This window comes from Cervus canadensis, chromosome 7 (assembly GCF_019320065.1).
Source record: "Cervus canadensis isolate Bull #8, Minnesota chromosome 7, ASM1932006v1, whole genome shotgun sequence".
Classification (NCBI taxonomy): Eukaryota; Metazoa; Chordata; class Mammalia; order Artiodactyla; family Cervidae; genus Cervus; species Cervus canadensis.
In genome coordinates, this window is record NC_057392.1 from 20,576,019 (window position 1) to 20,644,710 (window position 68,692).

The 68,692-nt window shown below is 48.7% G+C and overlaps 2 protein-coding genes and 1 long non-coding RNA gene across 6 annotated transcripts; 1 reads left to right on the forward strand and 2 right to left on the reverse strand.

The window, feature by feature from the left end:
* Positions 1-5,116: 5,116 nt before the first annotated feature.
* On the reverse strand, positions 5,117-23,757 carry WDR4 (WD repeat domain 4). Of its 3 annotated transcripts, none has more exons than XM_043474496.1 (11): positions 23,607-23,757; positions 22,028-22,093; positions 20,604-20,747; positions 16,798-16,954; positions 16,186-16,298; positions 14,031-14,091; positions 9,233-9,331; positions 8,476-8,540; positions 7,499-7,682; positions 6,694-6,763; positions 5,117-6,114 (listed from the first exon to the last, which is right to left on the reverse strand). In XM_043474496.1, exons 1-11 carry the CDS (start codon positions 23,693-23,695, stop codon positions 5,918-5,920), a joined length of 1,245 nt encoding a protein of 414 aa, XP_043330431.1. In that variant the 5' UTR covers positions 23,696-23,757; the 3' UTR covers positions 5,117-5,917. The 3 variants fall into 3 exon arrangements, with proteins under 3 accessions (XP_043330431.1, XP_043330433.1, XP_043330432.1); XM_043474497.1 differs by having other exon boundaries at positions 6,084-6,213; XM_043474498.1 differs by lacking the exon at positions 23,607-23,757 and having other exon boundaries at positions 20,656-20,747; positions 22,028-22,070.
* Positions 23,758-30,083: 6,326 nt separating this feature from the next.
* LOC122445385 lies at positions 30,084-39,481 on the reverse strand. The gene is made up of 3 exons (XR_006270523.1): positions 39,237-39,481; positions 30,769-30,896; positions 30,084-30,138 (listed from the first exon to the last, which is right to left on the reverse strand). It is a non-coding gene; the product is annotated as an uncharacterized LOC122445385 (long non-coding RNA).
* A 161-nt stretch (positions 39,482-39,642) lies between these two features.
* NDUFV3 (NADH:ubiquinone oxidoreductase subunit V3) lies at positions 39,643-50,669 on the forward strand. Of its 2 annotated transcripts, XM_043474500.1 has the most exons (4): positions 39,643-39,800; positions 41,635-41,755; positions 46,759-47,847; positions 50,087-50,669. In XM_043474500.1, exons 1-4 carry the CDS (start codon positions 39,753-39,755, stop codon positions 50,245-50,247), a joined length of 1,419 nt encoding a protein of 472 aa, XP_043330435.1. In that variant the 5' UTR covers positions 39,643-39,752; the 3' UTR covers positions 50,248-50,669. The 2 variants fall into 2 exon arrangements, with proteins under 2 accessions (XP_043330435.1, XP_043330436.1); XM_043474501.1 differs by lacking the exon at positions 46,759-47,847.
* The last annotated feature ends 18,023 nt before the right edge of the window (positions 50,670-68,692 follow it).

Sequence of the window (68,692 nt, forward strand, 5' to 3'; positions counted from 1 at the left end):
GTCTTCCCGCACCGCCCTCCCCACATCAGGTGATCTGGGCGTGTCCTTGGTCCCACGCTTCTGCCTCCTCTTTCTAAACCAGCCGTGTCACGGTACATAGGGTGGAGAAGGGTTTCCCTGGGGGCTCAGTGGTAAAGAATCTGCCCGCAACGCAGGAGACACAGGTTTAGTCCCTGGGTCAGAAAGAACCCCAGGAGAAAGAAATGGCAACCCACTCCAGTATTCTTGCCTGGAGAGTCCCATGGAGAGAGGAGCCTGGTGGGCTACAGTCCACGGGGTCGCCAAAGAGTCAGACAGGACTCAGCAATTAAATAACTAACTAAATACAGTATGATACCCCAAAATCATAAAAAGATGTATAAATCTGACTACCAAAAAAAAGGCCATATTAAAAAGAAAACATCTAGAAGGCCGGAAGTCAAACTGGAAAACACGTGCAATTCACGTAACAGAGAAAAGGCTAGAAAGATGTCTTTCAGGTCATCTCCCTCCCACAGGAAACACTGCCTCTCAACTGGGCACAGGACCTTCATGAGCAGGTCAGAGATAAGAGGCCACGCTCATCACAAGACAAATGTGACCTGACTGCAGACCCCAAGGAGCAGGAGGGTCCAGACACCCTCCCCTGGGACTGACCGGGAGCCTGGCCCTGGCGGCAGAGGCCTCAACACTCTGTGCCCAGAGTAATTCTCCAGCCACAGCAGCAGAGGGAGGGCAGCTTCAGGTGGAGGGGAAGTCGGAGGCGGGGCAGCTGAGCTGGGGGCAGGGTGCTGGCGAAGAGGAGGTGCCCAGGGAGGGAAAGTTGCTGCGGGGCAGAATGGGTGTCCCTCTGGTGTCTGTGCTCCAACACCAACCTGCTCACATGTGGGTGATGTCCGCGAGGCTCACAAAAGCCCTTCTGAAGACAGAACAATTCGCAGATCCAGAGTCATTTGAGGCCCCTCCGGCCAGCCCGGAGTGGAGAAATGTCATGAACACAGCGTTAAACAGGGATGCCCAGGAGGGTAGACCTCAGAAGAGGGGGGACACTCTCCCTCTAAAGGCTGCCCCAGACCCGCCCCGATGGGCTCAGAAACAGACCCCAAAAGGGTCAGCTTCCTCTGCAGGAGCTTAACTGACAGCCAGGAGAGAAACTTCCTTTAAAGGAAGATGATAAAGCTCAGCATCCAACCATGAAAACATGACAGTATCAGGCGCCCAAAGAAAAACTTCCTACACATGCTCAGCAGCAGGGAAGCAGACGCCATAAACAGGAAGTAAATCAGCAGAAAGACCGGAAACGACAGACAAGATGGAATCAAAGAACAATCATTTTAAGTATGCACCGTATGCGCCAGGGTTTTTTAGAGAGTATGATAAGACAAATGGAAGATATTTTTTAAAAGAATTAAATCAAGATTACAGAGATGAAGAATACAAAAATCTGATACGGAAAACACTCAGTCTCAGGTGGACAGCAGCTTAGACGCCACACAAGAGATCAGGGAACTGAAGATGAGAAATAGAAACTGTCCACAATGAAGCACACACAGAAAAAGGCTGAAGGGAGATCACACAGACTCGCTGACCTGGTGCCCACATCAAAAGGTCTGAAATACCACTGGAGTTGCAGGAGGCAAGGAGAGCAGAGAAAGGGAAAAAAGATATTTGAAGAAACAATACTCGGAAACTTCCTAATTTAGTCTTAAAAAATGATAAATCCACAGATCTAAGAAACTCAACAAACCCTCAACAGGGTAAACATACACCTCCCCTGCCAAGCACATCATGTTCAAGTTACAGAAAACCAGTGATGGAGAGAACTACAAAAGCCAGGAAAGGAAGGCGCACTGCATCCAGTGGGGTAAAGAAGGTGTATTAGTCAAGAGATAGAAACCAGACAATAACAGGAGGAAAATTCCAATGTAAGGAATTACACAAAGTTACAAAAAACTAAGACTGTCCACTAAAATGTTAAGGACTTTAGTATGTGTGCTGCCTAAGCAAGCACTGAAATGTAATGAACTTTAAAAACCAGGGGAATGCGAGGTCTGGGAGTAGCCAGCCCCTCCAGGACTGAGGCAGAGGGTCCAAAAAGGAACGAGCTGGGAGAAGCGTGGCATCATGGACCGTGGGGGATGGCAGCATCCCGCAGGGAGGCAGCGGGGCGGAGGAATTCAGACCTCGTTTGCAGGGGCTCAGCTGTGACGCGCCTGCTGATGGAGCGGCCAAGGTTCTGCAGGCCAGGGCTGGTGAGCAGAGAGCCCCTGCCAGGGTTTCAGCACCTCACTCGGGCAGGGGGAGAAAGACTCCCTGGGAGCTGGGCATGGTGCCGGGCACATGCCAGGACCCTTGTGGCTAGGGTGCTGTGGACGCTCACTGGCAACCCTAGTGGGGTGTCAGAGCAACCCCTGCTTCTGGCAGGCACATCAGAGCCCAGGAAGGAAGGACTCTGGGCTCCTGCAGTGCCCCCAGCACCCTCCACTGACCACACTTGCTGCCAGGGCATGAAGCCAAGCACAGACTTTGTACATGGACACCGAGGCCACCAGCACAGAGGAAAACAGGTACCATGTAGATGAGGCAGGGCCATCTCCAAAGAAACAAAAATTAAAGGACTAAAATGTCCACCCAGAACTACGTCCCATGAAAACACCCTTCCACAATGAAGGCCACACAGCAGTTCACCGGAGTTGTTCACGGCTTTTCCAACAAGGGGTGCTGGGGCAGGCAGATGTTCCCAGTCAGAGACCACGACCTCACATCTTACATACAAACTCACTCACAATGGACCATGGGCTGAAGTGTAAAACATCAAACTATGAAACTCCTATAAACACGATAGGAGAAAATCCTTAGGGGCTGGGGCCAGGGCAAAGGGTTCTGGACACCAAAAGTCCATCAAAGGAAAAACCTGATTAACTGGATCCCATCGATAGAAACTGTGTCTGCTGTGTGACAGACCCCACGTTCGAAGGATGAAAAGAGGAATCGCACGCTGGGAGATTATGTCTGCAGACCGTATCTGCAAGGAACAATAAAGAACTCTCAGGACTCACTTAAGATAAAACTGTGACAACGCCAAATGCTGACGAGGACGCAGAAACCAGGTCAACCGTGCACTCACGGGATGTAAAATGACACAGCCACTCTGGAACATGGTACAGAGCTTCCTTACATAACTGCACGCGTGCTTCATATAACCCGAATTGCTCAGATCAACTCCCAGACCCCCACCGGGGCCGATGCTGTGGCTGGACCAGCCTTTCTGGTTTCTGTGGTCCCTGGACGCACTTCAGCAAAAGCCATCAGAGAGGGAGTTCCCCTGTGGGCCAGCGGTTAGGAGTCCAAGTTTTCACTGTTAAGGGCCCAGATTCAGTACCTGGTCCAGGAACTAAGATCCCACAAGCCACACAGCACGGCCAAAGAAAATAAAAAAGAACACGGAATTCTGAGGAACGAGGTTTATTATTCACAGTCCTGGAACACACATGTGGGCCACCCAGCGAGGCCAAAAGGAGAGCAGCGTGCAAACACATGGGCTGGGGTGCTGCCTTTACTGGGGCTGAAGGTGCCTAGGGTTTCAAGGGTTCACTCTTAACTGTCTAACTTCAGGCTTAAGAGAGGGAACTGGGGTGTGGGAAGGTCATTCACACAGTTCATCTGGGCTACCTGAGGCTTTCTGAAACACAGGCCCTCTGTAATGTACACATTAGATTTCTAACAATTAGGATTAAAAGTAGAAAGTATAATTGCTCATAAAATAGGATTTATAAAGAGTATACGTGGAAACACTATTTCTGCTGAATTTGAGTAAATGGACTCTATTCTCAAAATTAATTTTATCTGTTTTTAAACAGATAAACTTCTAAATCACAAATGTGGCTCAGTTGGATTTGCACTGAAATTCAGTATTTGGAAGATAAAAAGACATTATCTGCCAAAAAAATCCACTTTAAATACAAACGTATGTGTGTATGGCTCTGATAAGAACAGAAGTAACTTCACCACAGTCCCGGGAAACTCAGGTTTCCGCAGCCCCTCCCGCCCCTGCTCTGCTCTCCCGACAGGCTGCTGGCGCACCTGCGGATGTCCATCTGAGCCTCCCTGCGAGAGGCCGGGATCATACATCTCCAGGGCTGGGGCACCTGGGTTTCAGAGAGGCCCATGCCACCTATCGGGCCTCAGGGACCACAAGGAACATGGTGAAATCAACCAGCTCACTGACAACACAAATTTAACAGGGACCTTAAGGGGACAGACAACCTCTCTGTGAAGGGCCGGAACACACGTATTTCAGATTGTGCAAGCAAACGCCCCAACTCGGCCGCTGCAGCCCCGGAGCCGATGCTGAGCACCCCCGATTGAGCAGACGTGGTTGTGGACCAATGAGATTTTACTGACGGACACCCACAGATTGAAACATTTTTCTTTTGATTTTTTTCCAACCATTTAAAAACCTAACAACTATGCTCACCTCACAGACCACAGAAAACAGGGCAACAGGCAGGTTGTGGTCTGTAGGCCAGTCTGCTGGCCTCCATCTTAGACCAAGACACCAACAAGAGGGACTTCCCAGCAGCCCAGCGCTTAGGACTCTGAGCTTCACTGCTGCGGCCTCAGGTTCAATCCCTGGTCGGGGAACAAAGATCCCAAAACGGCATGGTCAAAAATAAAGACACCACTAACAACAAACAAATTTCTCCTAAAACCAAGAATTCAGAGCATATTAGGAATGAACACTCCATATCAGGACAAAGCCATGGCACCCTGCCACCCTTGAAGGTACCACCCTCTCTCCGCCAACTGACTACCCTGCCCGAGTCAGATGGGGGACCGGGGCAGGGGTGGGGGGCGCCATGGGTGAGGGGCGGGGCGGGGGGGGGGGTGGGGGGAGGCGCAGGTGTGTGTGGTACATGCGCCGCGGGGCAGGGCAGGGGCTGGGGTGGGGGGGTGGGCAGTCCCTGATGTCCGCTGTGGGAAGCAACCCTGAGAGGTTTATAAACAGTATTGTTTCCAGATCAGCGTTTAAATTAAAACAAGGCACTAAGGAACAATCTGACGCCTTCCAGGTTTTGATACACCAAACGACCTATGTCCAATGCCCATGAAACACCCCCCACACCACAAAAACATCTTTCTTCAAACCAAAAGGTAAACATTTTAATCACAGAGAACACACTCATCATACACAGTTCTGCTCAATATATTTTGAAATCAGTTCCATGTGATGCTGCTCAATTTTCTAGAAGCTGCAGAAAAACTCATCTTTATTGATCAGGAATTAGCACACAGCGGGCTTTCCTGCTCTGCTGCAGTGCACAAAGTCCAGATCAAAATCAATCGTACACGTCACCAGTCACCTCCCTGCGGAGTGAGTGAGTGTCCAGCCGGGGCACCCCAGTTCTCACGCGTCTGTGAACAAGCCTGTCTCCACCAACGCTGGCGACAAGCTCTCCTCGCCCCACGGGGCCTGAGCATCGGGAGCCAGTACTTACTCCTCTTGGGCTAACAGCCCATGGGGCTCATGGCCGCCTGCTGGCAGCACGGCAGACCATCCAGAAGGGCAAGCGGAGAACAGCGCAGGCATCCACGGTGCTGCTGGCAAGACGTCGGCCTCCAGGCTGCCGACAGGAAGCCCGCTGCAGGACAAGCAGGAAGGACGAGCGCCAGGCCCGCGGGCGACCACCCTCCAAGGAGAAGGGAGGTGCTGGGTGTACTTACTACTCTCGAACAGCGTCTCCAGTGACGCTGACCCACGGCACAGCTTTGGGGACAGAATGTTCTAGAGCCCATGGTCCCGTCCAGCTGCCCGGCACGGCCCCAGGGGTCCGCTGAGCCGGGGTGGGCCTCGCCGCCGCCCAGCCCGAGGAAGTCAGGGAGCTGCGGGTGGGAGGGGAGAGGGCAGCACTGCGCCCCCCGAGGGGCACCCCGAGCGCTAGGACGAGCAGCCCTGCGCCAACTCCCCTGGCTTCATCTTCTTGGTTGGCCCGCTGGGCCCGGGCGGCGGGGCCCCACGTCGCTTCTTCTCCAGCTGCTGCTGCAGCCGCTCCTCCTTCTTCTTCAGGTAAGTGGTCATGTTGTCGCAGGCGGCCTTGTAGAGGCTGCTGAAGCCACTGTCCATGCCGGCACAGCCTGCGCGGGAGGGACGAAACCGGATGCCGGGGCGACACCAGGCGTGAGGATGGACGGGGACTCAGGGCTCTGCCTCTAAGGGGCACCTGGCGGACCCTCCTGTAGCAGGGAATGAACTCGTGGACCTTGGGGCCTCCTCGAGCACTGCCCGCAGAACACCCACCTCCTGATGGCCACGCCTGGCTGCCCCAAGGACTCACTTCTCACAGGACACGGGGTCCCGGGAGACCAGGTGCAGGGGCCGTGGCTACATCTTGTTGGCACCCGACCAGGGTGTCCTCTGGCACCCCGGAAAGGAAAGGGGAGACACGCAGCCCCCTGTCCAGCAACCTGCAGGGACCTGAACCCTGCCAACCAAGTGGCCCGGAGGTTGGCCCCACTGAGGTTAACTTGAGACCAGGGCAGCGCTTCTCTAAGGGGACCGACCAGCCCTGCCTCACAGTGCTCGCCTGCCCTGAAAGGGACACACACCCCACAAGCCCCACATCCTCACCCCAAGAAGCGGACCCCTGCTGGGTACTGCGCTCTTAGACCTGCTGAACGTGACCCAGGAAAAGCAGGCCAAGGACGAGTCCTCACCTTCCAACATGGCCCAGTTCCCGCGAACGTGAGCAGAGACCCTCTTCAACTCGGCACTTTCAGGAACAGACTGAGGAGATGAACAGAAAACCTTTATCAGAGAGGACAGAAACCCCCAGGCTGCTGCACAGGCATGGGACAGCCTGCCCTCCGCACCCCCACGAGGCAGCAAGACAGTCCACCCGGCCCGTCCAGCACAGCAGTGACCGCGGCTTGTCACCCAGAGCCGGGGACGCGCGCTGCTGGCTCATCACGGGTGACGCTAAGGTGCCTGGAACCTGGCAGGCACAGGCCAGGGGCACTGGCTCACCCCTTCAGATAAAAATACCTGAATGAGCTGCTGGGCAGCCCTGAGCACTCGTCAAGGACACACAAGTGTGCAGAGAGCTCTGCGAGCATCCCCTGCCCCTCACCATGGCACCTGGTGAGCCACAGGCCAGGCGGGAGGTGACACACAGGCCCACCCAGGCCACCTGCGAGGACGGGGCCCCTCGGCGTCCAGCAGACCCGAAGTACAAGACTGTGCTAAGGCTGCAAGTCTGAAAGGTACCCACCCAGGAGCCCCCAGCTGCAGGCTCTTCTCCTAAAGAGACATGTGACCAGGAGTCACAGGGAAAGGGTACCAACGATAGCAACAGCCCCCAAAACGCCAGTGTAGACGCGGGACACTGGGGAACCCAGCAGGCACTCCAGCTCCCTGCCCCCCCCGGGACACAGCCTCTGGCATGGACGCGATCAAGCTGAAAGGGGTCAGAGCCATCTCCCCTCTTCCCAGGTTGGGGCATAGCAGGTCCAGCCCCCTTACCTGCCACTGGCCGCCCACGGACCTGTAGAACACAAGGGGGTCCTCCCGGCAGTCTTGCAGCACCCACAGCCCATGGCCCTCCTCGAAGGCAGCGTCCCACACCCGGTGCTGGAAAGTCAGCAGCTGCCTTGGAACCAGCTGTCGCTGGGCAGCATCCAGCTGGAAGATGTAGACCACGGGCAGCCTGCCAGGAGAGAGGGGACGGTGAGGACAGTGCCCGTGGCTCGAGGGGCACTCGGCCCACCAGCGTCTCAGCTGCCACCTCATGACTCCCTGAGCCCCGAGCACCCAGCCACTCCTGCGTCCCTGCCCCCAGGAGCTGTGAGCTCACCAAGGTTTCCGTCCCCAAGTCCTGGAGCAGCTAATTACACAGCCAGGACAAAACAGTGCAGAGGAGATAGCCGCTCCACGCACTGAGCAGCGCACGGACCCCAGGCAGTGAGCTCAGCCCCCCACCCCCAGCCCAGGCAGCATTTGACCCTCTAATCCTGCGTCTTCCTTTTCTAATGAGCTCAGATGCCAACCCCAGGGTGCTTGTCAGGACAGGTGAGAATGTGGGAGGCCCCCCAATCCCCTTCCCAGCACGTGGACGATGCTCAGGAGGGCACAGCTGGGCGGCCATGCTCCCCACGCCCACCTCGTCTGCACTGAAGCCCCCGGGGTCCCCCGTGCTGAGCTGGGCCTGACTGGGGTGGGCGCTACCACAGCTGACCCTTAGCCAGGATTCCACCTGCACAAGAGGCCAGCCGGAGGCCACACACACACAGGCCAGTGAGGCCGGGGCTGCCTTCACGTTGGCGGGAGAGTAAGATGCCGGCATACAGGAGGGAACCCTCCCCTGCCGCAGCAGCGGGGCTCGGAGTTGAGGTCACTGCAGGGCGAGGCTGAGCCAGGGACCCCTTTCTCGTCCCCCGGCCTCCTCCCACCCTCATGGGCCTGCAGGAACCAGGAGCGACGCCGTGTCCACGTGGGCTCACCCGTCACACGAGAGTGCCACGCAGTCCTCCTGGCTCCAGTAAGTGATCCTGGACACGGCGAACCTCTGGAAGGAAAAGCAGTGACATCGGCTGGCCAGGACTGGATGCCGGCTGCCCTGCTCTAACTTCGGGCATCACTGCAGGACAGACAGCCCCTGTGTGTGGTCCACCACAGCAAGAGAAGACCCTGCTGGACTCTCCAGACCCCAGGGAGGGCACGGTTCACAGGCCACTCTGACACACGGGCCTCACGGAGCCTGGGCAGCATCTCCAAGGTCAACGGAATTGGTCAAAAGGCGGGCAGAGAGCACACGGGGAAGAAAAGAGGGGGTGTAACCATGGACAGCGTGTACGTGAGCATCCACAGGTCCTGGCAGAGGACACACCTGCGGTCAGAGCCAGGAGGAGCGGAGGGGACGTGGCGGGGCCACACAGCTCTCAGAGCAGGCTGGGGGGCGGCCTGGGCTCGTGCAGGTGCAGCCAGGCCCAGCATCGGGAACCGCTCGCTCTGGTCCCCTCTGTGCCCTGCCTCTCCTCACCATCCAGGGGCGTCAGGAGGTTGAGGAGGGCACGGTTGTGAAGGAGGCCGCAGAACACACAGGCCTCTGTTTGCCACGGCTCCAACGGGGGCACGGTGGCGGCAGAAACCCGAGGGGGAGTCTGCACTGACAGCAGGAAAACTTCTCCAAGGTAAAGGGAAGTTTTTCCACAGGATCCCAGCAGCTGGAGAGGCCCCGAGACAAACGTGTGGGCTTACCTTGTCACTCCAGGGCTCTGCGGGCTCCTGCAGGCTGGTCAGGGGACAACAGTGTAACTCACGGCCACTTCGGTACTCCCAGAGCCTCAGGGTGCGGTCCTGCAGACACCAGGGACGGTTAGCGCCCAGTGGGGCATCCAGGCTTCACCAGGTCATGGGGACGATAACTCGGCCAGCGCACTCCCCCCCCCACCCAGCTAAACGCTCTTTGCTTAGGGACAACTGTACAAAGCATCTCACAGACCAATAAGAACACACAGGGGACCCCACTCAGCTCAACGGACAAGGACACAAGACACCCTGTTGTGCTGGGGGTCAAAGACGAGGCCTGCTGCGCGTGGGCTGGGACTGCAGTGCACACACATGCATGCACACACGTGTGCACACACACAGATGAGCATGCATCCGCACAGGGAGAAATACGTGAGGCTCATGAGCACTGAGAACTGTCCACATCACTGCTCGGGAATGGGTGCAAAGAGAACGTCCACTTGTTACCCATGAGACTATCAACTGGTACAGCCTGATGTGAGCTCCAAAAATAACATAAATGCAAAAAAAGGGTTTGCCAGGAACAAGACAAGCGTGCCCATTTCTAGTCACCATAGTACTGGAAGCCCTAGTCAGAACAATCAGACAAGGGAAAAAAAAGGAATCCAACTGGAAAGGAAGAAGTAAAACTGCTACTGCTTGCAGATGATGTGGTTTTATTTACAGAAAACCCTAAAGACATCAGCAAAAAACTACCAGAAATAATAAACGAATAGTTTCAGGGTACAAAATCAATGCTCAAAACTCTGTTGAGTTTCTATACACAACCCCACACACAATTGCATCAAGAATAAAACACCCAGGAATAAATTTAACCAGGGAGGTATAAGGCCTATACTCAGAAAAGTATAAGACATTGTTGAAAGAAACCAAAGACATGAACAAATGCAAAGATATTTGTGCTCATGGACTGGAAGAGTTAACATTGTTAAAATGCTCATCATTAACTAAAACAACTGAAGATTTAATCCAACCCCTATCAAAATTCCAATGACATTTTCCACAGACATTAAACAACAACCAAAAAAAAATCCTAAACTGTATATGAAAACCACAAAAGATCTGAAGAGCCAAAGTAATCTTGAGGAAGAATAATAAAAGGGAAGGGTGTCACACTCCCTTCACACACTGATTTTGAGCTATACTGTAAAACTACAATAATCAAAACAGTATGCTAATAGCAGAAAAGCAGGCACACAGATCAATGGGACAAAACTGAAAGCCCAGAAACAAACCCAGGCACAGATGAACAATTTACAATAGAGGAACAAAGAACATACAACAGAGAAAGGACAGTCTCTTCAATAAACAGTGTGGAGAAAACAGTCATGTGCAAAAGGATAAAACTGAACCACAGTCTCACACCATGCAGAAAAATGAACTTAAAATGGATTAAAGACGAATGTAAGACCTGAAGCTGTAAGAAGAAAACACAGGCGTTATGCTGACACTGGTCTTGCAAGATCTCTCCAAATAAAATTCCTCAGGATAAGGAAATAAAAGCAAAAATAAATGAAACTACATCAAAAAAGGTTCTGCACAGCAAAAGAAATGACCAACAGAACCACCACCAAACAAATGGGAGAAGATATTTGCAAATCATTCATCTGATAAGTGGTTAATGTCCAAAGTAGACAAGGAACTCATACAACTCAACAACAACCACTTTTCAACCTTTAAAGATGGGAAGAGGATATGAACAGACATTTTTCTAAAAAAGACATACGGATGGCCAACATGCACAGGAAAAAGACATCCAACATCCCCAATCATAAGGGAAATGCAGATCAAAACCACAGCACCCCATGTGAGTCATGGGGTGAGACAGCACCCCACATCTGCCAAGGGCTGCTGTCGAAAAGACAACAAATGTCAAATGTTGGTGAAGACGTAGAGAGAAGGGACCCCCGTACACCGATGGCGGGAATGTAAATTGGTGCAGCCACTGTGGGAAACACTATGGAGGTCTCTCAAGAAATCAGAGCTACCAAATGATCCAGCGATTTCACTCCTGAGGAGAAAACAAAAACCCTACTTTGAAAAGATATATGCACCCCTATGTTCACTGCTGCATTATTTACAATAGCCAAGATACAGAAGCTAAGAGCCCATCAACAGATGAAAGTGGTACACACGCACGCGCGTGCCCAACCATAAAAAAGGAATTAAATCTCGCCATTTGCAACAGAACCATTGACAGACCTAGAGGGTATCATGTCAAGTAAAATCAGTCTGGTGGAGAAAGACAAATGCCATATGATTTCACTCATTAAGTGGGATATAAAAAATAAGCCAAACACACACACACACACGGATACAAAGAACAGAGTCGTGGTGACCAGGGGGGAAGGCAAGATGAGTGAAGGGGGTCCACTGGACTGGACTGCAATGCCTGGAAACTAAACTGCGTGTGAGCACGCTGCAGAGTGCGCAGAAGTCAAAACAGAACGTTGTGCATGTGAAACTTAGGTGTTATAAACTATTACCTCAGTAAAGTGAAAAAGAGAGGGTAATGTTAAGAAGTATCTGCTTCAACACTCATCACAAGATGGCAGGATACAGCATGAAACATCTACAGAGAAGGGCCAGACAGGGAGTGAGATGGAGCCGGGTGCACGCTGGCATCCGATGAGGCCTGGTGCCCAACTCTGACACCCGGGCACCAGACATCGAGGAAACTCGAAAAATGAGCAACACACCGGTAGGGGGTTGGGGGACACACACAGGAAAACCTCTTAAAAACCCCACACGTCACACCACCTCAGGGAGTGCAAAGGTCTGCATGCAGGATGCAGGGCTGTGAAGAAAGAATGATCCAAGGACAAGGGCAGAAATTAACATTCCTACAGGAAGACAGAGTAGAACAGGGAGCACGAACACAAGAAAAGAAACGTAAAAGGAAAGAGAATGAGACGACAGGGCCAGTGCCCGCCTGATACAGTTTCCAGGAAAAGTGGGGTGAGGGCAGCTTCAGAGGCAGGAACCCAAAACCCCCAGGTGTAGACCTGAGGTTCAGAAAGAAAGAGTCACAGACTGTGAGCGATTTTCAGGGGCCCCTGTGAGCCCCCCTCACCCCGCCCCTTCGTTCTTCACACTATGGGGTGAGAAGGCCCCCAAACACGTCCAAAGAGAAGGGTGATCAGACCCCACACAGGGGACCCAGACTCAACGGCCTCAGACTAGAAAACCAAGCGAACTGAACACCAGAGAGAAAACCCTGGAGCTCGACCACCTGACCTGCAGGGAAACACTGGACGGAGCCCCACCCACCTGCCCGACCACCGAAAGCTGGGGCAGGCAGAGGGCAGCTCCCGCGAGCCGGGCCCCCGAATCCCCGCGCCTTCAGAAGCCTGCCCCACGACGTGCGCCCTCAAACGGGGGCTGTCTGCGCTTGTCACCTGTGCGGCCTGGAAGCACCGGCCGAAAGGACACAGCCGAGGTCCCCGGGGGCTGGCCTCGGCGGGGGAAGGGCGGGCAGTGTTGGTTTCCATTCTAAGCCTGAGAGCAGCGGCTGGCTTTTCACATAAACACACAAACTGCAGTTCACAGCATGCAGGGCACACACCACACACACCATGCCTGGGCCGGGGTGGCCGGTGAGGAGGTGGGGCAGCCCCCAGGACGTGACGGGGGGCGGCAGGCCCCCAGGACGTGACGGGGGGCGGGCAGGCCCCCAGGATGTGATGGGGGGGGGGGGCGGGCAGGCCCCCAGGACGTGGGACAGGCCCCCAGGATGGCCAGTGCCAGAACTCCTGCGTTTCTTTGAAAAGGAGTAGAAGCACGATGCTGGACGTGGTAAAGCTGAGCAACCAGACCAATGGCGGTCAGTACACTTCTCTGTGCCCGTGAGTACTTTCCTTTATTGTAAAAGGCTTACAACAAAACCCACAGAAGCTGGCTGCCACCGGGAACTCCGGCACGTTTATTTTCCTCTTTTCTCTCACAGGACCATGCATAGCTTTCCAGAACAGGACGAGAGAAGAGAAAAGTAAAGGCCCAAGAGAAACCACGTGTGGAGAAGGTTAACAGGATGCGGTTGCCACCCGGAAGGCCTGCCCGTCAGGGGTCCACGAGGCCCCCCCAGTCCTCCCCAGACCCCCGAGTTGCAGAAAAAGCTAAAGGGGTGGAGAGACAAAGGTGAAAGGCTGTGGGCAGAGCTTCTGAAGAGAAAGCAAGACTCAGACCCTGTTAGTAACGCAGACCTGCACGTCAGCCAAGTGCTGCTTAATCATCCCGAGAGGAAGGTGCCCCCAGTCACCCAGCTGTTAAGGCTTCGGGCCCGGCTCCTGGGACCGGGCAGCCGTCCTCACTGACCACCCTTCCTCCTCGGCCAAGTGCACGGCCTTCTCCATGCACTCACATGCGACAGAAGGGTCACGGAGAAGGGCCGAGCGCATCGGCACCGGGACAGGACCAGGTCCTCCTAGGATTCAGAAAGGACCGTCTACCAAACTCTTTAACTGAGATCACGATGCTGTAAGGACCGCTCAGCCCAGAATCCACGCACTGCTGTTCCAGCGCAGCGCACACACACATGCACGCGCGCACACAGCTTGAAGCAGGGCGCGAGCCAGTCAGCTCGACAGGGAGCCACGAGCAACACCGAGTGGACGGCCACTCAACAAAGGCACACGCTGACCTCACACCACAGCTGGGCGCCGAAGACAGGCTGCTCACAGCAGGCCCACCCCACGCGGGGTACCCACGCCCCCCCACTGGGGGTACAGGAGGGGAGCGGAGCACTCACCCCGGAGGACGACAAGAGCAGCTCAGGGTGGTTGGGCACCACGAAGATGCGGCTCACGAACCTGCAGGGGAGAAGCAGAGGGTGAGCTGGGCTGCTGTGACTCCGTCCGGCCCATATCCTCGACCCAGACCCCAGGAGAAACCACGAGGAGCAACAGGACTGTGTGCGGAGCACATGATGTCACTCCAGTCGCGCTTCCCAGGAAGGCCCCAGAGGGCCCGCCCTGCTCGGAAGCTGCCCCAGGGTACACACTTCAGTGGGTCTGAGACGCCAGGGTGACATGCCAGCAGGGCAGGGGGGGAGCGGCACCACTGACCACCAGCCAGTCGCACCCACTGCGCCGCACCCAAGCAGCCCACCCCCCCAGACTGGCCCCCACCAGAGCTGCCTGCTGCATTCCCATCTCTAACGTCATCTAGCACTCGGGTGCCCGGGGAGCCCCGGACAAGGAGGGACCTCCACAGCTCCCTACATCCACCAGTCCCCCTCCCAGCCACCTGGAGCCTCACCCTGGCCTGGGCCAGTCCTGCTCCCCAGGACCGCCATCCCGAAATGCCCTCCAAAAGGAACAAAAGTACATGCTGAACTTGGCCTGTGTTTATCGCAGCAGCGTGACCGTGACAGCGGGTATGGGCCGCCTCAACATCTCAACAGTAAACAGACGGAAACTGCAGTTTCCAGGGCCTTAACCAAGAGCGACAACTGGTCATTTACTCACTGAAACACCCACTGAGCACCTACTGCGTGCCAGGCACCATGCCAAGGGCTGCAGACAGCAAGGAGCAAACCTGACGGAAACCCCACCCCCAGGAGGCAGGGGAGAGACAGGCCCAGGCCATAAGGAGCCCCTGGGTGTCGGCACAGGCTCGGAACGGCCCATCCAGCCCCAGCGCGAGCCACCAAGAGCAGCTTACCTTTGCCGGTAACCACACCAATAAACAGACTCAGGTAAGATTATTCTAACACTAGGTTTTTGCCTTAACTCAGCATTCTCAAAGTGTTACCCTCTCAACCGGCATCAATGTAACAAATGAATGACAAGCTGTTTTTACACTGCTTTTTCATATTGCCTTTGGAATCCACGTTCACACCAACGGCACACCTCACTTCACACCTGGGTGGCTCATGGGTCTGAACCTGACAGCAAAGGCTGAGAAGAAAGAACAGCGGGGTGGGGGCAGGCATTCTCCAGGGGGGTCCTGAGAGAGCAGAGGAAAGAAGGAGGGGCTGAGCCACAGGAAGAACATGCCCAGAGGTGAGAAGCGCAAGGATAAAGGCCCTAAGGCAGAGTGTGCCCGCTGGGGCAGGCGGGGCGCAGCGGAGACTGGGGGCAGGGGAAGGGGGTGGGGGTGGCGGGTCATGGGAATGACTCCGCTCTGAGGATGACTACAGAATACACTCACAAACCCAGCAAGCAGCGACCTTCTTCAAGGCCAACATTTACGTTCCATTCAAAACCAAGGAAACAGGAGCAAGCTCAGAACTGAACCACCCCACCAGTCCCTCCTCCACCTCGTTACAACACTTGGGCCAATTCTACTGCTATTCCTGCCCGCAGACCCTCATCAGCCATTTGCCTGAGATGATCGACAGTCTGCAGAAACACCTCCCTCAGGTTAACTTCAAAGTCCACTCACTGAAAGAGCACTCGGGGGCCGGAAGACAGCTGCCTGGACGATGGAAATGACCAACGCGTGTTCCTCATCCCCTGATACCCACCCCCACTGACCATGGACCACTGCCTGGTGCTGCCGGGCCATCGACCCTGAGGAAGGATGTGCCTTCCAGAAACAAGCCCTGAGCCGTGTGGAAACCACGGGTGACCCTAACTGACCAGAGTGGCTGTCAGGGGAAGGGCCTCCTGCAGGCGGCAAGGTCAGACAGCCTGCAGTGACGGTGAGCTGGGGATCGAGACCTGGATGCTGCAGAGAAAACCTGGATGCTACCCAGAACACCTCCGGCAAATAGGTTCTGAACGGGGAAGGAGGTTCTGAAAGTTCCAGAGGCCCTGGTACCGGGGGTGAGCTGGACTAGGGTCTCGTCAGGTGGCAGGCCAGGCGCTAAGGCCAGTCGCCTCCTCCCGGGGCGGGAGCCTCCGCAGCTGAAAGCCAGAGCCTCCCTCTGCGGGGGGCAGGGAGTGGGGTGGGGGACTCACTCGGTGTGCCCCAGGCAGAAGGACTCGATGCTGTGCGGAGCTGCGGCCCAGCTCACCCGGATCTTCTCGTCCCGGTCAGCGGTGAGGACAAAGCGGTCGTCGGGACTCACGGCCTGTGCACGAGGTGAGAAGGGGCAGGCCCAGTGGTCAGCACGCCGGCTCCCACCCCACTTTCCCGGGCCTCAGCTCAGGTGTCCCCCAAGGGCCTCGGCTGTATCTGGATGCCCGGCCTTGCCCACTCCCGTCTTCCCACCTGGTCACTTTTCTCTCCTTCGTGTGTCCCCATATCTAGCCACTCACCAGGTCCGACCCCTCCCTTCCCTACAGGGCCCCACACCAGCCCAGCTGCCACCCCGCTGCAGCCCAGGCCTCATGGGCCTCTCAGTGCCTGGGGGCCAGACATCTGCTCTTCCCAAACCCCTCCTCCTCGACTAGACCACCCAGCCACCCCCTAACTCGACTGCCCTCCTTCACCCTGCTTCACATTCCGAAACCTCGCCCCCGCAGCCCCTACCCCAGGTCAGCAAGGCTGCCCCTGCCACGGCAGAGCCCACACCCGCCCGCTCCTCACCCTGATCCCGACTGTAGCCAGTGAACCCACTGCCCACGCACCACATCCAGCAGCATCGACAGGTGTCCGAGTTCAAGCCTGCCGCCCCCGTGCGGCTCCAGCACCGAGAAGGAATACACATCGCCAGACTTGTCCGCCACCAGGATCCTCTCCTCAGAGGCCGTGAAGGTCAGGGCCGTGCACCTCCTCACCACGGTCCTACAAGGCCAGAGACGCCCGCGGTTGGCCTACAGGGGTCGGCACCAGGGCCGCCGCTGACCTGCAAGCCACCTCACCGGCGGCTCCTGCCACGTGGCAGTTACCAAAAATGCTGCCAAAAACACACAGCGACTGTGAGGATGGAGACAGAGCCAGTGCCTTGGACAAATCTACTTTTATGATGCTGTTTCTGCTCAAAATGTACTAATGGTAAGGTCTGGGTGGTGAGTATCTAAGTATCTAACCCTCTCAACTGGCCTTGTGTTTAAAGACTGTCCTGATAGAACGCGCCCTGGCCTCTTTGTACATGTGGGAGATGACAAGCCCAGTTTCCTAAACACTAAACGTGCTCCGGGCCGCAACCCAAACCACAAAGGACGCCCCTGCCCTCTGGCTTCCCACCCACCCACTGCGGGCGTTGCCGCCTGGGCCAGGATCCTACAAGCACTGCTTGTGCCCAGCACCTGAGGACAGGAGGGTCCAACACCAAGAGCTGGCGGGGCGGCGGGGGAACCGCCACCAGCGACCCTCCACTGGGGGCGCATCACAGACCCAAACCCCTGATCCATGAGAGTCATGAGATGTGTCATGTCCACGAGCCACGAGGAGCAAAACTAGAGCTGTGCCAACACAGGCCGACCACCCACTGCGCGTCCTGGGCCGGGGCTCACGGTATTTCTTCCTGCTGTCATTTTCCATTGTCTCCACTGAGAGGTATCTTACATTAGACAGGAGCCATGCCACCGCTTCACGCACAAACACCTGCCATCTATCTACATATGAGGCTTCATCGCAGAAGAGCCGGCCCCGGCTCTGTCATCACCGAGGGCTGGCAGGGACCCGCTGTTCCTGTAAAGAGCTGACATCCGGGCTTCCCTGGTGGTCCGATGGTTAAGAATCTGCCTTGCAACCCCAGGGACATGGGTTCCATCCCTGGTCCAGGAAGATCCCACATGTCTCAGAGCAACTGAGCCTGAGCACCACCTATTGCTGAAGCCCGTGCCTCTGGAGCTCATGCTCTGCAACAAGAGAAGACTGCAGTGACAGACTCACGCACTGCAAGCAAAGTAGCCCCCGCGCAAGAGAACTAGAGAAAGCATGCGTGCAACAATGAAGACCCAGCAAGGCCAAATAAATTTTTTATTTTTTTAAGTAAAAGAAAAACAACTGGCATCTATCCTGGCTCACAGCAGCCAGGACACCAAGTGTCAGCTTGAGACAGAAACTGAAGCTTAAAGGAACTACATTCCCCCCACAGGGACCATCAGACCCCTGCCCGCCTCTTGGGAGAAGGATGAGGGGACCGAGAGTTGAGCGGGAGGCCCCACCTGGCCCAGGGGTGCTGCCAGGGGCTCGGCAGCCACTGGACCATCTCCGCCCCTCGGTGCCAATGCAGCCCTGTGAGGCCCTGCAAGGCGGCATAATGTGATAAACTCAGGGAAAACAATGACAGAAAAAGGTAATTAGACTCCAGGCAGGATTAGTCAGAATCCGCAGAGCTGATAAGCAGCTTCAAGGAGCCCAGGCACAGCCCCGGCTGTGCACAGCACCCTAGGACCAGGACAGCCTCCAGCAGCAACGGGCTTGGGTCCCAAGAAGCTCGTCTGCCCGGGGAGGACGTGACCCCTCCAAAGCTGGTCCACTCCCCATGGCAGCCCCACATCTGCGGGACGCCATACCTCCTCCAGGCCCTTCGCCAGCCAGGGGCTTCCAGCTTTTCAGGCTAAATGCATCCTGACACCAATTCCAGGATGCAACTGAGCTGCACGGAGGGGGTTTGGAAGTTAAGGTTCAAGGGTGTCAGCTTGCAGGTGGGGGACAGGTCATCAGACAGGACTGTCAGGCAGGCTGGCCATGCCACCCCAACAGGAGGAATCTTGGGGGCACCAATTTTCAGCCTCTGCAGGGACTGCAGTCCCAGCACTTTCCCTGCCTCCACAGAGTCACTGGGTTCATGGCCCAGGACCCTCTTCTCAGGCCACCCCCCAGGCAACCTGAGCCCCTTTTCCTTGCCAGGGCCAGAGAAAGGGCCCACTGGAGCCAGCTCTGAGCTGCAAAGGGGTCCCACTCAAGGCCCCGGCTGGTCAAACGTGGATGAACTGGATGTCAAGACGTACCAAGGGTGGGTGTTGTTCTGAGGGGGCCCATCAGATCCCAAAGGGGCTTGTGCCCCAAAGGTAAAGCGCCCCCTCCAGGATGATGTCTGCTGTCCTTGCCTCGGTGATAAAACTAACCCTGCTCCCCTTCTCCAAAAGCTTCCTAACAGAGGGAAGGCGCTGAGTTCCAAGGAAATGCATGGGAAGAGCTGAAGTTCACACTGACCCCGCCCCTTACCCAGCAGTCAACAGGACAGAGGCCCTGGAGTTTGTAATCTGGTTCCTTAACATCATAAAATTACATCACCTGTCTTCTAAACCACCTACTGCAAGCACCTCCTACACAAAGTTACTCTGCTGATATCAACTTAAAAGCCAGAAGCAAACATACAAAAAAAAGCACCAGGTACCTAGACCACTAAAGTCTATAGCCCACGTTATTCAGGTCTCCTATGGAGAGAACCCGTGACATGGGACCTTCCCCTCAGCCCACACCCTTGGGGACAGACCCGGGCGTTCACAGGGACCAAGAACACCTGCCCTGCCCTGGGTTCAAGGAGTCTCACCTAAACTCCCTCATTAACAAGGCCACACATACCCCTCCTTCCTCCCTCCTCAGACTCCTGTAGAACAGCCAGGGCACCCAAGAGCCCCGGATGCCCACCCTCTCGAGGGGTAGGAGCTCCGCTATCAGGACCCAGGACTGTGGCAGGTTGCGTGGACGCTCCTGTACCCATGTCCAGAGTTGCTACCCATGGACGCACACAGAAGGGACAATTCCTTCCTTCGTTCGCCTTCTAGCAAGTCCAGAACTGCTGCCTACAGAGCAAGCGCAAGCTCACCTCCAACTTGCACTCAAACAGCAGGCCCTGCGCGTGGCCCCACACCTCCCCAAGCGGTCAGCGTTCCAACGAGGGACCCAAGGGTCAAGAGCCCGAACAGTGGGCACAGCCCCTGTGGTGAAGACTCTCCCTCGTCCATAGAGAGGCCGGGCCTATGGCCTCACGGCCTCAGAGAAGGTGATCTCTAGGGGGACTCCAAGTTCCAGGGGCAGAAACAGATGGTGAGGAAACTGCTGCCAGGGAAAGGCAGGTGACATCCTCTCCCATAAACACGGAGCCCTAGCCTTTCAGATACTCAAGTGAGTGCACCGTCTTAAAAAACTCACCAAGTCAACACTGTGGCCCAGGTGCCTTGCCTTACACAAAGCCCCCAACACTCTCAGGGGCTGGAGAAACAACACTGTTTGGAAGCAGGATGGCCTGGTGGCCAGGAGCACAAACTCTGTAGTTAGAGACCAGGACAGGGCCCAGCTGAGCTGAGGGACTGTTGGCCAGGGAGGGCGGGTGAGAACAATGCCCCCACCCCACTCACCGGCCTGCTATGAGACTTAAATCTGCTAATACCAGCCCCGCACTCAAAACAGCGCCTGCCACAGGGCAGGTACCACTTGTTAACTACTGACACTATGGCTACTATCACGACTGTTACTGGCATGCAAGTGTAAGTTGTGCGTTCAACATCGTTAACAGTTCAACGTTAGCATTTCATACCTGACACTCAGACATTGCCATGGGTTTGTACGGAAAAGAATCAGACGCTTACTGTCATCAGTTAAAACAAAATAGCTGCCAGACTTGGAGAAGGTGGACGCCAGAACGGTGTCACTCCCCTGATCCACGGGCTGTCCGTCCTCCCTGAGAAAGACAGGAGACAGGTCAGGCCTTACCTGAGCAACTGAAGCTGTGCCATTCAGGCTGGTCCTGTGTGATTATAATGTGATCAGATGTAGGAAGTGCAATGAGGTTCGTGTAGTCAGGATACAAGAAATATTGAGGAACATGGAGAAGATCAAGACCACTCTAATTTTAAGGAGTAGAGCTAATACAGAAAAGTCTCTCAGCATACACGCCAGAATCCCAAGGGCTGAGCTGGAAAGACCCTCGGAGATCCTATGGACCATTCCCTTAAGGACATGAACTGATCCACAACCAGAGGCAGGGATCAAATCATATTTTTTTAAAAAAAGGGGGTCCCAAGTCCAATTCTTCTAAAGAAAACCACCATACAGAATGACAAAACAAACCGATGGTTACCAGAGGGGAAAAGGAGTGAGAAAGGGATATACTGGGAGATTGCGACTGACATATATACACTGCTGCTGCTGCTACTAAGTCGCTTCAGTCATGTCCGACTCTGTGTGACCCCATAGACGGCAGCCCACCAGGCTCTGCCGTCCCTGGGATTCTCCAGGCAAGAACCCTGGAGTGGGTTGCCATTTCCTTCTCCAACACATGAAAGTGAAAAGTGAAAGTGAAGTCGCTCAGTCGTGTCTGACTCTTCTGACACCATGGACTACAGCCTACCAGGCTCCTCAGTCCATGGGATTTTCCAGACAAGAGTACTGGAGTCAGTTGCCATTTCCTTCTCTGGACATATATACACTACTATACATAAAACAGATAACTAATAAGGACCTACTATATAGCATAGGGAACTCTACTCAATACTCTGTGATGACCTATATGGGAAAAGAATCTAAAAATGAGTGGATATATACATATATATATATGCGCATAACTGATTCACTTTGTTGTACACCCGAAACACGACGTTATAAATCAACTATACTCCAATAAAAAAATTTGTTTAAAGACGATACTTTTCTTTTTTCAATTAGCTAATTTCATACACCTGCTTTCAATGCATTTGAAATTGCCTGTTATTTCAAAGAACCAATAAAATAGTTAACTACTGACAAACTAATTTAAAGTATTTTTAAAAGGTCTCATATTCCTAATGCCTAGTTTGAAAGTCAATAGCACATTTCTCTCTGGAGGTGGTATCTGGTTTATCCACACAGTTGGAAAACAGAAATGAAGAATTCAGCAAATAAAACAACAATTTACTTCTTAGACTAAACAGTCCCATTACTGAAACTATCAGTGAGCCAGAAGAGGCTTCTGCACCATCTCACCCTTTACGTTCTTGTGACTTCTTTTCTGCAGCACTGCAATCATATATGAAGAGGCTGTCGTCATCACTAAAGAAAAATAACAGCAATATTTTAAATGAAGCACTTTGTTCATTACAATGTTCACTTTTTAAAAAAAAAAAACCTGGATCAAAAAAATATTTGCATCCTCAGTAAGGATTTTCTCCACAAGAACTTGTCTCCGTAAGATATTTCAGGGAACAGCTAAGGAGCTTTAATTTGCTGAACCTATTTGTATCTGCCATACATAACTGCCATGGTCTGTGCATAAAAATCAGTTAAGTGAAATAAATGAGGACCAAAACTCAACAGGAATATACCATTCTTTAACAACTAGAAAATCAGCACAAGATGACCATGTGACTCAGTTTTCATTTAGCCTTACGCACCCAAGTTTAAAACTTGGGGTAATTGTTTAGAAAAGCTCCAGTGCCTGCCAAGCGCTTACCAGTATAGAAACCACCCACTTTCCCTACCAGGCCCTAAGCAGCACCCCCACCCCATCCCACCGCTCTAATTCGCAGCCTTTAAAGTGACTGTAGCCAAACTCTTCATATGGAGCACTGCCGTGTAGGATGAGCAGCAGTCCTCCAAGTCAGAAACCTTGCCAGTCAGCCACTAGGTTTCCTCAAAAGGTGTGAACTGAATCAACCAGATGGAGTCTAATTTTCTCATCTCCCACTGTGGCATGTGCTACGGCTCTAAAATAAAATAACCTGGGACAGACAACAGGTTTGTGAATAATTTGTGAAATCTAGACTTAACATCTCATTGAATCTCTGAAACCAAACTCTGAACAAAGAACACTGCGCACATTTACATTTAACAGACACACTGTATGTTTCAAGTTTGGGAGAATCAAAACTACCCTGGGAAAGGAAATACGGGGCCGAAACTGGCCACTGCTAATATTCAAGAGGTTCCTGGATCAAGGCTAGTCGACCAACAAACATAAAAATTCCGGGAACGATAAGGGGCGTGAAATTAGAGAAAGCAAAAGGACGACCTTATAAATGGCCACTAGGGAGAAAGCGGCTGTGGTTCTGAGGGTAACCTCCAGCAAGGACGTGTCAGGTAACACCCTCGCCCCGAAGGGCAAGCAAAGCGGGGTCAAGGGATGTGGGCGGGGATGAGGAAGCAGGCAGCGATGCAGAGAGAGGGAAGCGAGTGCAGAGAGCGCGACGAACGTGGTCCCCGAGAGTAAACCCCTCTCCCCAAGAGAGGCCAAGAGCTGTCTTCCTCCCACGCCCCAGAGATGTGCGTCCCCCAGACCCCACAGAGCCCGGAAGTGTCTGGAGCGGAACCGGCAAAGAATGCCGCAGGCCCGCCGCTGAGGGCGCGGGGCCCTGGGCAGGTCTTGGGAGAAGGACAGGGAGAGCGGACATTCCGAGGCGCAGGCACGCAGCCGGGCTCAAGCGGCACCGGAGAGCTCACAGGCAGCAGCGGGGCTCCTTAGGGTCACTCCAAGGCAGGTGCAGCCCCAGCGGGGCGGGAGAACCGGAATCTCAAGACCCTGGCGCACGACCACAACCTGGGCTTCTGCTCCAGAACGACCCCTCACCTGCTCGAAGTGGAGGTAGCCAGAAACCGGCTGCCGCCCCGCACCACCAGCGCATGCCCGCACAGCGCCAACCCCGCAGAACTCGCCATGTGCCCGCCCAACGCGCCTCCACCCACGTGCGCCGTCAAGCGCCTCTTCCGGCCGGCGCTAGAGAGTGACGTCATCCGTAGACTCCGCGAGGTGACGTCATCCGGACTCGCTCCCGCGCGCGAGCCGGCGGCGGGCATGCGCAGGAGGTGTTCTCTCCCTTCTTTCGGCAATCAGGCGTTCGCGCCGTTTAGGGTCGGTTGCTGATCAGTTTTGTTCGGAGGGAATCCGCTTGCTTGTTTAGTGTTCGTTTCTTCCTCCAGAATGCATAAAGCTAGTTCTGGATCTTTCTCGCTCTGTGGCTAGGCGACTTGGCCGGTCTGGTACCTACTTGGTCCTTTAAGAGCTGAGAGGGTTTGAGTTCGCATCTAGGTCCCGAACGTGGTATCTGAGGAGGGCGTAGAGCTGAAGCCGCCGGATGGGAGCTGAGGCAGACACACCCGAAGAGCAAAACTGCTGAACTACTGTTTTTCAGCACAGGATAAGGGCTCTTTTCCAGTGTTCTTAATGCTCACGGAGTGGCAACACCAGCACCAGTTTGCTGGATGTTTTCTTGGGATTCTCCACCCCCATCTTCCACATTGGTCATCTGATCGCGGAAATACTCCTGGACGCCCCTTCTTCCCGTGTCCATGGCCTCCGCCGCGCCACACACCAGGGCAACCCCTCTGCTCTCTGTTCTCACGTCCGCGCTTGTCCCCACCCCCACCCCCGCAGATCCACATTGCGTGCTAAAGCCAGAGAGACGTTTCAGAGCACAGTTCCAATCACCTCATCCTCCTGCTTAAAATCAACAAGTGGCTTCTCATTGTTCTCGGTACAGAAAACAAATCCTGATCTTGCTCTATGAGACTGCATGTTGCCTGGCTCCTGCCTACCCTGGAGGCTCATTCCCTACCAGGTCTGCTTCATTCTTAGTGCTCTAGACATGACTATCGTTGAGGTTCATTGGCACAGTGATAATAGCAACCACAGGGCCTTAGCACACGCTAGTCTTTTCACCTGAAACATTCTCTCCACACCCCATTTCTATCTCCCTAGTTAATTCCAGACACTCAGTTTCACTCCAGTGGAGTCAACACTTAATAAAGGAAGCCTTTCCTGACTTTTCATTGTTTATATGCACTACACCCTTGATAATCTGCTTAATATCTTGTCTCCAGACTACAAATGCCACGAAAGCAGGGACTGATGCTGACTCAGTTGGCAGGTTGCCAGTGCACCAGCTTGAACCACAAAATCTGGCATGAAGTCAGTGCTCGATCAATATTTGCTAAGTAAATAAATGGAACAACTAATTGTCTTATGTGTGCTAAGTTGCGTCTGACTCTTTCTGATGCCATGGACTGTAGCCAGAGAGGTTCCTCTGTCCATGGGATTTCCCAGGTAAGAATACTGGAGTGGGTTGCCATTTCCTTCTCCAGAGATCTTCCAGACCCAGGGATCGAACCCACATCTCCTTCGTTGCAGGCAGATTCTTTACCACTGAGCCACCGGGGAAGCCCAGTTGTCTTAAAGGATCAGCTGTTTCTGCATTAAGTGAAGGAATTACCATAGGCATGAGGCATAGAAAACTATGACTGATTCAAATCCCACCTCTGGATTGATTCAAGTTTGAATTTACACCCAGACTTAAAGGTGGCAAAGCAAAACTCTTGAGGAAAGCCAGTCTTCCTGAAAGGCAGTAAGGTAAAAGAAGCTTGTACCCTTTTGGACCATTTTTTCTGGTTATATGCCCAAGAGTAGGATTGCAGGATCATATGGTAGCTCTGTTTTTAGTTTTTTAAGGAACCTCTTTACTGTTTTCATACCCAAACTGCAACAGTGTTTACAATAGCCAAGACATGGAAGCAGCTTAAATGTCCATCAACAAAGGAATAGATAGAAAAGATGTGGTACATATATACAATCGAATATTATTAAGCCATTAAAAAGAATAAAATAATGCCATCTGAAGCAACATGGATGGATCTAGAGATGAGTAAAGTCAGAGAAAGATAAATATCTTATGATATCACTTATATGTGAAATCTTTTTAAAAAATGATACAAATTAACTTATACAAAACAAAACCAGGCTCCTAGACTTTGAGAACAAATTTATGGTTACCAGGCAGGGAGGGTGGGGAGAGGGAACGTTAGGGAGTTTGGGGTTGACATGTACACACTGCTACATTTAAAATGGATAACCAACAAGAACCTACTGTATAGCACTGGGAACTCTGCTCAATGTTACATAACAACCTAAATGGGAAAGGAATTTGAAACAGAATACATATACATACAGGTATATGTATAACAGAATCACTTTGCTTTACACCGGAAACTAAAACAACATTGTTAATCAACTATACTTCAATATAAAATTAAAAGTTTTACAAAATAAAATATTTTCTAAAAGAGGAGGGGGCTTTCTTTCATGGAGGCAGAAGATGGAAGAGAGTCTGTGTATCACAGAACAGAGAACACAAGGGCTGAGGGAGGGAAAGAGAAGGAGAGACAGGAAACAAACCAGAGAGGAACACAGAGACCATGGCAAGGGAGTTTCAGTGCGGGGTTGACACTGGGCAGTAACCACAGGAAGCAAGAGACTTCACAGTGTTTCTGACAATGAATCTGCTATAAACATCCTTTCTATTCAGCTAACCTAGGCTGCACAGTGAAAGTCCATGGCCTGGGGTATTTTTCAGGCATGCAGGTGAATTTACAGTTTCTCTTCTGGGTGGGATAACAATACCAAGACCAGAGATGGCCAGCCAGTCATCACCAGGCTCACAAGCGAATTAAATTTTCCTTACAACTATGGGTTACATCTTCCTAAATGTTCTATAACACATACTCTTACAAATACAATTAAATGTCATTTGCATACTTAAATTGATCATGAAGCTTCATTATCTTCATGTTATAGGTTACAACCACTAGAAATAATTACAGTTTTATGGAGCTGCAGTATAATTGGAGACCAAAACATAAACTTTAAGAGGAATCCTGCGTTATATCAAAAGACTCAGAACATGTATAAATGAAAACTTAAAGATCTGTGCCTAACCATCAGATGTGAACAAAACTTAATCATTATGATCTTTTTGAGATGATAAATCACTTGCATCACACTTTGAATTTGAATAGAATCAATACTTGTGCCAATAAGACATTTTTCTCAAGATTTTTTAAGTCAAATTTCATAAACTATACCCTACCTTTTCATTTTCAGTTCAGTTCAGTTGCTCAGTCATGTACAACTCTATGCGACCCCATGAACTGCAGCATGCCAGACTTCCCTGTCTATCACCACTCCCAGGGCTTGCTCAGACTCATGTCCATTGAGTCGGTGATGCCATCCAACCATCTCATCCTCTCTCGTCCCCTTCTCCTCCTGCCTTCAGTCTTTGCCAGCATCAGGGTCTTTTCTAATGAGTCAATTCTTTGCATCAGGTGGCCAAAGGATTGGAGCTTCAGCTTGAGCATCAGTCCTTCCAATGAATATTCAGGGCTAATTTCCTTTAGGATTGATTGATTTGGTCTCCTTGATGTCCAGGGAACAAGCAAGAGTCTTCTTCAACACCACAGTTCAAAAGCATCAATTCTCCATTGCTCAGCTAATTCCCACATCCACACTTGACTACTGGAAAAACCATAGCTTTGACTATATGGACTTTTGTCAGCAAGGTAATGTCTGCTTTTTAATACGCTGTCTAGGTTTGTCATAGCTTTTCTTCCAAGGAGCAAGTATCTATTAATTTCATGGCTGCAGTCACCATCTGCAGTGATTTTGGAGCCCAAGAAATATAGTCTCTCACTGTCTCCACTGTTTCCCCATCTATTTGCCATGAAGTGATGGGATTAGATGACATGATCTTAGTTTTCTGAATGTAGTTTCAAGCCAGTTTTTTCACTCTCCTCTTTCACTTTCATTAAGAGGCTCTTTAGTTCCTCTTCACTTTCTGCCATAAGGGTGGTGTTATCTGCATATCTGAGGTTATTGATGTTTCTCCTGGCAATGTTGATTCCAGGTTGTGCTTCATCCACTCTGGTATTTTGCATGATGTACTCTATACATAAGTTAAATAAGCAAGGTGACAATATACAGCCTTTGACGCACTCCTTTCCCAATTTGGAAACAGTCTGTTGTTCCATGTCCAGTTCTAACTGTTGCTTCTTGACCTACATACAGGTTTCTCAGGAAGCAGGTAAGGTGGTCAGGTATTCCCATCTCTTGAAGCATTTTCCACAGTTTGTTATGATCCACAAAGTCAAAAGCTTTGGCATAGTCAATGAAGCAGAGGTAGATATTTTTCTGGAATTCTCTGGCTTTTTCTATGATCCAGCGGATGTTGGCAATTTGATCTCTGGTTCCTCTGCCTTTTCTAAATCCAGAACATCTGAACACTGAAGCCTCGCTCGGAGAATTTTGAGCATGACTTTACTATTGTGTGAGATGAATGCAATTGTGCAGTAGTTTGAATATTCTTCAGCACTGCTTTTCTTTGGGATTGGAATGAAAACTGACTTTCCCCAGTCCTGTGGCCACGGCTGAGTTTTCCAAATTTGCTGGCATATTGAGTGCAGCACTTTCACAGCATCATCTTTTAGGATTTGAAATAGCTCCACTGGAATTCCATCACCTCCTATAGCTTTGTTCATAATGATGCTTCCTAAGGCCCACTTGACTTCACACTCTGAGATGTCTGGCTCTAGGTGACCGATCACATCATCTTGGTTATGTGGGTTATTAACATCTTTTTTGTATAGTTTTTCTGTGTATTCTTGCCACCTCTTTTTAATATCTTCTGCTTCTGCTAGGTCCATACTTTTTAATTTTAATCAAGTCTAAATTGAAATGTTTTTCAGCTTATTTTTATTTTCACACTCTTTTCTTTTTCGTTTCTTATGGTGCTACTTATATTTATTTTGTTGTATGCTATCTGATGTTAATGTACGTCTACAAGGGTACTGTTTTAAATGGCTTTTATCATTATTACTGTTTTATATATAAGTAAACTATAATTTTTAGCATTAATATAATGCCTGGATATTTTACTATCTAATTTTTCTAGCATATTACCCAAAACTCCCTACTCAAATTTCACTTCTGGATAATTTGGACTTTTTAAAAATTAATTTCTTAATGTGGCTAAATTATAACCAAGTTTTACTTCTCTGAAATTTATAAAACAATGAGGGCATATTAATCATTTACCATATGGATAAAAATGGAGTGTCATTTAGCTTTCTACCATCTCTTGTGGTAATTTTCTCAAAGCAGTAGCAGTGTTATTAGTAACTGTATTCAAACTGTGATGCTGGAGATGACTCTTGAGTGTCCTAAAGGAAATCATTCCTGAATATTCATTGGAAGGACTGATGCTGAAGCTGAAGCTCCAATACTTTGGCCACCTGATGCGAAGAGCTGACTCACTGAAAAAGACCCTGATGCTGGGAAAGATTGAGGGCAGGAGAAGAGGGCAGCAGAGGATGAGATGATTAGATAGCATCACTGACTCAATAGACAAGAATTTCAGCAAACTCTGGGAGACAGTGATGGACAGGAGAGCCTGGCATGCTTGTAGCTCATGGGGTTGCAAAGAGTCAGACACGACTTAGCACCTGAACAACAACAAATCCATTATCCATTACCATAATACATAACAAACACAAAATTGGACAGCCTAAAACAATAAGCATTTATTTAGGTCATGATTCCGTAGATTCATCATTTGGGCTGGCCTTTGTTGGGAGATTCTTCTGGTGTTTACACCTTGGCCTATGTGTATGTGGCCTGCCTCTTGGTTGAAAGAGAGAACTGGGTGGTCTACGATGGCCTGGGTGGCTCATCTCTACTCTACCTGGCCTCTTATCCACCAGAAGAATGCTGGGGCTTTCTACACGGCAGGTACAATGGACAAAAGGCCCATAAAGCCTCACAAGACCCAGAGCTGAAGCTGCCACACTGTTACTTCTGATATTCTGTTGGACAAAGCAAGTCACAAGGGCAGCAAGATCCAAGGGATGGGAGGGATAAATCCCCCTCCTGATGAGAGGGGCTGTAAAGTCACATCACAAGAGCCTGAATAGAGGGAAGAGTGGGGAGATGAAAGGTTGTTGCTGAATGAAAAGATGCCGGGATTCTTGGCTTCCAGAGGAGAAGAACTCAGTCCGGGGCCAGAGACGAGGCTTGATCTCTCAGAGCTTTTGTGTAATAAAGTTTTATTAAAGTATAAAGGAGATAGGGAAAGCTTCTGACATAGGCATCAGAAAGGGGCAGAAAGAGTACCCCCCTGCTAGTCTTCAGCTGGATATTATATAGTCACTAGCAGTCTGTTAACCCACTCCAGTGTTCTTGCCTTGAGAATCCCAGGGACGGGGGAGCCTGGTGAGCTGCCGTCTATGGGGTCGCACAGGGTCAGACACGACTGAAGTGACTTAGCAGCAGCAGCAGCAGTCTGTTAATGAAAGAAAGGAATGTCTTAAAACTCAGAATGGCACCAGGCCCCTCATCCATAAGATGCATTTTGGGATAATCTTGGCACCAGATGATTCATCTCAGGCCATAAAACGATTGACTTGAATCTTGTAGAAGGGCAGATTACCATACAAATAGCTTCATTTACATAGATTAGGGGAACAATATCTGAGTATAACATACTGGTTTGTCAAGTAGGTTCTGAGCCATTAGGCAGAACTGACTTGAAGACAGAGTCTGTGGTAAATGCATAGTATATTAACATAGCTTAAGACAAACATTTCCATAAGAAAAATGCATTGGTTAACTCAAGGTTTGAGAATAGTTAACTTCAAGTGAAACCAGGTGTCATTATGGCAACACAGTATTTTAAGAGAAACTTCCTTTTAAATTTGTATAGAGAAGGAAAAAAATATCGCTAGTTTGTTTCCTCCTGCCGCTTAAGAGAGATTAAAAATGTCTGACACTTGCAGCCTATTTCCTCCATTTGGAGACCCCTGGCCTTCCTGCCTGTTACCCTCTCAGAACCAAGGCCAGTTTTCAGTCAAATTTGCCACAGGCCACTCTTTGGCCTCAATTGTTCACATCCCTGCAACTGAAGAAGTCTCACCTCCTCCCAAGATCCCCCAAGGTCTCATCTGGTCCCAGCACTAGGTTTAAAGTCCAGGGTATCGTGGTCTATACTAGGTCGGATGCTGGTCCTTAGGTGTGGCTCCTCTCGGTCCAGAGACCTGCAGACTACAAACAGGAGTGGTCTGTCCCACACGCCCAACACATAGCAGCAAAAGGAGGAAGGACAACCAGGATAAATGCTTCCATTTGACAAGGGGAGGAATGGGATGCACAGAACAATCGCTGGTCCACAGCAATTCTGAAATCACCGGGAAAATGACCACAGGGCACACAGGGACAGAAAGTGTTCTCTGAGTCAGCAAGTTCCACTTACTGGGAGGGTTCCCCAAGCTGTATCTGCCATCCTGGATATCCCTCCTTTTCCAGCATTTTTTTTTTGGTCACTTTGGAAAATATGCCCTTTGAGCAGCTGTCTTAAACTATGCCGCCTTTAGCAAGTTGGGAGTCCAGAGGCCTTTAAACTGTCCACTTCCCTTAGGCCAGCAGGTGGCGCTTTGTTCCAGTGAAAGTGAAAGTGGCTCGGTCGTGTTCCGCTCTGCGATCCCATATACTGTACAGTCCACGGAATTCTCCAGGCCTGAATACTGGAGTGGGTAGCCTATCCCTTCTCCAGGGGATCTTCCCAACTCAGGGATCAAATCCAGGTCTCCCGCATCACAGGCAGATTCTTTATCAGCTGAGCCACAAGGGAAGCCCAAGAATACTGGAGTGGGAAGCCTATCCCTTCTCCAACGGATCTTCCCATCCCAGGAATTGAACCAGGGTCCCCTTCATTGCAGGCAGATTCTTTACCAACTGAGCTATTCTATCTTCTTCCATTGCTCAGTCGTGTCCAACTCTTTGTGACCTAATGGACTGTAGCCCACCAGGCTCTGTCCATGGGATTCTCCAGGCAAGAATACTGGAGTGGGTTGCCATTTCCACTCCCCAAAAAGTTTGTGGCGATGTCAACAATGGGGCTGAATAAAGTATCTTTCACCATGTCCCCCACCTCAACAACAAAAATTTAGTATCCATTCAGAGACAAAAGTGCTGTTGTAAAAATTGGGATCCAGTACTATATGCCATGGAACCAGGCAAGTCTCGTCCACCCAGGTCTCAGGTAATAGACATTCAGACCTCAGTCCCAGCTGTGGGATCTGCAGTAGCCTGTGGCCTCTTGACCGTTGTCTGGGAGCCATGGAAAAACACTGTCTTAAACAATCACCCATGAAAAACAGCTTTTGTAGGACTCCAGGTTTCCAGTGGATGAGCTCCAGCACATACTTAGAGTGAATAAATGTGTTTTGAAGACATGGACAAGGTAACAGAAGCAGTTTGACATGACCTGCATCACTCCTGCCCTAAAGTAGCACAGCTGAGAGAACATCTCAGCCCACAAGGTCACAAAGGAAAGTGACAAGGGACAAAGAAGATCATTACATGACTATAAAGGGGTCAGTTCATCAAGAAGATACAACACATACACATGTTATAGATATAGATAGAAATAAAGATATAATTTGGATCCATCCAGTATTGGAGCATCTAAGTATATTAAGCAAATATTAATAGAGCTGAAGGGAGAAGTGGACAGCAATACAATAACAATAGAGAACTTCAGTACCCCGTTTCAACAATGGATAGGTGATCCAGACAGAAAATGAATAAATAAACATAGGTCTTGAAATATGCTTTAGACCAGATGAACCTAATACATATACACAGAACATTTCATCCAAGGAAGAAGCTCCTTGACGTTGGTCTGGGAAGAGATTAATTGGCTGGCACCAAAAGCACAGGCAATAAAAAAAAAGGCAAGTCAAACCACATCAAACTAAAATGCGTCTGCACAGCAAACACACAATCAACAAAAGGAAAAGGCAACTGACTGAATGGGACAAAATATTTGCAAATCATATATCTGATAAGGAGTTAACATCCAAAATACATAAAAAACTCATACAACTCAACAGCAGGAAAACAATCCAGTTAAAAGATGCTCAAAAGACCTGAAAAGACATTTTTCCAAGGAAGATATTCAAAAGGCCAACAGGTACATCAAAGGGTGCTCACGTCACTAATCACCGGGGAAATGCAAATCAAAACCACAATGAGACAGCACTTCACATCTGTTAAAATGACTAATATCAAGAAGAAAAGAAAGTACAAATGCTGTTGACAATGTGGACAAAAGGGAACCCCTGTACACTGTTGGTGGGAACATAATAAACTGGCACAGTTCCTCAAAGAATAAAAAGTAGAACTGTCACAGGACCCAGCCATCCCACTTCTGCAAATAAACCCAAAGGAAATGAAATCACTGTGTTGAAGAAATAACTGCCTCCTCCTATTCAAAGCAGCATTACTTACAATAATCTTCCCTTGTGGCTCAGATGGAAATGAGTCCATCTGCAATGTGGGAGACCTGGGTTCGATCCCTGGGTTGGGAAGATCCCCTGGAGGAGGAAATGGCAACCCACTTGCCTGGGAAATCCCATGGACAGAGGAACCTGGTGGGCTACAGTCCATGGGGTCGCAAAGAGTCAGACACAACTGAGCGACTAACAAAGACATGGAAATAACCTTAGTGTCCATCTACAGATACATGGCTGAAGATGTAGTCTATGCAATAACAGATGGACCTTGAGGATATTATGCCAAGTGAAATGTCAGATGAAGACAAAGACTGTATGATTTCATTTATATGTGGAATCTAAAAAACAAACACAAGAGTCCCTTTCCTAAAGAGAAATTTTAATTTCAATGTAATTAAACAGCTTAGAATGTCCTGAACCAAGGGAGGTATACGTGTCTTCTAATCCCAGACTCAAGAGAGAATAGACCTTAAGACATTTTTCCTCACCTGAGAGACACATTTCCTGCGGCCTTTCTTTGCTAGATTTTTTTTTTTGCTAGTGGGTGGCTTTGCCCAGGTTCACCCTGTCACTGAGGGTCAGTTCTGCAAGGGTTCCCTCTGATTCTCTCCAGGTCACTCCCAAGTATTCACAGGGCCAAAGTCTTGTCTCCTCTTACCCTGATGTCAGTTAAACCAAGACTTTGGCTTACTGAGATCAGCAAATGCTCCCAGGGCAGTGCTGCCTTCTTGTGGCTTCTGGCTTCTCTGTTTTTTTGGCCCCTGGAGACACACACTTCCTGTAGTCCAGGACACTCCAAGCTATGAAAAAAATGATCTCACTTGGGCAAGATAAGCAACACTTAGAAGAGTTGGGAGGCAAACCCCAAGTCCACTTGGAGGAATGCACATTCACCCCAGGACTTGGGGATTCCCCAGGAGAAGAGCCCAGAAACACGAGCGTCCAGTACATCCCTGCACAGCAAGTATGAACAAGGACCCACAGGGATCACAGAAAACAGAACTGGAATGAGAACCGAGCTGGTTATTTGATAGTATGCTGGTACATTGTACCCAGCACTGCTACATGTTCTGTAACTCCAGGGTTTTTCATCATGTCTAGTGACCACATTCTGCTAGAAACAGAAGTCATTACATATATTTTAAAACATGGTTTTAGCTACATGCAATATAACTTCAGGAGGCTCAGTGGTAAAGAATCTGCCTGCCATTTCAGGAGACGTGGGAGACAGGCGGTTTTGATCCCTGGGTACAGAAGATCCCCTGGAGGAAGAAATGGCAACCCACTCCAGTATCCTTGCCTGGAGAATCCCGTGGACAGAGGAGCCTAGCATTGCAAAGCCTGGGGTTGGAAAGAGTCGGACTCTGAGCTCGCACGCACTTTAACTTCAACTTATTTTCTTTTCTCCTTATATAAAAGCTTTTCAATTTACTTTTCCTGTTTGCTGAGCAACCTGTTTTTTTAAAGTTATTTTATCAAAAAGAAAATTATCGGACTTCCCTGGTGGTAACAGTGGATAAGAATATGCCTGCCAATGCAGAGGACTCAGGATCGATCCTTGGTACAGGAGGATTCCACATGCTGCAGAGCAACCAAGCCCATGTGCCATTACCACTGAGCCCGCACTCTGGAGCCCACGAGCCACAGCTCCTGAAGCCCATGTGCCTGGAGCCTGTGCTCTGCAACAAGAGAAGCCACGGCAAAAGAGAACACACAACTAGAGAGTAATCCCCACTTTCTACAACAAGAGAAAGCCCATGCACAACAACGAAGACACAGCAGAACCAAAAAATAAATAAAATAAGAAAATTACCTTACTTAGTAAGGCATATAATGTATCATTGTAAACAATAGTTTAAAATGACAGTTATTATAAACACACTACTATATATAAAACAGATAAGCAACAAGGACCTACTGTATAACACAAGGAACTATGCTCAATATTTTGTGTTAACCTATAAGGGAAAAGCATCTGAAAGAGAATATACCCATATTATTATAATATACCTACATATAAAGCTGAATCAGTTTGCTGCATACCTGAAACTAACACAACACTGTAAATCAACTCTACTCCAATCAAAATAAATAAATAAGAAAAACTACACAGCTACTGAAAGCTTTTTTAAAATAATCTTCATATAAGACACATAATTAAATTGTATTTATTTACATAGGATAATGCATATTTCCTTTGCCATAATGGAAAATAATATTTTTAAAAGAATATGTGTTTATATATATATATATATATATATATATATATATATATATAAAATCTGTCTGAATCACTTTGCTGTATAATGGGAATTAACACCATTGTTAATTAACCATACTTCAACTTAAAAAATTACATTTCCTTTGGGGCTTACCAAGCATGTATGTCTAAACTCAGAATGCAGAGTGAGGTCATACATGCATAAGGTGTGATAGCTGAGTGTTTTTATTTTCCTTTTTGGCCCAAACACCTGTTTGAGTTCAGGACCCATCACTGGTCCAAGTGATGTTCCAGTTATTTAGTTTATCTTAAAAAGTTTTTAAACAAAACAAAACTGCAGTGAATGAGTTGGGGTCATCAGCCAAAGTGGAGGTACATTGAGGGTAACCATGGGAGGAAGTGGCCCAGTGATTGGGGGGTGGGGTGGGCATGTTGATGATTTTTAAGATGGGTGGGTGGGATTTCTAGTTTAGAAATAAATTTATGTGATTAATTAAGGAATATTGACAAACAATTTTTGAGGTTTTGCCTAAAAATGCTGGGTCAGCACTTGCTAGAGCTTCAGGCAGAGGTGACTGGTGCCCGCAGAAAGACTCTGGGCAGAGAATTAACAACTGAGCAACAGCCCCACTGTCAGCAAAATCTAGTCTACAGTTTTCCAGCTGACCATTAAATAGGATATAATCCCATATTCACAAATCCTTGTGAAACCACTGGCCCTTTCTCTGGCTTCCGCTTGATTTTTCTATTTGCCTCTTGCACCGATCCTGCAGTTTCTGTTCCTTTTGGCCAAATGTAGTAGCCTCCTCACCTGACTGCAGCAGCTTCCAATGAGGTCTTGCTGCCCTCAAGCTTAGGCACTTGCGCTCACTACAAATCATCACTTGACATCTGCCTCTACATGGATGAAGTCACGGGCCACAATACCCCGTGGAAGTAGTTCAGGGTGCAGATCAGGAACAAGGCACTCTGTGTTCCAGGAAAAACTGGCAGAACAGGGCTTTGGGTAGGTAGATATTTTCAGGAGAATGTATGAGCCCAATTTTTCCATCTCCTTGTATCTAGAAAAGCGCTAGAATCATTAACAGTGACATCTGCCCCTAGCAGCGAGCCTCTGCTGAAATGTGTGCTTGAACTCCCTTCACTAAAATCATATATAACACTGACCTCCCCCCACCTCTTCAGAGAACTTCCTCAGTTATCTGAGAGGTTGTCTCCCAGGCTACACTCATTTTCCCCAAATAAAGCTTAACTCCCAACTCTCACATTGTACATTTTTATTTTCCAGTCGACACTGATCTTATACACGGTTGCTATAGTCACCTTCACACCCATAATCATATCGCTTCTTTGAAAAACCATCAAGATGCACCCCCCCCCCCAAGTGGGTCACTTCCTCCCACGGTTATCCTCAAAGTACCACCTCCTCAAGCCACTCTGGCTGATGACCACACCTCATTAACTGCAGGAGGTCTTTTTGCTTTCCTTGTTATTGAGTCTTAGGACTCAAGATGTCTGTTGTTGTCCTGTCCAACTCTTTTGCGACCCCACAGACTGTAGCCAGCCAGGCCCCTCTGTCATGGGATTCTCCAGGCAAGAATACTGGAGTAGGTTGCCATTTCCTCCTCCAGGGGATCTTCCCAACCCAGGGACTGAACCCAGGTCTTCTGAGTCTCCTGCACTAGCAGATGGATTCTTTACCACTAAGCCACTTGGAAACCAAGCCAGATGTCTACCCCAATGCTGGTGGGAGAGAACCAAGGTGTCTGGATCCCAAGAATGAGGGTGATGTGGACTTTCCAATTTCAGATCCTGTGGTTTATCACCTTCATATTCTTAATCACCTATAAAATAAGCGAAATTCACAAAGACAAGCCTGAACTTTCCCCTGTAGGCAACAGTTAATTAGGTTTGAGCAAAGGATGATTCTTCCATCTGCATGTTTTCTTCCTTTTCTCTGCAGTGACGAGGACACCTTCCTCATTATTACCCTAAGGCTTGAGTCCTTGTCCTTGCCTCCCAGTGTGGACGGTGGCAGGTCCCATTGCATCCACTTGACTCAAGTCCCCTTTGACAAGGGTCTGAGTGTTATTGAACCAGGGTCATCTGTGATGTGCAGGAGGCCAAACGCTGAGACTGTGTATGCAATTCCAGCACACACAGAGTGTGTGCAGCAGAGAAATGGCTCATTCACAAGACAGCCGAGTGAGGAGATGAGAGAACAAATCTTAAATCTGCCTGTCCTATGTTGAGGGGCTTGAGGTATTTATGAGATAAGGAAGCAGGTGATCTCAAGCACGGGGAAGATTGGAATCAGGAAACAGTTGAGGCTCCGGTGTCTCTGACTTGCATGCTTTTTCATGAGAGGCATGGTCAAAAATGGAAGCCCTTAGCATGATCCGAGGGTGGAGTTTCCAGCTTACTGACGTCAAAAGGTCATTCATCAGACACCTGGCACTGACCCAGTTTTAGGGTTGGTGATCCCAACCAGTCTTAACCAGCTTGAACTGACCAGGTGTTCACCCCAATTTCCTGGAAAACAACTAAAATCTGTTCTATTGTAGTGACCATACGTCACAGTTGTTCTCTATTGGCGTGGCTAAGGAGTCAAATGAAATGAAATGAAAAGATGATTTCTCCTTGGATGGAAAGCTGTAACAAATCTAGACAGCATATTAAAAAGCAAAGATATCACTTTGCCAACAAAGTCCATCTAGTCAAAGCTATGGTTTTTCTAGTAGTCAAGTATGGATGTGAGAGGTGGACTATAAAGAAAGCTGAGTGCCAAAGAATTGATGCTTTTGAACTGTGGTTCTGGAGAAGACTCTTGAGAGTCCCGTGGACAGCAAGGAGATCAAACCTGTCCATCATAAAGAAAATCAACATTGGAAGGACTGATGCTGAAGTTGAAGCGTTAATATTTTGACCACCTAATGCAAAGACCAGACTCATTGGAAAAGACCCTGATGCTGGGAAAGTGTTTCTCACTCAGTCATGTCCGATTCTTGGTGATCCCATGGACGGTAGCCCACCAGGTTCCTCTGTCCATGGAATTTTCCAGGCAAGAATACCTGAGTAGGTTGCCATTCACTTCTCCAGGGGATCTTCCAGGCCCAGGAATCGAACCCACGTCTCCTGCACTGCAGGCAGATTTTTTACCATCTGAGCCACTAGACTGAGGGCAAAAGGAGAAGTGGGTGGCAGAGGATAAGATGGTTAGATAGTATCACCGACAGTGGACATGCATTTGAGCAAACTTCCAGAGATAGTGAAGGACAGTGAAGCCTGGAGTGCTGCAGTCCATGGGGTCACAAAGAGTCGGACACAACTTAGTGACCAAAAAACAACAAAAAGGAGTCAAAAGTAAATAAGTGAGTGTGGTCAATGAAGGCAGGTTAAAAGCAGAACTTTCAGCAAGCTGTTCCTTGAGCTAGGTTTTTTTTTGGCCATGCCCACAACATGTGGGATCTTAGTTCTCTGACCAAGGATGGAACCTGCACCCCCTGCATTGGAAGGGCACAGTCCTAACCACTAGACTGCCAAGGAAGTCCCTCCTTTAGCTGCTACTCTGACAAGCTCAAGAATCTTGTTAGTCACCAGTTTCTGTTAATCCTATGTGGTTGCTTTTTTTTTTTTTTAAACCAAATGGGGCAGGGTTTCCTGTTGGACCTGTTCTACCCATTTATCTTGCCACCCGAATGAGTCTCCAGCCAAGTGGAGGGCCTCTCCTGGTGGAGCTGAGGTAGGGGTCCGCTCCTCTTGAACGGGATACTTCCAGTGACCAGGCATGCCGCAGAGACGCGTGAAGGCACGATCGACAGGGTGAGAAGGAGGTCAATAACTAACTACCCCTACCCAAGTTTATACCTAACAGAGGAGGGTTCGGAGGAGAGAGTCTTTGCCCCGCGTGCTACAAACAGGTAAACTAAAGCTTGCATTTCTCGTCCCCTTGGTTCTGGAACTACGGTGCTCACAGGTCAAAGAGCGTCCACGGTCCAACCTGATGCTGCCCTGCAGGGTGACCACGCCGGTCGGAGGACAGGAAATGACACCCACAAAGACCGCTTTGGCGGCCCAGCACCCATCCTGCCGCGCGGCCGCGGTCAGCGGAAACCCTCCGCCTGTGATTGGCGGCTCCTCCCGGGAGCCTGGCCCTGAGCTGCTCCGCCGGGAACCTGGAGGCTGCGGTGATGCGCGCGCAGGTCTTCGGCGGTGGTGCGCGCGCAGCAGCCATTGCCGTGCCCCGCCCCTTCACTGCCTGTGATTGGCCCCATCATCCGAAGGGGCGGGCCCTCAGGCGGCAGTGCTGGTGCCGCGTCGCGTCAGTCTGGTGCGACCTCTGCCCGGCGGGAGGGTCGTCCTGTTGGCGCCCGAGTCACAGCCATGGCGGCCTCGCTTCTGCTACGGCAAGGACGAGCCGGGGCGCTGAAGGTAAAGAGGGGCCAGACCGGCGGCCGGGAGCTCGCGGAGCCCCGGGAGACCGCGGAGGGCGGGGCAAGACCTGCGGCCTGACGGTCACCTCCAGCCGCCCGGGGATGCCGTTGACTCCGCTTCCGGGGTCGGCGGGCCTGGGGTGAGGGTTCGGGAACCTGGCCTGGGGGGATTAGGAGCCAGGCCTGGGAGCAACGACGGTCCCGGCGACCCCGGCCACCGTCCCCTCTGGACCCCTATCCCCAGGAGCCTCCGGTGTGCAGCCAGGCCACGGACAGGTGTAGGGGCCGCAGGTGTCCCGCGCGGAGCCCCGCCAGAACCCTTGGGGTCAGTGTCTCTGTTATTTAGCCCAAGGGGAAATAAGGGAACTTTCAAGAACCTGGTTGACCTGGTAACTAGGCAGCCACTCAGAAGCTAGCTTAGGTTACCTCATCTGTGAAATGAAAAGGAGAAAGAACTTTTTCCATCTGGACAAAGCTAAGTCCACTTCACTGTATTTAAAATTAAAAATGACTCTTTTGACAAAAGCAGTAACTATTCTAATCGTTGCAAAATACAGATAATGGAGGGGGCATCTGTTGTGAGAGAGGCCACTGTTTTCCTTTTCATATCTTGGCCCAGTTCATTTTTCAAACTTTCATGAATACATATACACAGTGGCTGACTTTATTTTTTGGGACTCCAAAATCACTGCAGATGGTGATTGCAGCCATGAAATTAAAAGATGATTACTCCTTGGAAGGAAATTTATCACACCTAGACAGCATATTAAAAAGCAGATACATTACTTTGTCAACAAAGGTCCGTCTAGTCAAGGCTATGGTTTTTCCGGTAGTCATGTATGGATGTGAGAGTTGAACTATAAAGAAAGCTGAGTGCTGAAGAATTGATGCTCTTTGAACTATGGTGTTGAAGAAGACCCTTGAGAGTCCCTTGGACTGCAAGGAGATCCAACCAGTCCATCCTAAAGGACATCAGTCCTGGGTGTTCATTGGAAGGACTGATGTTGAAGCTGCAACTCCAATACTTTGGCCACCTGATGCGAAGAGCTGACTCATTTGAAAAGACCCTGACGCTGGGAAAGATTGAGGGCAGGAGGAGAAGGGGACGACAGAGGATGAGATGGTTGGATGGCATCACCAACTCAATGGACATGGGTTTAGGTAGACTCGGGGAGTTGGTGATGGACAGGGAGGCCTGGCATGTTGCGGTTCATGGGGTCACAAAGAGTCAGACACTCCTGAGCAACTGAACTGAACTGACGTCATAACCAGAAAAAGCAAATGCTTCACCTTCATGTGGGTACTGTAGGTGCCTGTGTTCTGTGTCTAGCACATAGTAGGCTTAGTGAGTATATACTGAGTGAATGAACACTCGTGAAGTGTGAAGTGTTCACTTACAGTATATAATAGACAGTTTTGAAGCAACTGTTTTTCATCTTCAGTAGCATTTTTAGTGGCTAGATTGTGCTTCTGCTTTATATTCTAAGCACAGGAAAACATTTTATGAAAAGAATCAAGTATTTTGTAGATTGATAGGTAATTGGAGACTACAAAAAAATATGCTTAGGAGAAAGTCACTTTGGAAGAAATACTCGAATGTTAGTAGTGACTGTCCTTGAACTCAGGCGTTTTTTGCTCGAAGTTTTTTTGTATTTTCCAAACTTTCCATAATATATGTAGATGCTGAAAATTATCATAACTGTTAGAAATATGCCATATGAATTCACAGCATTTATATGTCGCGATAATACTATTCATAATTTTCATGCCGTAATAGATGTTATAAATGGTATTACTCCAAAATTTCTATTGTTGTGCCATTCTTTTGTCAGACTGTGCTTCTGGAAGCAGGCGTGTTTCGAGGACTTGCTCCTGCAGTTTCTCTCTCTGCAGAATCAGGAAAGAATGAAAAGGGATTACCACCGAACCCCAAGAAGCAGAGCCCACCAAAGAGTAAGGTTTTCATGGTCGTTATAAGTAAGAGAGGAGGCAGAGTGAATAAGTCAGCTTCCTAGGCATTAGAATTTTCTAGCTACATAATTTGATGCTTCATTTTTTAAAGGGTGTCCAGATTACAATCAGACAGAAGATCTGTGACTAGTTTTAGACCAAACACAGCAGTAACATCATAGTCTTTGACTCTGAACTGGTTCTCTGTATTTTCTAAACATCAGACTGCATGGGTAGCAATGGGATGCAGCATATGCCGACTCTGTGGTATCTGATGGCTGTGCTTACGTGCTCCTGTGAGGTGGCTGTGACCCCCACCCTGTTTTTCCTCCCTGACTGACTTTTTTTCTGTGTCTCTGGAACTTGTCAGTGGTCTCCTAGGCTTTGCATGGTCATAGCCGGGAACTGCAGGTGTCTTTATGACTTTGGAGAGGGAGTTAGGAGTAGGCTCCAATTCCATCAGGACTCTCTTAACGAAGTGTGGTTATCTGCTTCTAGCTCTTTCCATGGTCATTTTGACTTTACCGCCAGTTTTGACTGTTGCCCCTGAATCCAGTGTAGTACATGCTCATGGGGGAATATAGGAAATGCATCATTGTTGTTCAGTTACTCAGTCGAGTCCGACTCTCTGCAACCCCATGGACTACAGCATACCAGGCTTCCCTGTCCTCCACTGTCTCCTGGAGTTTGCTCAAACTCATGTCCATTGAGTCGGTGATGCCATCCAACCATCTCATCATCTGCCACTCCCTTCTCCTCCTGCCCTCAGTCTTTCCTAGCATCAGGGTCTTTTCCAGTGAGTCAGCTCTTCACATCAGGTGGCCGAAAGACTGGAGCTTCAACTTCAGCATCAATCCTTCCAATGAATAGTCAGGGTTGATTTCCCTCAGGATTGACTGGTTTGACCCTTGCTATCCAAGGAACTATTTAAGAGGCCCATTGTGTTTAGTCTTAATTGATGAAACCTCAGTTAACTCTTTTTTTTTTTCAGTTAACTCTTAATATACATATACAATGTACAGTCTCTTTGTAAATCTTTGACTATATGGGGTCTAGAATGATTGTTTTGAGTTTGTCTTATTTTCATCAAGATATTATTTCCTCAGTTTGAGTGTTTGAAAGTGTGTAGATGCTTTTGTCCCCTGTTCATCTGCACACAAAAACACAGGTAGGTTATAAAATATCTGTGTGTTGTTGAGAGAGCCTTCAGCTGCCTTTCACATGCCATCCATCTTGGCTAAGGACATATACCCTCCCTGTGTGTCTGCGTGCTCGTCCACTGGAGGCCCAAATTCAACAGGAAGACTGTTGTTTTCTATCCTGCACCTGCCACGTTTTTAAAGCCCATGTTCTTTTTCAGTTTTCATCTACACATTTTAAAATAGCTATCTTAAACATAGGGCTTCCCTGGTGGCTCAGTGGTAAAGAATCCACCTGCAATGCAGGAGATGCGGGTTTGACTGTGGATTGAATCCCTGGGTCAGGAAGATCCCCTGGAGACAGAAATGGCAGCCCACTCCAGTATTCTTGCTTGGGAAATGCCATGGACAGAGGAGCCTGGCAGGCCACAGTTCATGGGGCCACAAAAGAGTTGGACATGACAGGGACTAAACAGCAACAATCTTAAACATAAAGTCTCTTCTTTTTTCCAAAGATCCCCTTTTTTAGAAATGTGCTTCTATATGTGAATAGAAATGGAATGCTTCATCCTGTGATGGTTTTGGGTGCAGTTGTGAGAAAGGAGTACCGAGCTGGGGGTTGGCCTTGGGCTCACGTAGCTTCCACCTCTGGCCACAGCAAACCCTGCAGGCCTCAAGTCCCTTCATAATGAGCAGGGTCAGCAGGCCAGTCTTGCTAGGTCAGTGTGAGGCTGATGACCTGTGTGATGTGTGTGTGCGGTCAGGTGGGAAGACAGCTTTTAGAGCTGTGCTGTCTTTAATGCACTTTACACTTGTATTTCAGAACTTAAAAAGTAATGCCAGTCCCTGCATGAAAGAAAAAAAATCCTGCTTCTAAGTCAGCATGTGCAGTCCTCAGTATTTCTCCCGAGGTTTCAGGGATCAGTGAGTTGAATCCACAGTCAAACCCACATCTCCTGCATTGCCTGCAGATTCTTTACCACTGAGCCACCAGGGAAGCCCTATGTTTAACATCCCTGTGTTACAGATGAGAAAGTGGAGAGGGGAGAGACTCCTGAGCCACGGAGGGTCACACTGTGTCAATAATGGAGCCTGATTTGAGCCCCAGCAGTAAGATCCCCAGTCTATATTTATAAGCAGTGTGTTGTCTTGTTGGTGGAAAAAAATCAATTCTTGTGTATTTATTAAAGCCAAAAAAAAAAGCCCAACTTTTCTTTACTAGTAAAAATCATGTGAAAAGAAGTTTTTGTTACCATATAAAATTGAAAAACTGTTTCGCATCCTGTTGAAATGTACCTTTGTTTCTGAAATTAGTTTTGTGACCCGCTGACAAGATGTGGAGCTGCTCATCTCATCTGTTTTAAACACCTAAGTCACCTCCGTTTTCAGTTAGGGTGCTACTAAAAAACTGAAAGTTGTGCCCACGCCTGATTTTCAGTGAGAAAAGATACTCAGGAGATTCAAGTGGAGAGGAGAGACAGAAGCTGTAGGAGAGTGCTGCCTCTGCACTGTGACTTGTGTCTGTAGACCTTTATTTATCTGGGCTGTGACAGCCTCTGAGGATTAGAACCCGCCCCCGAAAGTCCGCCTCTTGTGCTGGGAGGGGAGGCTCTGTGACTGGTCTTATTCTAGGGGCTTTGTGTCTCGCATATTTGTCTTTCGAGGAAAGTCACACTTAAACTAGAACGCTGTCAGAGTGTGCAGGTGTCCCGCCGCTAGAAACGCAAGTTTCACGAAAACAAACAGGTAGGGTCATGCTTAAGTTCAGAGCAAGCGCGCTGCTCGGTACACGTGGCTGTCTCCAGGCGGCAGGAGCCCACTCGGCCGAGTGCAGACGTGGTGTCCCCGCCGGCACTGTGGGCAGGGGTCACTGGTGGCTGCTGTGGTCATCGCAGCCGGCTTCCCTCCACGTCACAGAGCATGCTGGGCCTGCGCTGCAGAGCGTCGGAGGTTGGCTCCTGATGAGAGGCAGCTGCGTTACTGTGGTTCCGTCTGTTAGCCTGTCTCTGGGGTTCTCCCAGTAACCAAGCCTGCAGAGAAGATATTTTAAAACATTCTTATTTAGTATGGTAGACCAAAGTTTCCTTTTTCAAACAAAATAAACTATTTCATTTGAGATTTTCTTTTTGCTTTCAGTAGGTGGTAAGTCTAATGTTTTAGTAACTTACTTACATTTTTGAAAATCTTCATAATAAATTTTGAAAGGGTGAGGCATTATAATTAGATAGTAGCCTATCTAAAATAAGCCTTAATAGAAGTTAATTTTTCACACTTGGAAAATTCATGCTCAGCATAAAAGTGGATCAGTGGTAGAGGTGAGCAGGCTAGCAGGGTTTGGAGGCCAGTGTATGTTACACATTCCTTGTCAGAGCCTCTGTGCTGTTTCAGGTATGGTTCAGAAAGACGGAATGAGAGGGTTTGAGTGCATGTGCATGCGTTCACCTTGATCTTATGTTTCATGTGATCCCGGGGCTCTGTGCTTGTTCTGTCCCTGCAGTCAGAATGCGGGTTCTGGGACGGTGCGTGGCTGCAGGCTCAGACAGGGCGTGGCGGGGGTTTAAGCTGGCACCCCAGCTCTGGCTGTTCAGCCATAGCCTCTTACACCGCCTGTTGCCCTCTCTCTGGCCCATTTCTGATTATTTCTCAGTTTTCTTTGATCATTTCCTGTCATTCTGATGTGTGTATATATATGTATGTGTATATATGTGTGTCTGTATATATATGTGTGTGTATATATATAGTCTGTGTGTGTGTATATATATAGTCCCTGATCTCAGAAAACAATTAAGAGATTTTTTTTGGATACCAGTAAAATGGTAAAGTTAGAAATACATTTTTTTCCACTTTAAAGAAGTGGTATACTTTTTAGTATAAAATAGTCTCCTAGACTTGAAAAATAGGAAGTGCATTTAGAGTTTGCTCATCTGCAATATATTTTTTTAAATTTTGCTTTAGACTTGAAAAGTAATTTTAATTTATAAAAACCTGTTCTATATTTCTCTTCTTATCTGTATGGTTAAAAAAGATTTATCATCAGAGACAATTGAGTGAAAATAGAACTAATGAATGTTTTGTGGGATTTCATTTTCTTTCCTGGTTGACTCTACAACATCTAAGACTTACAATACCACTTACTGTAACAATTTAAGACTCACTGTTTCTAATGACACATATGATACTCGGTTATTTTAGACCTTTTTGGTCTTGAAACAGTTTTCTTTGGCAGAAGAAACCGCTGAAGGACATGATTTTGCAGGACTCTTGTTCCTCTCAGGACACCTTCGTTTGACTCCCAGTATCCCCTCCCTCCCACCCCCAACTCTTAAACTCGTGCATGTGCTTCCCCCAGACCCAAACCAGACTCTCTTCTCCACTTTTGCTTTGTTCTTTTGTTTAAAAGGTCAAGTTCATGCAATATGGGTCATTTTTAAAATATTTGAGAGGCATCAATTTCTTTAGGGATTTGAGAAATCAGGCATTTCTAAAACTTTCATCATCTGAAAATATCTTTATAATTTATCTTAAATTGAGATGAAATAGTAGTTTAAAAAATAATTATCATCAGGAAGCTCTCACTGTGAAAAATGGAGATAAGATTGTTACTTCTTCTATTGTTTAAAAAAACCCATCTTAAAAAATCTTCAGCTATCAAGGAAGACATCTGCGATTTTTTTTTTTTTTAATTGTTCTCCTGTGTGGCTTGGCTTTCCGTTAAGAGTGGGTTTCCATGGAGCAGTTCGTAGTATGATGATGTTGAAGATACTGTCAGTAACAAGGTGATATGTAATGAAATGTCTGTGACCTTGATGAATTCACACTGTTTTACTCGATATGAAAAATAATAATCCTCTTTATGCCGTTTCCTAGATGTAGTGGAACCAAAGGAGAGGGGCCAGCAGCTTGCCCCCCCAACAGCAGATGCGGTGTCCAAACCCTTATCTGCACCCACTTCCTCCCCATCAGTTGTGAGCCAAAGCAGGACGCTAGCAAGCCCTAACCTCGATGCCAGTGTGCTGCACACAGACCAAGGGCTTCCGAAGCTTTTGTCAAGAAAGACTTTGGTAGAGTTTCCTCAGAAAGTCGTGTCTCCATTCAGAAAACAGGGTCCAGATTCAGAAGCAGCCCCGTGGGGCAGGAGAGGGACGGATGATTCGTCTTCATCTTCATCCAGCTCCTCGGATTCAGAGTCTGACGAGGAGGGCGCCCGCTCAGGAGCAGGTCCTCAGGTGAAGAGCAAACGCAGGGGAGGGTCTCCCGTAGCAGAGGCCTCACATTCCTCTGCAGATAGGGCCCCCAAAACTGAGATATCGGCCACAGAGAAGACAGTGGCACAGCAGCCACAGCTGGACCTCACCCCTGCAGAGAGGCCCCGCCAGGTAAAGAAAAGAGGGGCCTCCGGTCAGCCCCTGGAGGACAGAAAGGACCCCAAACCCAGAACCGCAGCGCCCAAGTCACACGCCGCTGAGGAGTCTATGAAGCAAAATGTAAAGGAGAAGCAATCGCAGAAGATATCTAGATCAAACAAAATAGACAAAGAAAGCCAAAAGCCACTTGAAGTTAAAAAAGTCTTGTCTGACCGAACAACGTGGAGATTGTCCACACATCCCGATGGCAGCCCGGCGCCCACCCCATCAACAGGAGCCAGAGCCGGGGGGCAGCCGCCAGCCCCTCCTGAGGCCAGAGGGAGCCTTTTGGAGAAACAAGTGCCAGAAGCAGATGGGGAGCTGGCTCTTCCCCTGTTCAAAACAGAAAAAGTGGAAAAGCAGGCAGCAGAAGGAATCTTAAAGGCTGAGGAAGAGATTTTGGAAGATCAGCTACCCATGCAAAATTTGAAGCCAGCCCCTGTTCAGAATAAAGATGTTCTGGATGAAAAGCCTGCAGTCCTGAAGCTTGAGGAGAAGGGCGGGATCATGGAGGACTCTGCCGCTCAAGTGGAAGGCCAGGACCACACACAGGGTACACCTTGCCTTGGGGTTCAGAGCTCTTTCTGTCCTTTGGGTGGGGAGGTCAGGCTCTGAAGAACGGTGCGATGAAAACAAGTGTTACACTCGATCAGGTTCCCCAGTAGGCCTGTGGCCGGTAGCACTGTCTCACATAAGCTGGGGAGTGTATGTTAATTATGGGTAGAAATTCCTGAAACATTTCAGATTTATTTCACAATGAAAAAGTTTGCCCTTGGCGCTTCCGACTGTTTCTTAACCAGTAGAACTTGTGACGACAGGCAGATGAACATCTTCATTCTTAATTTTGAAGGGTGTTGAACCTGCAGGGAACCTCATTGAGTGGGGGGTGGTGGGAGGGTTCTGTTAAACTCCCCAGGTGAGGAGCGGTGCTTGCACTTGGAGAAATGGCCTTCAGATGAGCTGAACAGGCCTTTGTGTTTAGCATCGTTATGCCTAAGGGTAGAGCTCACTTTAGGGATTGAAGCTGGACCTTAAGGCAGCTCTGAACTGCCCGAGTCTAGTTTACCCTGGACGTGTCCTCTCATCCACCTGAGGAGCACAGCAGGCTGCTTTGTTTTTCTGTACTGAGTTTTTATGAAGGGCTTTTTTGCTTCCCTAAATTTTTAAAGGGAAACTGTTTATTCTTATTTTACCACTTTCTTGTGCATCGAACTTCATAAAATACAGTGTGCTTTAGGGGGACCACAGCAAAATGGGAAAGCAGGTCTCCAGTTTTAGGATCTGTGGCTCTTGAAATGCACCCATCACTAACAAACCCAGCTTCTTCCTGTCTGCACTCTTCTGTTTAAAGCCTCTTCTAGGCTAGTGTACGTTACCTGTAATTATTGTTGTTGCCTCAGTGTGTTACAGTATTGTGTGTTTTCTTCCCTCCCCTTTTCTCCCTCTTTCATGAACATATGAAGCTGCAGCCAGCACCTGCCAGCCTCCTCCTGACCCCAAAAACTGCTTTCCTGCTGCTATCATAGTCACTCTGCTATAGATTTGTCAGACCTTCAGGGTAACACAGAATTGGGAGTTTTCAGATTGCAGATCTTTTTGAAAACAATTTGGCTAATTTTTTATGATTGTGTTATTTTTCCAACATTCTCTTTGCCCTTTGGAGGCTGAAGACGCTACCCAGAGTGCAGCTGACTTTCAGGGCAGCGTCTGCAGGGGGTGAGCTGTAGCTCGCCCAGCCCAGCCACTGGGCTCCTGTCCTGCCGGGGAAGGGTGGGGGTTCGATTCCCTTCTGTCAGCTCCCCCCCTACACATGGACTGTGAGGTTGCACCTGCCTGAGCTGTCCCCACGAGAAGATACCCTGCTTGTTGAGACGGGAAAGAGATCAGTTCTCTTAATAAGACATCGTTTGTTTTAACGCGACTAAGAAAATGAAAAACACTTTGGTATGAAAATTTTGATATGAATTCAAATAGTGGGAAACTGTAGTTACTTTTTTGCAGCATGATTAGAAGTGAACGGAGTCTGGACAACAGTAGTTTCAGGGCCATGAGAACCCATCCGGAATCAGCCATGACCCAGGCTGGCTCCCCTGTGCCATCCTCGTGTCTCAGGGCACATCACAGGGAAGTGGGGTGTCTTTTGCTTCATCCACACACGTGGTATTAAGAGCACCAATTGTGTAGGTGTGTGGGTTCTAATTCTTTCTTCCACATAGAGAAGGCTAAGTGTTTTTTAGTCTGAATCTAAAGTTTATCAACAACTTCTTTTCGAAAAAGTTAAACAACAAAAGCTGCACATCTCGTTTCTAGTTCCCCTTAACTGTGTTATCATCAAAAACATTGGACTTTATCTGATTTTCTTGTATTTGGAGACTTAGAAGTCTCACTTAGTTGCCACTTTAAAATTTTTCTTCTGTAAATGATTTATTGCTGTTAGAGATAGATTTTTAATAGATCTGCTTTTTTTCCTGCATCTTTAAATGACCTGCACATCCCTCCATAACTGTTCTTGGCATTTGCAAAATTCTGAGAAGTCCAGGGTCTACACAAAGTAAGATATAAAGGCATTATAAAAGCTATTCTACCTCTTACATGGTTAGTGTAAATTTTAATCAAGTTTCTTTATTTTGCTTTTGAAGATACTGTTGCTTTCTGGGCTTTTCTTTTCTAAGTAGACAATGTGTTTATTACATGTGGAATTTATGAAGACTGCTTGGGGTGTGTGTATGAGAGAGAGAAAGCTGACCCATTCAGAAGCTTCCCACTTACCCGCTGTTGTGTTTTCCCCGCAGAGCCTGCATCAGCCACTCCCACCGAGCCGTTTGACAACACCACCTACAAGAACCTCCAGCATCATGACTACAGCACATACACCTTCTTAGACCTAAACCTGGACCTCTCCAAGTTCAGGATGCCCCAACCCTCTTCAGGACGGGAGTCCCCCCGCCACTGAGAGCCCAGTTTAAAGATTACCCTTTCTGTGTCTGTCTGCATTCTTGCCTGCAATCCTCTAGACAGTCACGAGACCCGGCGTGTAGAATCCTGGCGAGTAGTGAATTAGCAGCACTCCTCTGATGGTTCAGTCTCCATGTGTTAGAGACACCTGGTGCGGGGATTTCTCTCTCATTATAAAGTACGGCTCAGTGGACAGATCCACACAATTAGAGAGTCGGAGGTGTCTTCCCTCTGTGTGGTTCCACTGTGCTGAGCCCCGGTCAGCTTGATGTTCTCTGGCTCACCAGTGTGGAGTCGATGAGTGTAGCGGGGCATTCTGATAAGACCTAGTTCCTGATGAATCAGATATAGGAGTTGTATACATTTTAAGTAACTACTGCACTGCAGAGAAATTATAATAAATTATGGCATTTTAGATCAGAAGGATCCGAATTCTTTTGTTCCGTTGGATTGGGTATGTGATGTAGACTTGGGGAGTTGTGGAGCCGTGGGATTACAGACAGGTGAAAGTGGTACATGGGGTCCTGCAGCTTTGTTCCAGGTGGCCCGGCAGGATGAGCTTGTTTGCCCACGGAGGGTTTCTGGGATGGCCCGGTGACTTCCCATCCCTCAGGGTGACATTACCCAGGCTGGGGAGCGTGCAAGTGGGAGCAGGCTCTGTGCATCCCACGGTGTCTGTCTGTCCCTCTGTGTGTCCCCAGGCTCCGTGGGGACTCTGAGAAGTAACAGATCCAGCTGAGATCGTTGCTGAGAGAGAGGCTCTGTCCGCCTGCTTGGGCCACGCAGCAGAACACCTGTCTACACACTGGGACATTTCCTGGTTTGCCTGTTGTCATGCTTCCTTGCTTGTTTCTGTGCCCGAGCTTGTGGGCCTTAGTTCATTTCAGTTCTGGTTCTTGGCCTCTAGTCAGTTTACAACAAACAGTACAGTGTGTTATAACTTCTGCCTCACATTTCTATAATCTGCTTTTCTTAAAATGAGTCCAAGTAAGGATACCAAGACTGAAAACGTGGGGTTGGAAAACTAGTATTGTGATCATCTGTCTCAGATTTCATTACCGCCCCGGAGGCTTAGCGACTCAACAAAGTTCTCTAATCACATTTTTCATTATAAGAGTACTAAGACCCATTACCAAAAGAAAGCAGATGGAACATAGAACCTGAAATCTCTGCTCATCCGACCATGGTTAATACAGAACAGGTTTCCCGGTGCTACAACCATATAATGTACATACAGCTTTCTATCCTGGGTTGTGTTTTTTTTTTTTTTATTCATTTAATAGCTTCTTACACTGTGGCCTATGGATCCCCTGTGATGTGTGGAGGTGTGTGAAGGGCTGTGGTCTCATGCCAGAGTGCACTTGCCTGGGCTGTTAATACCACAGAGAATTCTGAAAGGTTGTTGTTGAGCCATGAAAGACGCCGGGATTCTTGGCATCCAGAGGAGAGAGATTCAATCTGGGGCCAGTGATGAGGCTTGATCGCTCAGAGCTTTTGTGTAATAAAGTTTTATTAAAATATAAAAGAGAAAGCTTCTGACCCAGACATCAGAAGGGGGCAAAAAGAGTGCCCTCCTGCTAGTTTTCAGCAAGAAGCTATACACCCATCAGCAGGCTGCTAATTGGAGAGAGGAAATGTCTCAAAACTCAGAGTGGCACCAGGCCCCTCATCCACAACCTGCATTTTGAGATAACAGTGGCACAAGCTGAGTCAACCCAGGCCATAAAACAATTGACATGAATCTTGAAGAAAGGCAGATTTCCAAGCAAGTACATAGTCTCATTAACACAGCCTAAGAACATTTTCATGAGTAAAACATACTGATTTGTTGAGCCATTATTGGTTCTGAGTCTTAGGCAGAGACTTGAAGAAAGATGAGTCTAAGGTAAATACATAGTTCATTAACATAGCTTAAGAAAAACATTTCCATAAGAAAAATGCATTGGTTAGCTCAAGGTTTGAGAGAAGTTCTGGTGGAACCAGTTGCCATCATGGCAACACAGAATTTTAAAAGAAACCTATTAATTTTGTATAGAGAAAGAAAAAAACATCTGACGCTTGCAGTCTATTTCCTGCACTTGGGGACCCATAGCCTTCCTGCCTGTTACCCTCTCAGTTGTAGTTCTTTTTGCATCAAAACAAGTCTGGATATACTTCAATCTGTGTAATATTTCCCCCTGGCTCTAACCCTCTGGAAAGTCTCAGGAGCCACGATAAATAGCACCAGGCACGGCTCTGCATTCAGACCCCAGAACCTTCATCTGGGCTTGCAGCCACAGCTACCCACTGAGCGCAGCTCGTTGAGTTTGTGTAATTTCCCACGTTCTCTTTTAAAAAAGAGTGCTGCCAAAACGTCTGTGTGCATGTAACTCATTTTGTATTTTCTGTTGTTTTCTGAAGAGGAATTTCCAGAAACCAGGCTAATGAATCACAAGTGATTCGTGAACATGTGTATTGCTTTCATTTCTGTGAGATTTTTAAGTTGGCTTAATACATTTTGAATTCAACAAGATTTGCCTCTCTTTTTGTGGTTTTCATGTCATGTCACCTGAATGCTGGCATCTTTCTGGATATTGGTTCTCTTACACCTGTTACGACACACACCCTGGGACTGCAGGAGGCTGTATGGGGACCTGCTCATTGTGGGTTCTGGCTCCGATGCTCACTGGCAGCTGGTTAATAACAGAAACCCAGCAGATGATCGTGTGGCTTTCCCGATCCTGCTTCCAAGCCCGGGCTTTGTGTTTGATGGTTTCTAATCTCCTCGTCTCCCAACCCAAGGATGTTGGTAGTGGCTATCCCACAGCGCTGTCCGACCATGGTCCTATACCTTGGGTGCAGAATGCAGTCAAAGACTTGTAAAATGACTTTGCTAATACCACAATGCCCTACAGTCTGCAGGAAGGCTGTGTGAGGTAGAAACCAAGCAAACCAAATCGCTCTTAAACCTGGGGAGCACGGGAGGGAGGAGTTTTTCCATAAATGGGCCAGATAGTAAATATTTTCGACTTTGCCACATACATGCCATCAGTGTGGCTGTCATTTTTCTTCAACTCTTTGAAGATGTTTAAAAAAAAACATCACCAGCCCAGGCTGGATGCATGAGACAAGTGCTCAGGCCTGGTGTACTGGGAAGACCCAGAGGAATCTGGTGGAGACGGAGGTGGGATCGGGGATCGGGATGGGGAATACATGTAAATCCATGGCTGATTCATGTCAATATATGACAAAAACCACTACAATATTGTAAAGTAATTAGCCTCCAACTAATAAAAATAAATGGGGAAAAAAAAGATTAAAAAAAAAGAAAAAGCAAAATTAAGTAATTGTGAATTGGGAGATTAAAACTGAATGCAAACAGAAAAAAGTAAACTCAACTGTATCTTGAATTAATAACATAACTATGTCAGAGGGAAAAGACAACTAATTCAAAATAATTTGAGCACAACTCTTTGACTATAATATATACCTTCAATTTAGGGGAATAAAAGAACTACAAATGCTTTTGATTGTGTGGATAAAGCTATTTTGAAATCAGTTTTTACATGTAAATCCATGGCTGATTCATGTCAATGTATGGCAAAAACCACTACAATATTGTAAAGTAATTAGCCTCCAACTAATAAAAAAAAAAAAACCAAACCATTCTTGGTGTGGGCCTTACAAAAAGAGACAGAGATTGGGTTTGTCTGAGAGCCACAGTTTTAATACCCCAGTGTTATGGGGCAGCCACAGGTCATTTAATTCAGTGAAGGGTGGGCTAAACGAATTTGCTTCGGGTGCTTGGCACCCAGTTCTACTGCCTTTTCCCCCCGCCTCCTTCCCTCTGCCCTCCTGTGGGCTTTCTTCTAGAAGAGATCTAAACGAAGACCAAGAGGTAAAACATTTAACAGCCAAAGTGACGTTCCTTTGGGAGTAACTTCCACGCTGGGAGTCTGACGTCCAAGATCAAGGTGCCGGCTGATCCAGTGCCTGGGGAGAGCCGCCCTCCTGGCTTGCACATGAGCTGCCTTGTCCTGTGTCCTCTCGTGGCAGAGAGTCAGAGAGCAAGCTTCCTGGTATCTCTTTATAGAAGAACACTAATCCCCTCTTGGAAGCACCACCCTCATGGCCCCTCTAACCCTACTTCCTTCCCAGAAGGCCCCACCTCCAAATACCTCCACATGGGCTCAGGGCTTCAACATATGAACTTGAGAGGGATACAAACATGCAGTCCATATAACAGGTTCTGTCCTGCAGAAGAAGTGAGATACCTGGTTTCACTCTTGAAAAAAAAAAAAAATAGAAAAGCTGGTAATGTGTTTGAAATATTCTGACAAAAATTAAGGAAGAGCTGAGCTGCAGAGATGAGAAAGAACAGGAAAATAAATGTTCATGATTGCTGAGGCTGGGTGTTGGGCATGGGCAAGTTCACTATTCTGTTCTCCACAATCTGTTAAGTCCCTGGGAACGTTCACTTTTACAAATACTAGTTACGTGGACAGTAAAATTGAAAAGGGAGACACTTGAGGCAGAGAAGAGACAGGTCACGGCAGTGCCTCCAGGCAGAGGGGTGGTGTCCTGCTCTCCAACCCAGCCCCTCTCAGTGGGGTGGCCAGGTGACTCTGGGAGACCTTGATGGCTGCAGCCAGCTGCCTCCCTGAAGGACCCAGTCCAGCGGTTTGCATCTGTAGTCTGCAGTATGCACTCATAAATAACCCACTCCCCTAACTGTGGGTGAGTACATGTTTTCTTCAGGCTTAGAAATGTTAAGAAGCATGTTGCAGACTTCCCTGGTGGTCCAGTGATTAGGACTCTGCACTCCTAGTGCAGAGGGCATGGGTTCCTTCCATGCTCAGTGACCGGAGATCCTGTATGCCACAAAGTGTGGCCAAAAAAAAAAAAAATCTCCAAATTAATAAACTTCATAATTAAAAAAAAAAAAGAAGCAAGTTGCTGTGATAGTAATCACATGTCCCTGTTTCTTGTTTTATCTGTGTTTTCCATTACTTCACACAATTCTTCACTTTGAGGAAATTTTCCTGCAACATATCTCTAAATGGGGCATCCCAGGTGGCTCATTGGTAAAGAACCCACCTGCCAATGCAGAAGACATGGGTTCGATCCCTGGGTCGGGAAGATCCTCTGGAGTAGGTCATGGCAACCCACTCCAGTATTCTTGCCTGGAGAATCCCAAGGACAGAGGAGTCCGGGAGGCTACTTCCATGAGGTCACAAAAAATCGGACACGACTGAGTGCCCACACACATATCTCTAATACGTTTCCTTTTCTATTTTTTCCCATGCATTTGGACCTCTAACCTTCAGCGATACCGTGTCATTTCTGCCTGACCCCCACGCCCCCCACACACACACCATCTTGTAACTCCTTTCTTCCGATCATGCATCACCATGTTGTTTGGTGGGAGAAGAACAAGGCAGAGACAGTGAAATCCGGCCACTCGGAGACCCAGTGAGCTTGCTATGACCCAGGACTGGGGGGCGTGGTGGTGGCCAGGCTGACCACACAGTCCCTCTGCCTGTAACTAGCACAGAACAAGGGGGTCAGGGTGGCAAGACAATGAAACTGTCACAAACCCTGACTAAGGATGAATCCACCAAGCCCAGGAGCCTGGGGGACTTCGCAGGCAGCGGGGAGGCAGCCTGGAGGCCGAATGACTCGACTTTCAGAGAGTTAGTCGGGGCCTAAAATAGAAACTCCAAGAACAGCCTAGTGGCTGTTTCTCTGCATGGCTCACGTGGGCTGTTTCTCGATTTAGTGGGGTTTTTAGGAACCAGTGTCTCTTGAAAAAAGCGTGTTTCTGAGGTTTAGCAATTCCTTGTTTCTAACTTCAGTTTCTCTCCATCAGTTAACAGTTAATAATTTCATGCTTTTTATTTTTTAAAGTGTCAGGTGAGTTCTTTTGTATCTGATGGATTCTTGTACAGAAGAAACTTTTAAAAATTAATATTTAAAAATTCTGCAATTATTTTAAAATTTAAATTTTTTTATTTTTTGAAAAAACAAAGCTTTTAAAAAACAGTATTCAATCTTAATAAAAACCTAATTTTTCTTAAAGCATTTTTTTACAAGTCTTACTAACCTACTTATAAAGTCCAATTTTAACAAACACATCTAAACTTAAAAAGTAAATTTTTACTGGATGTGTCTTTCTTAGTGACTTGTAATGCAACTATTTTTTCAGTTAGTTCCTATATCTGTGAATGACTAACACTTAAGGCTAATTTTCAATGAAAATTAACAGCAAAAAAAAAAAAAAAAAAAAGAGAGAGAGAGACAGAGAGAAAGTATAGACCCCACCAAGGATGGTTTCAGGTTTTCTGGGGCCTGAGTCTTACAGAATTTGGAGAACTCTCTCTTTTTTTTTTTTCATGTTGGCTGCGGCAGGTCTTAGTTTCAGCATTCAAACATCAAGTTGCGGAACATGGGGTCTAGTTTCCTGACCAGGGATCGAACTCAGGCCTCCTACATTGGGAGTGTCAAGTCTTAACCACTGGACCACCAGGAAAATCCCTGGAGAGCCCAGGAAAGTCCCTGGAGAGCTCTTTCAAACAAAGACAATGCAGAATTATGAATTCAAAATTAACTATGAAAGTGAAAGTTATTTAAAATAAAAAAACATAGCTTATAAATTTTTTAAGTTGGTAGATGCCATAAGCCTCACAAAATCCAGAAAAATAACATATTTTGATCAATGGCTTGATATACCCACTTTACTGTGTGAAGCCTTGGCTGGTCCCCCACTCCCCCCAGGAGGGGCCTGAGGCATGTCTCCTCGGCTACAAAAGTGGATTGGGAGGGGGGCCACCTCTGGGGCTGGGGTCAATGTTCAGCCTGCACATGTGCTGTGATGATGGCCAAGTGCATCTCCTCACACAAAAGCCTCAGCACTTCCCGTTAAGCTCTTCTAAATCTAACACATACGTACGTGTGGGCAGGAATGAGTGACAGCAGGCAAGGTTGCCCCTCTCCCCTCTTAAAAAAAAAAAAAAAAAGCATGGATTTATAGTATCCAATTATCTTTTGGCAAAAATCAATGACTGTTTTCCCTACAAGTCTGGAGAACACATGAAATGTTCAGTTTTCTCCAGTATTTGTTTCTCTTACTTGAGGTTGTTGCCTTGATCTGTCAGAGGCAAGTGCGGCCTTCTCAAGTCTCCTTGAAGTCACGAAAACTGTGCAGCTGAGCCACGCGCTCACCACGCGCTTCCTCTCGGGAAAATACAGAAGATGCCGGGATGGGGAGGCCCACTTGCGTCCTGCAGGCACTGACTGTCGCAGCCCTGTGATGGGTGGACAGCTGAGAGGGGGGTCTCGGACCTCTCAAAGGTTATCTCCTGGATGAAGCTGGGAGCCTTCCCCTCGGCCTGGAGAGGGAGTCTGACTCTGAGTCTGCTCTGCTGACCAAGGACACCAGTGCTTCTTCCTCACTAGCACGTGGAAGGGTCGAGCTCCATGTGACCACTGTTCTCACATCCCTTCTCCCAGATACGCAACATCCCAACAGCCAAAACTCCTGTGTCTAAGGCTACACTGTGTTCCTCACAGAAACACACATACAAGACCAGGGGAGATGGGAATGCCACCGTGAGGTCCTGAGGCCTTGACCGGTGGGGGTGTCCTGGGATGGTGTATAGGAGGAGGCGTCCAGAAGGGTGAGAAGCCAGGCTTTCTTCTGCCAGGGGGACAGGATGATGGTGAAAGGGGTGTGGACCAGGGCAGCGACCCACCTCAGGCCTCTCTAGACACGGGAGTGCAGCAAGAGCCAGGGGAAGGCAAGGGGTGCTGACTGCCTCCCTCCAAACCACCTGAGCCTCTTGCCAGCACTCCCGCAGCACTTGTACATATGAAAATACCTCCCTCTTATACTGTTGGGCTTGACACTTACAAATCAAGGGTTAACCAGGTAACGCTGGTGATGGAACAGTAAACCTGAGTCAGCTCCTCTGCTGGGCAGAGAGTGAAGACAGAAATGGGTGCCCCAGAAAGTGGGCTGCTCGGGATCCAGTTAAGCAAATTCTGCCCACACTCAAGGAGGGGATTCCACAAAGGTGTGGATAGTAGGGCTGCAAGAATGATTAAAGATGTGTTAGAGTTATGCCATGACAGATGGGGACATGAGCACAAATTCTCTGTGTGTGCTCCTTTATCCATTTGGATCTTTGAAGTATGTGAATTCGTTACTCAAAAATAGAATTTTAAATCTTTGAAAACAATTTTAAAGAAAGAAAAAAGCGACTCTTTTTTGCCAATGAGGTTGAAGATGTCTCTTCTGTCGACCCCACCTGCTGAATGTGGGATGTAGCAGGTAGGACAAGTCGGGGCAGACTATGCCCAGGGACAGCAGAGCCAGCCTCGCATCTAAAACAGGCCACCAGGCAAACACATTAAAGGGCAAACTTGGGAAGGCCAGGAAGAAGCTTCGTTGTGCTTTCTCAGGTGGTGGAGGCCTGACCGACCACCTGCACCCCCTTGGCAAGAGCCACCTCCAGGCTCCAGGGCCACAGGGCAACTCCCTCTGTCCCGGGACACCCAGCCCTGCTCCAGAGCAGGACCCGCCCTCAGTGGATGGAGTCCCACCTGCCACCTCGGCTCCCCTAGCCTTTTGTTCTTTCTTCTAAGCACTGGTGTTAAAATCTCACAAAATCCAAACGAATCAGAGCCCAGGTTACAAGTCGATCTTGATGTTTTTAGTTCGTCAGAAGCTTTGCCAAGGTTTTTAAAGAGCGAGCCTTAAAATATATCATCCTCTGCTCCAAGCCAGCTGGGAGAAGCCCAAGGAGAGTACCGTCTCCCTGGGAGCATATGGCAAGTCGCTGCTGCTGGAATCGGGAGAAATCAGAAAAGAAACAATGCTCTGGCGCCAAATGAAAATGTAGGTTTATTGCACTGAAATAGAGCTTCACGCCACCAAAAGCTATTCTCAGAATTTTGAAGGGACAGAGCTGATGAAAACAAAGGAAAGGGGGAAAGGATTGCTGAAGCCTGACGTAGGTGCTGGGACCTGAGTGTCCTACCCATGATGCTAACCAGGAAGGGGGTAGACAGACTTAGGACAGAGGTGATGGTCCATGCAGTGCAGCCAGATTCATGTGTGGGATGAGCTCCAGCCCGCGCCTTGTGTTCCTTCAGGCAGCTCTTTCTCTTTATTATTTTAAAAATTGATTTTATTGAAGTATAGCTGATTTGGGCTTCCCAGGTGGCTAGTGGTAAAGAACCCACCTGCCAGTGCAGGAGATATAAGGGATGTGGGTTTGATCCCTGGGTCAGGAAGACCCCATGGAGGAGGGCACAGTAACCCACTTCAGTATTCTTGCCTGGAGAATCTCATGGACAGAGGAGCCTGGCGGGCTATAGTCCATGGGGTCACAGAGTCAGGTATGACTGAAGTGACTTAATACACACACACACACATTTGACTTATAATGTTGTGTTAATTTCTGCTGTATAGCAAAGTGATTCTGTTATGTTTGTACATTCTTTTTCATAATGGTTTATCCTGGGATATTGAACATATATATTTGAAATATATACATTTGATATATATATATCACTTTATTTGTGGTATATAGTATGACCTGATTTATCCATTCTCTATAGAATATGTGTGTGTGTGTGTGTGTGTGTCTGTGTATATATATATATATATATTTTTTTTTTCTTTTTTGCCCACTCAGTGTGTGAGATCTTAGTTCCCGACCAGCGATGGAACCCACACCCCCTGCAGTGGACACGCAGAGTCCTAACCACTGGACCACCAGGGAAGTCCCTTTATATAACAGTTAGCAGATCCTTTTCTTGCTCATGGCTTTCCATTCCCATCGTTCCCCCTTCTCACTGTGCCATCGAGTCTGTTACAGCATTGTGAGGGCAGCACCAGATGTCCCGTTGCAAACCAAGCTCACCTGAATGCGGGGGACAGCTTGAAGAGCTCGCAGGGGTTTGAACCACATTTACGACTTCTTTTTCAGCATCTTTGATAGTCCCTGTATTTTTGCTGAATCTTTTGGTTATTCAATCTAAGATGCATCTTTCTCTTTTCCACACTGTTAGCATTCCAGGGGTTTCCTCTACTCTTTCCTCCTTTCACAGAAAGTTAGATTTGTTCTTAAGGATCTGACAACACAGTGAGAAGGAAATTTTCTGTAGTGTCACTGGATGGTCACGTTTTGTTTTGGGAGTGGGAGGGTCCTTAGGAAAACATGTGGACAACAAAAGACTGCTGCTGGTGTAATTGCAGAGGTATTAGGTTAATATATAATGCATAAGTCTGTATAATGGATCGTTTCTATTCATCATAAAATTTTCAAATGACTCGCAGCTGTGTGGCCCTCGCAGCTGTTCCCCCCTCGCTAATGGCCTCGGGCTGTGACTCAGAGAGGAATTCCGTGCCAAGGAACCTGGCAGCATCGCAGCCCTTGATATATCCCCAGGGAGGGGAATCACTCATTGTCAGCGGGGGTGATGGTGACAAAAGAGTAAAAGCCTGCGTGGGGAGGACTAGCGAGGAAAGAACCCCGGGTCCCAGGCATGTGTAAGAAGGCTGCTTCGACCTCAAAACTCCTACCATTGATTTACTTCAATCTGTTTCTATTCATGAGGACTGTTTTTTTCCCCCTGGGGCAAATCAGAGCAGCCGGTGAACACAAGCCCCAGGAGACAGAACTGCACTGGGAAAGCGGAATCCCCCAGCAGGCCGCCCGCACGCCCCCACCTGCTCGGCGCAGTGTCTGTCTGAGCTCGGAGTGTGCAGCCCTGGAGAAGTCCCCAGGCCCCTGCCTCCTGGGCCAAGCTGCTTAAACCTGACCTCATAGGAATCGCCCAAGAGTGGCAGAGAGAACGCTGATTCCTGGGCCCAGGGTGGGGGCTGTGAGGACAGAACAAACAAGAGAGGAGACTGGTTTTATTCAGGCTGCTGCAGTCAAGGGAGGCTGTGATCCAAAAAAGTGAAAGTGTTAGTCTCCCAGTCAATTCTGACTCTTTGTGACTCCATGGACTGTAGCTACCAGGCTCCTCTGTCCACGGGATTCTCCAGGCAAGAATAGTGGAGTGGATTGCCATGCCCTCCTCCTGGGGATCTTACCCACCCAGAGATCAGAGCATCCCAGCAGAGTGGTTCTGGGCTGGATAGGCAGGGTCAGAAAGGGGAGGGCTCGGTTCACTGAATGGAAATGTTTGTCTCTGTGTCTAGCTGGTTTCACAGGGATGAAACTCTGCTCACTGTGAATGAGACAAAGAACAGGATACTAGAGGGTCTGTGTGTAAAGAACATCTTCTGTGAGCCCTGTGGGAGGCTTGAGAACTCACAGACAGCCTATCTTACCCAAGTTGTGGGGCAGGGGTTTCCTGGGGCTCAGCCACCGAGAGGCAAGTGGGACTGGACCAGACATGGAGAAAGTCCACTCTGGGGCATCAGAGTGAGCCGGAGGGTCCATGTTGCCCTGGCAACACCCTTGGCATCTCCTGGTCCTGAGATGCCAGTCTGCAGGTCGGCTGGCTTCTCTGGAGTTTGCTGCTGTCGGCCCTTGAGGTGGGTCTCTCACCGCTGACATTCAGGGAACCCCAGGCCCACAGTAGAAGAGGGGCCTTACCGTCTCTGCCGCACAGAGAGTCTAGGTGTGGACGGTCTGGCCTGCCAGCTGAGGACTGATGCCCTCTGCCCTGTCCTTAGTGACCTCTGCTAGTCTTCCCCTCTCGCCCCATCTCGGTTTGGCAAGAACCACTCGGGCTCCCCCACAATGAGCCTCAGTGCTGGGCAGGTGGCGGCTGCTCTCAAAGGGCACAGGCTGCTTCCTGCTGCCCCTCTGTCGCCCCCACTGCTGTCCCCACGCTGACCGGGCCCCGCACACACAGACCCAGTCATCTCAGGACTCTGCTGTCCTGGCTGCCAGCTGTGGTCAAGGGATGCTCCCCACGTCCGGTTATCAAGAGCTGAGAGCCCCCAAGGGAGGGCAAGGAGGGGGCGTTCCTGGAGCCCGGGAGCAGGCTGTTGCGGGGGGGGGGGGACCCGGGCTTGACCCCTCGCTTTCTAGCTGCTCTCTGACTTCAGATGGTACCTGCATTGATCAGCCCACCTGGGCACCAGAGGAGGAGCTCTGGGGCAGCTGGTGCGGTGGTCCCTTAGGGCGCAGAGCAGGAGGAGGCGGGGGTGGACTCCTGGCTGGGGTGGGGGGTGGGTAGCATCCCCAACTTCACTGTGAGAGCCAGTCTGGCTTCCTCCTCCCCGGTAAATGTGGGAGCTCCCTGAGAAGAGCACCTCTTCCAGAGGACAGGGAGGGCCCCTGGGGACATGAGAGGTTTTCATTTATCAACAACTACATTTTTATGTTTGCTTCTATATTTGAGCTCCTACTGACGTGTGCTATTTGATAAAATCTAATACAGGGACTTCCCTGGTGGTCCAGTGGTTAAGACTCTGTGCTTCCATTGCAGGAAGTTTGGGTTCGATCCCTGGTCAGGGAACTAATATCCCGCATGTGACCACAAACAAATAAAAAATAAATCTAATTATAACTGTTCTGTTTCCAAAGATGTGAAGCAGTGACAGGGGAGATACTAGGGCGGCTGGCCCAGCCCTCACCTGCCCCTGGCTAGACGTTGGGCTGGAGGTCCTGCCTCCCCTCAGGGGGTGGCCCCCAGGCCCTTGAAGTGCTGTGCGGAGACTTGGGGGTGGTCACACGATTGCCCTCGACGCGGTTCCTGGGCCCTGGGTGAGTGGGCCGTGGGACTCTGACACCAACCCGAGGGTCAGTGCAGACTCCCAGAAGACCGCCCTCACTCTGGACACCATCTGCACTTTGGGGGTTCCAGGCCCCTCGTGCTTCTGACCAACTGGCTATATATTCTGAGGTTCCTACCACCCCCTCCAAAACTGCTGTCCTGACGACCACAGAGTGGGGTCTGGGAGGGCACGCGTAGGGGCCCCTGCCCCCAGCCATGTGAGTCGCCAACTTGGATGCTCATCTGAGTTTCCCGTGTCTGGAGTTCTTATTAGGGATTTGTTATAAACACACGATTGAACAACTGGTCACGTGACTGAATCCAGTCTCAGCCCCCCTCCCCTCTCTGGAGGTCACACGGCTCAAAGTTCTCGCTCTCTAAACCCATGGGAGGTCTTTCTGGCAAGCTGTGCCTCCATCCTGAAGCTCTCAGAGGACACAGTCGCCTCATTAGCAAACTTGGGTGTGGTCATGGGGGTGAAGGCCCCCTCCCAGGAAGGAAGATGGCCAAACATCCTGTTATACAACATCTGCCAGGGGGGGCACCTCACGGGACAAAAGGAAATTCCCAAGTCAGCCCACAAGCCTCTGGGAGCTGCCAAGGAAGCCACAGCCCTCTGTGGGGAGGCCGGCACGGGGCACAGATGTCTGGCAATGTTCCCTTGAGGCCCCAGCACCCAAAACTCAATAGAAAACCCCAGAAACTCTGGATGTCTTGGCAGGAGGTGGTGTTTGCTGTCACTCTCCTCACAGGAAAGTTGGTGCTGCCAGTGAAACAACAGAAACAAGTATTTTCAGGGTTGCAGTTGAACAAAAGTTCACATATTTACTCTTTATGATTCCATATGTTTGGATTTTACATAACATTCTTCTGAGTAAGTGTAACTTTGGGCATTTAGCTTCCTAGTTATTCTTTAGAGCAGTTTTGATTTTTTACTTTCAGGGAGTGAGCTCTTAATTTAAATACTTGTGGGCTGACATAACTGTGATGAGTCTGTTTGAATACCTCCGGCGTTGTGTGGTGGGTGATGTGCTCGGCACACGACTAAGACAGCCCGTGTGCAGAAGGTAACTTCGGTTGGCAGGAGGACTGTTAGGATGGAGGGAAAGTGGCTTCTGGTACCAACCTTCCCCCAAAGACTCGGTGTTTCATCTTGGGTGAGAGTCTTCAATTTTCAGGGCCTCCCATTTTCCCATAAAGTGGAATTTTTAACACGTGCATTCTACTGTGTTGAAAACAGTACAATGTCTGGGATTTGTTTTAAATTATGTGAGGAGATGGTAAAGAGTCTGCCTTCAATGCCAGAGATACAGGTTCAATCCCTGAGTTAGGAAGATCCCCTGGAGGAGGGCATGGCAACCCACTCCAGTATTCTTGCCTGGAGAATTCCATGGACAGAGAAGCTTGGTAGGCTACTGTCCATGGGGTCACAAATAGCTGGACATGACTGAGCGACTTCCACTCACTGTGTGAGGAGATAAAAGGATGGGAAATACAAGATTGGCACAACGTTGACAGAGGAATGGATAAAGAAGGTGTGGTACAAATATATAATGGAATATTACTCAACTACCAAAAAAAATGAAATATTGTCATTTGCAGCAATATGGATGGACCCAGAGATTATCATACTAAGTGTAGTATGTCAGAGAAAGACAAATATATCATATGATATCACTTCTATGTGGAACCTAAAAAAGATACAAATGAATTTATTGCAAAACAGAAAGAGATTCACAGACATAAAAGACAAATGTACGGTTACCAAAGGGGAAAGGGTGGGGAAGGGATAAACTAGGAGTTTGGGGTTAATATAGTCACCTGGAGGAGGGAACAGGAACCCACTCCAGTATTCTTACCTGGAGAACCCCATGGACAGAGGAGCCTGGTGGGCTACAGTCCATGGGATCACAAAGAGTCAGACACGACTGAGTGACTAATACACATATTCACACTACTATATATAAAATAAACAAGGACCTGCTGTATGGCATAGGGAACTATATTTAGTGTCTGTAGTGGAAAAGAATCCAAAAAAAGAATTCAGATAAGTATATTATCATTCTGTTGCATGTCAGAACCTAACACAACATTGTAAATCAACTATATTACTCTAATAATAAAAAGCTGAGGAAAAAAAGTCATAAAAAATTGGCAAAATGTTGATAATCTTATAGCCGAATGATAGGTGACACGTTCTTTTTTTTTTGACACAAGTTCTTGATACTCTCCCCTCTACTTTTAAAAAAATATTTTATTTTTATTTATTTATTTGGCTGCTCCAGGTCTTAGCTGTGGTGTGTGGGATCTAGTCCTCTGACAAGGGATAGAACCCGGGCCCCCTGCACATTGGGAGCGTGGAGTCTTAGCCACTGGACCACAGGGAAGCCCCTTCCTTCTACTTTTGTGCAAACAAAAATTTCCAAAATAAAAAGGTTGAAAAGATAACAGTAACACCTGCCCCTGTGTACCACATGTGACCTGTCCTTAGAGCACATTTCGTCCCGTGGAGAAGGATGGCTCGTAAACAACACAAGACCGAGTTTGACTCCACGGCCCTCAAATGATTGCATCACACCTTGAGGGATTGTTGACAAGGAGACGGAAAGTAGACTAGAACCCAGGGGAAGCAGGGCCATGAAAGAGGAAGATAAAACTTTCAAAGCATCATTTGCTCTGCGGGAAGATCTCATCTTCATATGACAAACTGGAAGGCCATCTGGGCAAACTGTTAATGTAGGAAATATATTTGCAATAGATAAAAAATGGGTTGCCCAGTCACTGATGATTTATTTCTGGAGTTCCACATGCATAACATTTCCCATCTTGTCAATGATCGATAATAAATACTTTTTTATAAATCACTGGTTTCCAAAGGCAGATGAGCACAGTGAATAAAAACAAGATGCAGGGAATAAAGATGCATACATAGAGAACTGAGGGAGAATGGGGGGGGTGAATTGGGGAAGTAGCATTGACATGTAGACACCACTGTGTGTAAAGTAGATACCTGGTGAGAAGCTGCGTGGAGGACAGGGCGCTCAGCTCGGAGGTCTGTGATGACCTAGAGGAGTGGGATGGGGGGTAGGAGGGAGGCTCAAGAGGGAGGGGATGTGTATACATGCATAGCTGATTCACTTCTGCTGTACAGCAGAAGCTAACTCAACATTGAAAAGCAATTATATCATCAGCGCCCCCCCCAAAAAAAAAGGAAATGCAGAAGCTGGTTAATCCCCACCAACCTAACTCACATTGACACGAAGGGGTGCCCTGAGTGTGGGGAATTCTTGAGCGAAGGGAGGGGCTGATTCATCCAGGAAATCTGTGCCCATCACAACACCGGGGCTATGTTGCAAGAAATGTACTTGGTGACTTGAAAAAAAGTGAGAGTTGCTCAGTCGTGTCCAACTCTTGACTGTAGCCCGCCAGGCTCCTCTGTCCATGGAATTCTCCAGGCAAGAATACTGGAGTGGGTTGCTATACTCTTCTCCAGGGGATCGTCCCGATCCAGGGATCAAACCCAGGTCCCCTGCATTGCAAATGGATTCTTTACTGTGTGAGCCACCGGGAAGCATCAGAGTTCATGCTGCATTGTTGCAGACCAGCAAACCTGCCCCTGCTTGAGACTATGTTGTGGGCTTCTTACAAACCCCTGAGTTTTCTGTGATAGGACAGAGTGCATCGGTAAAAGACTAGTGCAAAAAAAAAAAAAACTTCTGAAAGGAAAAGAGTGATTCAGGGTTTTATCAAGAGCATCCCTCCCAGGGACTTCCCTGGTGGTCCAGTGGTTCAGAAACTGCCTTCTGATGCAGGGAGTACAGGTTCCATCCCTGGTCAGGGAACTAAGATCCCACATGCTGCAGAGCAACTAAGATGCCACACCTCAACTACTGAGCCTGTGAGCTTAGAGCCCATGCTTCACAACAGGAGAAGCCATAGCACCAAGAAGCCCTCATTTGGAAGAGTAGCCCCTGCTCACTGCAATTAGAGAAAGCCCTCGGGCAGCAAAGAAGGCCCAGCGCAGCCAAAAAGAAGTAAGTTAAAAAAAATAATCATTAAAAAAAAGAACATCCCTTCCAGGTGAGGGTGTGTGTTCCTCCACTTGAGCCGCTGAAGTGACTGATGGAGAAAGGGGAAGTAGTAACTCTTCCCGGCCTCAGAAACAGGGACCCATAGCTGTTTCAAGGAACGATAATCGTGGAGAAAGGCCATGCGCATCTTGCTAAAAACAAACCAAAAATGTACCCCAAATTACTCTGTAGCTCAAGGCCTCCCTGATTTTTAAAAACAGAGAGCAAACGTGTCTTCAGGAATTCAGGATGGCTGAGGGTTAGAACAAGCCAAGAGTGGAAACATCTTTGTTAGCAAACACTTCGGATGTGAGATAATAAGGTGTGAGAGAAATAAGCTTACAAGGGAATCTGAATAAGTGAGAAATGCTTTTTAAAAGGCTTTGAAAACTTTTATATGTAATTGGCAAACACTTAGTTAATTATACAGGGTTCTATCTCATTGTTAAACAAGACGTCTGAATCCTGACCAGGAAAGCGTCTGTGTTCTTTGTTCAAATTGAAGGCAGTCACGGAAGGTGCCCTGAAGAGGCAGTTAAGCTTGAAGAGCCCCAGCAGGATGTGGGCCCGCCTGTCTTCATGGCCCCGTGGGGCTGCCAAGAGCCTTCAACTTGTCCGGACAGTTTCCCCCCCATATAAAGGGACCTGGAGTTTTCTTCCAGGTCTCTAATTGCATGAATACTGTTTTCCTGTAATAAGTCTATTCTTTAATCTTTCTACTGGCCCTAATAGTTGCACCTAAGAGAAGTATATTGATCTGCATTATCTAAAACTGCTTTTGGATCATGTAATATGTGCAGATGCAAACACACGAGAGGCCACCCAGCCTCTCGTGTGGGCAGAGAGAGGCTGGTGCAGCCCGCAGGACTGCCAGCTGTCGGCCAGCCCACCACCCACCTAGACTTGGTTCTCTCTTTCCTTCTCATTGAAAATATGTTGTAGAAACAGCAGCTCTGTTCCCTGATTTCTCAAGAGAGGGTAAACATTCATTTCAGCAAGATTTGGAAAAGAGCCAAAAATGAGGGGGCAAGAAGAAAAGAAAAAAATGTTTTGTTTCAATGCTCCTTTTTGTGCTAATTTTGAGCCATCTCAAGGGCAGGAGGACAGCGTGCCAGCTCCTCCTCCCTCTCCCCCAGACCTCCATCATTAGCCTCACCCGGCAAGCCACAGGGACCCCAGGCCCTGCAAATGTCAGCAAGGCCGGCCGCTAGGCAGGGTTGAGAGAGTCTGGCAGCCAGACCACCACCCCTCTGTCTGTGCATCCTCTCTGACCCCTCTCCTCACTCACTCTTCCTCAGCCAGGCAGGTGAGCCCTTCCAGGCAGGACACCCTTCCCAAGGACCCTGATGGCTGTGGGCAGAGGGGAAGCGGGACTCAAAAACATGCCTTGTGAGGCTGAGCCCCCAGCTGTATCATCCCTCTAGGAAGAACCCAGACACGAGCCTTCCAGGGTCCTCCCACAGAGATCTTGCTGGCCACAGTAGGAAAGAACTGAATGGTGCTGTAAAAAAATGAAGCCCACTGCTCTCCTGGTGGCCTCAGTGTATAAGGACCTACATAGAGACAGAGAGGGGTCCTGTCTTAGAGGTCTCCAGAGAATCAGAACCAGCAGGATGGAGAGATAGATAGATCGACAGACAGAGAGACAGATAG

Coding starts and splice junctions, on each gene's coding strand:
- WDR4 (XM_043474496.1), bottom strand. CDS start 23,695: ATGGCGAGTTCTGCGGGGTTGGCGCTGTGCGGGCATGCGCTGGTGGTG. Junction 20,748..22,027: donor AAGTCACAAGAACGTAAAGG/GTGAGATGGTGC, acceptor TGTCTTTCTCAG/GGAGGACGGACAGCCCGTGG. Junction 7,683..8,475: donor GTGGCACTCTCGTGTGACGG/GTGAGCCCACGT, acceptor CTCTCCTGGCAG/GCTGCCCGTGGTCTACATCT.
- NDUFV3 (XM_043474500.1), top strand. CDS start 39,753: ATGGCGGCCTCGCTTCTGCTACGGCAAGGACGAGCCGGGGCGCTGAAG. Junction 39,801..41,634: donor GACGAGCCGGGGCGCTGAAG/GTAAAGAGGGGC, acceptor TTCTTTTGTCAG/ACTGTGCTTCTGGAAGCAGG. Junction 47,848..50,086: donor AGGCCAGGACCACACACAGG/GTACACCTTGCC, acceptor TTTTCCCCGCAG/AGCCTGCATCAGCCACTCCC.